This window comes from Zingiber officinale, chromosome 6B (genome assembly GCF_018446385.1).
Source record: "Zingiber officinale cultivar Zhangliang chromosome 6B, Zo_v1.1, whole genome shotgun sequence".
Classification (NCBI taxonomy): Eukaryota; Viridiplantae; Streptophyta; class Magnoliopsida; order Zingiberales; family Zingiberaceae; genus Zingiber; species Zingiber officinale.
The window spans coordinates 69493254-69565342 of NC_055996.1; the positions used below are offsets into that span (position 1 = coordinate 69493254).

At 41.3% G+C, this 72089-nt stretch overlaps 2 protein-coding genes and 2 non-coding genes across 4 annotated transcripts; 2 read left to right on the plus strand and 2 right to left on the minus strand.

Moving 5' to 3' along the window:
- Nucleotides 1-23205: 23205 nt before the first annotated feature.
- On the plus strand, nucleotides 23206-23277 carry TRNAG-UCC. The gene has a single exon. It is a non-coding gene; the product is annotated as a tRNA-Gly (tRNA).
- Nucleotides 23278-24159: 882 nt separating this feature from the next.
- TRNAE-CUC lies at nucleotides 24160-24232 on the minus strand. Its single transcript has one exon. It is a non-coding gene; the product is annotated as a tRNA-Glu (tRNA).
- A 13622-nt stretch (nucleotides 24233-37854) lies between these two features.
- On the minus strand, nucleotides 37855-38559 carry LOC121991094 (MARCKS-related protein 1-A-like). Its single transcript, XM_042545120.1, has 2 exons — nucleotides 38394-38559; nucleotides 37855-38231 (listed from the first exon to the last, which is right to left on the minus strand). Exons 1-2 carry the CDS (start codon nucleotides 38557-38559, stop codon nucleotides 37855-37857), a joined length of 543 nt encoding a protein of 180 aa, XP_042401054.1.
- Nucleotides 38560-39940: 1381 nt separating this feature from the next.
- On the plus strand, nucleotides 39941-40842 carry LOC121991095 (uncharacterized protein ycf23-like). Its single transcript, XM_042545121.1, has 6 exons — nucleotides 39941-40021; nucleotides 40101-40160; nucleotides 40252-40341; nucleotides 40419-40526; nucleotides 40602-40724; nucleotides 40837-40842. The coding sequence occupies exons 1-6, from the start codon at nucleotides 39941-39943 to the stop codon at nucleotides 40840-40842; spliced, it is 468 nt and encodes a 155-aa protein (XP_042401055.1).
- Nucleotides 40843-72089: the final 31247 nt, after the last annotated feature.

Here is a 72089-nt window from a genome sequence, read left to right on the forward strand (position 1 = left end):
AAGAGGAGCTCATATGGATTGTCATGTTAAACCCTACAGGTGGACTTAGTCCGACATGACGATAAGGTTGAGTGGTACTACTCTTGGACTAAGATATTAATTAAATGAGTTGTCAGTAACTCAATTAATTAGTGGACATTTGACATCTTAAACACAGGAAGACTAACACACTCATAATAAGAAGGAGCCTAAAATGTAATTTGGGATTGGTGCGGTAGTTCAATAATAGTTCTCTAGTGGAATGAATTATTATTGATAAAATTAAGTTGTGTGTTTGGGGCGAACACGGGATGCTTAATTTTATCGGGAGACCAAAACCAATTCCTCCTCTCGGTCCCTATCGTAGCCTCTTAATTATAGAGTACTATACCCACCTTAGGTTTAAGGAAATTAAATATTAGCTTTCCTTAAAAGGCTTTGTCTAGTCGGTGGTGGTGGTGGTTGCTCCCATATCCAAGAAGGTCATGTGCCTCGCCACGTCAGTACTGGAAGCCAATTTTAGAAATTAATATTTAATAGAATTAATAACCTAGGTGATTTGGATCGAAAGTGTTAAGTTCCGCAGGAGATCCAAGTCTAAACCTAAAAGAACAAATAAATTAAACTTAGGATCAAACGTGTTAAGTTCCGCAGGCGATCCGAGTTTAATTTAAAAGAACACATGGTAGCTAGGAAAAGGTTCAGACCTTTGTACAAAATTTTTGTATAGTGGAACCATTAGGTTTTCCGAGTAGCAACCAACAGTATATTTAGTATTTATTTCTTTAACTTATCAATGGGTGAGATTTATTCGTTAAATCAATATGCCCGATGAATTGGGAGATAATATTTTTTATATGGTGTGTTGTTGATTATAGAAGGAAACTGTGTCATAATTATTTAGGCTGATGATGTCCCCTTAAGGAGCTCATAAGGATTATCATGTAAACCCTGCAGGTGGACTTAGTTCGATATGATAATAAAGTTGAGTGGTACTACTCTTGGAATCATATGTTAATTAATTGAGTTGTCAGTAACTCAATTAATTAACGGGCATACGATATCTTAAACACAGGGAGATTAACGCACTCATGATAAGAAGGAGCCCATATTATAATATGGGATTGGTACGGTAGTTCAATAATAACCCTTTAGTGATATGAGTTATTATTGATGTACTTGAGTTGAGTGTTCAGGTCTAACACAAGAAGCTCAAGTCTATCAGGAGGCTAAAACCAATTTCTCCTCTCGGCCCCTATTGTAGCCTCTATAAATATAAAGCCTCGCATCCACTTTTCCATAACCTGGTTTGGTTTAACTTGGTTTGGTTTAACTTAACTTGGTTTGGTTTAATTTAACTTGGTTTGGTTTAACTTAACTTGGTTTAGTTTAACTTAACTTGGTTTGGTTTAACATAATTTGTTTAGATTTTTTTCTAAATAAAATTTTGTTAATTTTTCTTTCCTTGTAACCGACGGCTAGTCTATAAAAAGGAGTAGGATGTGACCCCTAAAACCGAACTTTCTTATTCTCCATAATCCCTTCTCTCCTTGTGGTTGCCACCCCCTCTCCTCCTCCTAGGGTCGGCGGCACAACTCTCTTCTCCTCCTCCTTGTGGCCGACGCCACATCCACCAAGGGCTGACCCCCTTCTCCTCCTCCTAGGGTTGGCGCCCCTTTCTCCTCCATCTTCTTTGTGGTCGGCGGCTTGAAGAAAGGGAAGAAGAGGAAGGAAAGCAAGAAGAGGAAGAAGAGGAAGAAGAGAAAGAAGAGGAAGAAGAAGAGAAGGAAGAAGATTAGAAGGTGCCCCATCCTAGACACTCCCTTTGTGGTCGACGGTTTGGAAGAGAAGAAAAGAAGGGTGGTGTTGTCTTGGTAGATTGTCGCCCACATGACGTCTAAGAAGAGGAGAGGAATACGGCAGAAGATCAAGAGGTCTATATCTATGAAGAAAGATACAACTAGTTCTTTAATTCCGCTGTGTATCTAGTTTTATTTTCTTCGTATCAATTTTGCATATCAATTTTGAATACCAAAACAAGAGGCCAGCGATCTTGTATTTCGATCAAGGTTTGCTTTGATCATTCATGAACTTGCTTGATTGATCGAACACATCTTTTATCGAACATGCGGGTTGCTAGGAGAAGTTCTGTACTTGTATAATTTTTGTACGGAAAAGTTTAAATAGAATGGAATCCCAGCGCCAACAATTGGTATCAGAGCAAGTTTTCTGGTTCTATGTGATTGGTTTTCGGTTAAATTATGCACTGTTCGTACATAAGTTTAGATCAGATAATAGTAGGATGTGCTAGATAGATTAACTCTGTGGTTGCAGACATCCTAGATCTAACTATTATGGCTTTGTGTGTTTGTGTATGATTTGAACCCTCGGGCATGTCAAGGTTGTTTGTGTGTGCATGATTGTAATAATTAAATATGGCTGGTTGCCATATTATTATTATTTTTTACATTCTATCCGATCTAGATTACATGTAAATTCCTTTGTAGAATATAGGATCGATAAATGTAAATTTTATTTTAGTTGCGGCTTGTATTCTTGCTATGCGTGGTGCTATTTTGAGGACTGGAGGCGCGGCGAAGAAGGAAGCGAGATAGACGCTACGACTTGAACCATTGGCGACATATTGGAGGGCAGCGATCCATTGGCGGCATATTAGAGGACAGCATTGGATGAGGCTATAATAGTTGGAAATTTATTTTCATATTTATTGTCTTTATATGTTGTTTGTATGTGCTGTGATGATGTTGTTTTTATGTGTTGTGATGTGTGTGCATGTTAAAATTCCTCAATTTAAATAAGTAAGTAGGAGAGGGATTATTTAAATAAATTCCACGATTTTCATTACTGGTTTGTAAGTGATACATTCAAACTTGCGCATTGGCTTTAATTACCTTCCTCCATATTGGATGAGTTTGTTTGCGGATCACTAGATCAAACTTCCTCTATGGATGATTATAGGAAATTATTTAGGTATGTGTGATCTTCTCCATCTGAAGGGGCACAATCCTAATTAATGGACTAAGTATCAAGTAATGGTATATACTTAGGCGCATTTAATAGTATCCTCCCCATAGGAGTCACTGCTATTATTTGTGTGACCGAAGATGAACCAACAATTAATTTTATTTGTCATAAAGTTAGGTTGACAAGATAATAAAATTAATGGGTAAAACCTCCTCTTACAAATGTCTGAATTAGTATACGTTCACATTATCATGGCATACAAAATTCACGGTGTTTTGAGGTGTTGGTGAATTTAAATTATATTATTTGAGGAATCAATATTATTTTAAATTCTAAAGTTTTGACCAAATATTTTATCTTGTGATTCTCAGAATTTCAAAATGGATTTCAATCCTCTTGCTGTTATTTTAAAAGAAAACAAACTTACCGGTCCAAATTATATTGATTTGAAACGAAACTTGGACATTATCTTAACTGCTGAAGAATACAAGTTCGTACTTCTTGAGGTCTGTCCTAGCGTGCCTGATAAGGATTCTAGTGAAGAGGAGATAGAGAGACATAGGAAATGGGTCAAGGAAGATGAGATGACGCGGTGTTACATTTTGGCTTCTATAACAAATGTGTTGCAACATCAACATTAAGCCCTACCCACTGCATATGACATGATGCTCAATCTCAAGGAACTCTTCGGACACCAGAATCAGGTTGCCAGGCAAGAGAACAATAAAGGTGTATCTTATTCATTAGTTGTTGAAACATGTTTAGCGGTGTTATCTACTGGTACCTGGTGTGTAGATACGGGAGTCACTGATCATGTCTGCAATTCATTGCAGGGGTTCCAGGAAACCCGACGACTACATGAAGGAGAGATCACCGTCTACATAGGCAATGCTACGAGAGTGGCGGTTGTTGCAGTGAGAGATGTTTATTTATCTTTTGATAGGAATAAAACTTTGATTTTGAAAAATTATCTTTACGTACGATGTTTTGGTTGGGATGTATACTATGAGCCTACCTTTTTGTATGAACATCTATTTTGAAATGAGAATCACTTTGGTCAAATGTTGCATTTTATATTTATTTATATGTTAATGCAGTTGTCCATTTAATTTATATTATAGATAACATGGTATGTGGTGCCACATAGAATATCATGTTATCAATTCCTTATAAATTATAAATAGTAGCTCACGACCGAGATGGATAGGGACAAACCATTGAAACGGTTGTAGTGTAATTTGTTATTAGTATGTCTTGACTATAAAATTACACTAGTATACTATGTGTGTATTGAGCAGGACAATTTGAGGTTGTTCGATTTATACTGACTGCATAAAAAAACAGAATCTCTGTTATTATGGATGTACGTTCTCTTAATCCCGATATAATAACAAGCACGTATACTTAGTATTTATTTCTTTGACTTATCAATAGGTGAGATTTATTCGTTAAATCAATAGGCACGATGAGTTGGGAGATAGTATCATTTATATGGTGTGTTGTTGATTATAAAAAGAACTTGTGTCCTATTTATTTAGGTTGATGATGCCCCTTTGAGGAGCTCATAAAGATTATCATGTAAACTCTACAGGTGGACTTAGTCTGACATGATAATAAAGTTGAGTGATACTACTCTTGGAATCAGATGTTAATTAAGTGAGTTATCAGTAACTCATTTAATTAACGTACATACGATATCTTAAACACAGGGAGATTAACACACTCATGATAAGAAGGAGCCCATATTGTAATATGGGATTGGTACGGTAGTATAATAATAACTATTTAGTGGTATGAGTTATTATTGATGAACTTGAGTTGGGTGTTCGGGTCGAACACAGGAAGCTCAAGTCCATCAGGAGGCCAAAACCAATTCTTCCTCTCGGTCCCTGTTGTAGCCTCTACATAGCCTCGCATTCACTCGTTTGATTTTTTTTCCTACCCAAGAAAGAGGCCGGCCAAGCCTTGCTTGGTGCCCAAGCAAGGGGCCGACCAAACCAAAAGAAAAGAAAAGGAAAATAAAATAAAATGAAGAAAAAAAAGAGTTGTAAAAGGGAGATTTTTTTCTTAACAGAATTAGAGATTTTTCTAAAAAGAATTATGTTAATTCTTTCTTAGAAATTTTCTAAAAATAATTATATTAATTCTTTCCTAAGAAATTTTTCTAAAAAGAATTATGTTAATTCTTTTCTAGAGATTTTTTTTCTAAACAAAAATTCTGTTAATATTTCTCCTCTTTTATCTGGTACCAAAGGTTATAAAAAGGGAGGAGGTCATGCCACCATAACCTAATCTCTCTTGAGTTGTTTTCCCTTGCTTGTGGCCGACACCTCATCTCTTCTTTTCTCTCTTTTCTTTTCCCCTAGAGTCGGCGCCCACCTCCTCTCTTCCTCCTAGGGCCGGCGCTCCACCTTCTCATCTCTTCCTCCCTTTCCTCCCTCTAGGGCCGGCGCATATCTCCTTTGGTGGCCGGAGCTTGGAGGAGAAGAAGAAGAAGAGAAGAACCACCCTAGGTGGTAGGAGGTTTGGAGGAGAAGAAGAAGGAGGCACCCCTTTTCTTTGCATCTTTTGGTGGTAGGTGGCTTGGAAACAAAAGAAGGTTCAGGTGTTTTGTCTTGGTAGATCGTCACCCACATGACGTCCAAGAAGAGGAGAGGAATACAGCAGAAGATCAAGAGGTCTTTGTCTACGAAGAAAGGTACAACTAGTTATTTATTCCACAGCGCAACTAGTTATGTTTTTTTTGTATGGATCCTGAACACCAACACAAGAGGCAAGTGATCTTGTGCTTCGATCAAGGTGCGTTTTGGTCAATCAAGGACTTGCTTGATTGATCAATCATATGTCTGATCAAGCATGTAGGTTGCTAGGAAAAGTTCTGTGCCTGTACAAATTTTTGTACAGGGGTTTTACACAGAATGGAATTCTGTGCACCAACAGTTTTAGAAAGAACTTGATTTCAGTTTCTAAATTATTTATGGATGGATATTCTATTTCTTTTGATGACAAAGTGGTTGTCAAGAAAAATAGGGTGGTTATCTGTTCTGGTGCGTTGGTTGACAATTTGTATACTCTTAATCCAATAACTCCCACGATGCAACAAATGGAAATTAATAACACATCCTCTAATTCTAATAAGAGAAAGTAACCTTCAGAAATGAACCAAACATATCTTTGGCATCTAAGGTTGGGTCATATTAACTTGAGTAGGATTCAAAGGTTAATAGCCGATGGACCTTTGGATTCATTGGTAGTGGAAAACTTTCCGACCTACGAGTCTTACTTGGAAGGAAAAATGACACAGAGGCCTTTTAAGGTAAAGGGGTATAGAGCCAAAGAAGTGTTGGAATTGGTTCATTTTGATTTGTGTGGGCCTATGACTATCCAGGCAAGAGGTGGTTTCGAATATTTTGTCTCTTTTATAAATGACTATTCGAGATATGGGTACATTTACTTGATGCGCCGCAAGTCTGAGTGTTTTGATAATTTCAAAGAGTACAAGGCTGATGTGGAAAAACGTCATGGTAAAAGTATCAAGACACTACGATCTGATCGTGGTGGAGAGTATCTCTTAGGAGAGTTTAGGAGTTACTCATCAGAGGCCGGGATTCAATCTCAATTGTCTGCACCTGGTACACCCTAACAGAATGGTGTGGCGGAACGAAGGAATATGACTCTTAAGGAAATGGTTAGATCAATGATGAGTTATTCAGAATTACCAAATTCATTTTGGGGATATGCTCTGAAAACGGCGGTATATATTCTGAACTTGGTACCTTCTAAGTCAGTACCCTCTACTACCACAGAATTGTAGAATGGGTGTAAGCCTTGTTTGAAACACATTCGGATTTGAGGTAGTCCAGCACATGAGCTGAAGGGAGACGCTGATAAGTTGGAATCACATATAGAAGTTCGCTTGTTCGTGGGATATTCTAGAGGAACAAAAGGTGGTTTGTTTTATAGTCATAAAGATCATAAGGTCATTGTTAGCACCAATGCCTGATTTTTAGAAGAGGACTATGTAATGAACCACAAGCCCATGAGTAAAATTGTTCTTGAGGAAATAAGAGAGAACACTTCTATTTCAGTACCAACTGTACAAGATGAGATACCACAAGTAACAGCAACACGTGTCACAAATGATGCACAATTACAGGTAGTGCCTCGTCGTAGTGGGAGGGTTGTTAGGCAACCTGATAAATTCATATTTTTGGGAGAGTCTTCGGACTTGATCCTTGGTGAACATGAAGCTGATCCCTGGACATATGATGAAGCACTCCAAGATAAAGATACAACATCTTGGCAAAGTGCAATGAACTCTGAAATAGAATCTATGCATTCTAATCAGGTCTGGGAGCATGTAGAACCATCAAATGGTGTAAAATCCATTGGATGTAAATGAGTCTACAAAAGAAAAAGAGGAACAGACGAGAAGGTGGAAACCTTTAAAGCAAGGCTTGTTGCGAAGGGGTATACTCAGAAAGAGTGAATCGATTATGAGGAAACTTTTTCGCCGGTAGCCATGCTTAGTTTATCTGGATTCTTTTATCTATTGCTGCTCATATGGATTATGAGGTTTGGCAAATGGATGTCAAGACAGCTTTCCTTAATAGAAGTCTTGAATAAAATATCTATATGAAGCAACCAGAGGGATTTACTACGAACGACAAAGAGCATCTTGTATGTAAGCTCAATCGTTCCATTTATGGACTAAAGCAAGCTTCGAGATCTTGGAACATCCGGTTTGATGAAGCGCTACTATAGCAACGTTATAGCAACACTGTAGCAGTACTATAGTAGCAATGTAGCAGTCGACTGATGTTTTCATCAGTCGACTGGTGTGGTTGACCGGGCAGTCGACTGAGAGCGAACAGAATGCTTCTGTTCGTTCGATTAGTGTGGAGCAGTCGACTGATGGAAGTATCAGTCGATTGGTATATAGTCGTTGGGTTGTAACGGTTGAATCTCTACACAGGGCAGTCGATTGATGGTTTTAGCAATCCACTGGTAGGCAGGGTTTTCCAATTTGTGGCCTATATAACTAAGTATTGGAAGCTTGGTTAAGGTTGACGAAATAGAGGTGGTTAACCCCTATTAGTAGTTTACCTATGCCCTAGCATTTCAAGTGTTCTTGTGAGAGTTGTGGTGAGGTTTCTTCACCCACAAGGAGCTACTCGAGCTAGTCGGAGGTCTTCCGGGGAGTCATCCACCGACGGATCGGGATCGCCCACCTTAGGAATAGCTGTGCGTTACATAAACGTGTTAGAGGTTTGATTGTCTTGGTTATTGCCTCTAGGTTTAACTTTCTATTTGTTAAATTTGTTTTGTATTTTCGCTATGCACTAACAAGCGTAGGAAGCGTTTACCCCCTTCTAGCGGACGTCAAAGTCCCAACAAATACCTCCATACGATGTTTCCAGTGTGCGAAGTTTCCCTCGAATTTTGGTGGAATGATGCTTGGTCCGACCATTAGTTGCTTTGCTTTGGTCGACGGTTAATCCTTTTGAAGCATCCTCGCTCTGATACCACTTGTTGGCCCCTTTGGAGGTCGGCAAGAGGGAGGGGTGAATTGCCCTACTAAAAAAAACACAACCCTTCTCAAACTTTTAAAGAAACACTTGCATAAATTATAAAAGCAATAAATTAAAAAGAAGAGACAAAGGAGTTTACTTGGTTACAACCAAGGAGGTTGTTAATCCAAGAAATGAAAACGCACACTAAAGATCTCCTTTAGGCAGAGAAGCCTCTTACAGCAATGACGTACAGAAAAAAGAAGCTAAACAAAACAAGAGGAACACGTAAGTGTTGAATATGCAATCGCTTGTTGTTGTTGAGCTTCTTGGACCAAAGCTATATTTATAGTCTTGGTCGAGGCGCCTAAAAGGGTTCTAGGTGCCTGGGAGGGGATAAAACTTTATCCCTTCTCGCATAGATCGTGTTTGACCATGATTTGGATAACATCCAAGTCTGGGCGCCCGGAAGGGTTTCGAGCGCCTGGACCAAGAAAGTCAATAGCATTGACTTTTTGGTCCAGGCCCTCTGCTCTGGTTCAACTCACCTCGATCTGGGTTTTCTACTCCGTCTCCGCATGCTTCGGTGATCTCGGTCATCCGGAATAGGGCTCACCCGAACCCAAGTTCCGGCGTTCTCCTCGAGCATCCTTCCTCCCCGATTTCTCATCCCTCGAACGTCGCGTACGTTCTTCTCGTCTACCGGTGTACTCTTCCGCGGCATCTCATCTCTCAGATGCACAGAGTCCGTCGACTCTCTTCCCGTGTCGTCCTTCTCGCTAGCCGTGTCTTTCGCTCGACTTCGTGTGCTCCTAAGCTCCTGCACACTTAGACACAAGGGTTAAACCAAACAGGACATAACTTAACTTGTTTGATCACATCAAAACAACCTTGGGGTTCCAACACAAATAATTATCCAAGGGCCGCTTGCACAGATATGAGATGACGCCCGGGCCCGCGCGACGGTCATGCCTCCAGGGGCGCTTGCCGACAGCATACCCAGATGCCCACTGGGGTAAGTATTTTACTTGTATGTTCCTATCTATTTTTGCCCGACCCTAATGATTTCTTAGTTCCATACATTATTGGGTAGAGAGCCTGGTTATGTGCGAAAGGGTAGTATTTTTGGAACAATAAGTTAAGCAGCAGCTACGCGCCCTAAGCAGCTGGGAAGCGGCTTCGCAAGAGAGGATGGAGCAGATGTGCACTGAGATGACCCAATTGAGGGCCAATCTGAATAAAAGTTCCGAGCAACTGGAGATGGAGAGGGGCAAGGCTGCCGAGCAGGTTACACAGTTGGCGCGGCTGAATAAATAAACCACCTCCTTTGAAGCAAAGATCTACTTGACCAACACCAGGAAGCTCTGAGCTATAGAAGACATGGAAATAAAAAACAAGGAGTTTCGGGTGTTGGCTCAGAACCTGAAGGATGTGGAGGCCTCGCTGAACCCCGAGCAAGAGGGTAGGTTGGCCAATCGGTCTGTAGAGATGGCCCAACTTGATGCCAAGGATGAGGAGCTGGCCCAACTGAAGGAGGAGCTGTAGGCATCCTGAACAGCTTTCAAAACTTATCAGGGAGCTGAGTCTGGCAGGTTTGAGCTGATGAAGAAGGCTTACCTCTGCTTGGATGTTTTTAATGACAAGGTCGCCGATCGGGCTCTCTGCCTCTTCAACCTCGCGATCGACGGGATGCTCGGCCAACCTAGGGAAGGTCGCTACATTCCGATCACTCTGACAAGCAATGTCATTAACTAGGACAAGATGACAAAGTCGTTGCCCGACAATGCTTTGGATTACCTCGAGTTAGCCCGCTTGTGCGAATGTTGCCTGATTTTGTATTGCCCCCCATGCTCTTGTAAGAATTGTTGAAGTGTTAATACTTAATCGCCCGCTCGACGAGTTTTTCCTGTTGCTCCGTGTCTTCACTTCGGCATTTTCTATACTTGCAAATGTGTCTTTTCCGATCGGTGACGAGCTACCCACTTTCACATCTGTCGATATACTATTTTCGTAAAGTCCTGTGTTTAAGGTCGTCACTCGACCGCTGAGGAAGGCAGGGATTTAAGGTCGCCGCTCGACCGCTAAGGAAGACTGGGGTTTAAGGCCGTCGCTCAAATACTGAGGAAGACTAGGGTTTAAGGTCGCCGCTCGACCGTTTGATAGGCGTAGACATGAGTTTAAGGTCGCCGCTCGGGTGGAGACCCGAGTTTAACTTCATCACTCGATGGTTGACGAAGACTGGGGTTTAACGTCACCGCTCAACGATTGATGAAGACAGGAGTTTAACATCGCCGCTCGATGGTTGACGAAGATAGGGGTTTAACATCGTTGCTCGACCATTGAATGACGTAGACATGGGTTTAAAGTCACCGCTCGATAGTTGAATGATGTAGACATGTGCTTAAGGTCGCCACTCAACTGTTAAATGGCATAGACATGGGTTTAATATCGTCGCTCGACCGTTGAATGGCATAGACATGGATTTAAGGTCGCCGCTCGACCATTGATGAATACTAGTCTAATCGGCATAAGTGTCTTGGATACTCAAATGAAATTCATAGTTTTCTTGTATTCACAAGGCACACTAATGCATTTACATTGGGACTCATTCATGCACCTATCACCCGGCTCATCTTCGTGGCGGTGACTACTGGCAAAGTGATGTAGGAAGGCCGTTCTGAAGTCCTTGAAGTTGTGAATCGAGTCATTCGACAATCGCTTGAACCAACGTTGTGCTGATCTAGAGAGCGTGGTGAGAAAGACCCGACACTTCACTCAATCTGTGTATTGGTGAAGATTGGCAGCGTTATCAAACTTGGTCAAATGATCGTCCGGGTCGGTTGCTCCATTATATTCCCCGATCGTCAGCTGGGTGTAATGCTTCGATAGAGGGTCGTTCAGAATCCCCTGTGAGAACTGTTGATTGATCTGCTCGGGCGAATCGTCTTCCTTTGGCACTTTTCTTTTTTGTGTATTCTGAACGGCCGCCTCATCTGAAGAAGATCCCCGATCTATATCCGCCCAACCCCTATCTTTTGATGGAGTCTGGAATAGTGCTCGATGGAATGGGATATGTGCATGAGGGGCTCCCCGTAGGTGTCGACTGGCTTCTTGGTCTGCTCTCGAACGACTATTTGGCCTGTTAGAGTGTACACTAAAAGCCTAGCTTTTTGTAAACATTTATTTTTGAAATAAAGAATCATATTAGTCAAATGTCTACATTAATATGCTAAGTGTAGTTGTTCAATTAATTTATATTGTAGATAACATGGTGTGCGGTGTCACACGCAGAAGATAATGTTATCAGTTCTTTATAAATTATAAACAGTTGCTCACGACTAAGATGGATAGGAACAAACCATTGGAATAGTCGTAGTGTAATTTGGTATTAGTTTATCTTAACTATAAAATTACACTAGTACACTCAGAGTGTATTAAGCTGGACTATTTAAGGTAAGTACTTTTTATACCGACTGAATAAAAGAACAAGACCTTTGTTATTGTGGAAGTGTGTGCTCTTAATCCTGATATAATAACAAGCACATATATCTAGTATTTATTTCTTTGACTTATCAATGGGTGAGATTTAGTTCGATAAATCAAGAGGTCAGATAAGTTGGGAAATGATATTATTTATAGTATGTGTTGTTGGTTATAGAAGGAAACAGTGTCCTAGTAATCTAGGTTGATGACGTCCCCAAGAGGAGCTCATAAGGATTGTCATGTAAACCCTGCAGGTGGACTTAGTCCGACATGACGATAAGGTTGAGTGGTACTATTCTTGGAGCTAGATATTAATTAAGTGAGTTGTCAGTAACTCATTTAATTAGTGGACATTCTATATCTTAAACACAGGGAGACTAATACACTCATGATAAGAAGGAGTCCAAATAGTAATATGAGATTAGTGCGGTAGTTCAATATAACTTTTTAGTGGTATGAGTTATTATTGATGAACTCGAGTTGGTTGTTCGGGGCGAACATGGGAAGCTCAAGTTCATCGGGAGACCCAAACTAATTCCTCCTCTCGGTCCTTGTCATAACCTCTTAATTATAAAGTGTTATACCCACCTTCTTACCCACCTTAATGTGGCCGGCCAAGCTTAGCTTGGAGCCGAAGGTAGGGCCGGCCAAACCAAGGTGAGTTGGTTTTCTTAGGTGGCCAGCACTAGCTTGAACCCAAGCTAAGGTGGTGGCCGACCACAATTAAAAATAAAAGGATTTTATTTTAAAATCTTTTTTTATGTGGAAGCATGTTTTAAAAGAGAGTTTAAAATTTAAATCTTTCCTTTTATATTTTTCTACAAAGGATTAAGAGAAGTTTGATATCTTTCTTATTTGTAGTTAAAAGGAATATTTTAATTTTTGATAAAACTTTCCTTTTTTAACCATGCTCATGATTTAAAAGAGAGTTTTAAAAATTATAAATCTTTCCTTTTATAGTTTTCTGCAAAAGATTAAGAGAAATATTTGATATCTTTCCTTATTTGTAGATTGAAAGAAAGATTTTAATTTTGGAGAAAACTTTTCTTTTTGTAATCATCCACATGTTTTAATAGAGAGATTTTAATTTATAAAAGTTTCCTTTTATAAGCAACCATGAAGGAAATTTTTAAAGAGAAATTTTATTTTAAAAATTTCCGGAAACAAATTAGGAAGTTTTAGTTTTGTATTTAAAACTTTCCTTGTTTGGAGCTCAAGGTGGTGGCCGGCCATTAAAGTTTAAAAAGGAAATTGTTGTTTAAATTTTTCTTTTGTTGGCAAGGAGAATAAGGAAGTTTTTATTAAAACTTTTCTTATATGCCAAGACCAAGGAATATAAAAGAGAGGGTAGAGGTGCCTCACCTCATAACCTAATATCTATTATTCCCTCTCTTCTCTTCCTTGGTGTGGTCGACCCCTAGACTCCTTTTCTGTTCTTCTTTAGTGGCCGGTGGCACCCTCTCTTGGAGCTCTTGTGGTGGCCGGATTTTTCTTGGAGAAGAAGGAGAGAAAGGAGGTTTTGTTCTAGCATCCCTTGGAGCTTGAAGGTTGGTGGCCGAAACTTGCAAGGAGGAAGGTGGTGGTGGTTCTTGTCTTGGTAGATCGTCGCCCACACGACGTCCAAGATAAGAAGAGGAATACGATAGAAGATCAAGAGGTTGTTGCTTACAAAGAAAGGTATAACTAGTAATTCTATTCCACATCATACTAGTTTTCTTTGTATAGATTTTGAAATATCAAACACAAGAGGCATATGATTCTATGTTTCGAATTTGTGATTCGAGTTTGTGTTTTTTTTTTATTTTTTCGAACTTGTGATTCAATTGTTCCATTTGGTTAAACCTAGGGTTACTATAAGGAAATTAAATATTAAATTTCGTTAAAAGGCTTTGTCTAGGAAGTGGTGGATCCTCCCATACCCAAGAAGGCCTAGTGCCTCACCATATTTAACCTGGAAGTCAATCTCTGAAATTAATATTTAATTGAATTTGTAACATGGGTGGATTTGGATCAATAATGTTAAGTATCGTTTGCGATCCAAGTCTAAACTTCTAAGAACAGATAAGTTAAATTTGGAATCAATAATGTTAAGTTCCGCTTACGATTCCTAATTTAATTTCTAAAGAACACAATAGATTGTTAGGAATGGTTCAGCACTTGTACAAAATTTTTGTACAGGGGAACCGGTATGATATTCCAAGTATCAACCAACATGGCCCGCTTGCTCTACTCATTCAGTCGACCGACCTACAGCTGACGCAGCAAGCTATGGTGCTTGGTGCTCGGCTAGTGCTTGTTGTTGTTGTTGTTGATCCACTATCTTAGCTGCTCGGGCTTGTATCAGCGCATCGAGCTCTTCTTGCGTCAATGTCACCGTGTGGGGTTGTCCAGCGTCTTCCATCTCCTCATTTCAGATGCAGGTTACGTTCTCACAGACGGTGCCAAAATGATCTTATCCGAAAGCGAGCGAGTGGAAAACTAGATCAGGTGGCGGTTTCGCTGACCGGGCGTAGACCTTGCTCCACTTTGCAAAATAGATGATGTCAGTGTTAGGCCAGGGAAGGGGTCCTTGGAGTTGACCCTTCAACGCTCAAATCAGTCACCAAAATGTGGAGCAAAAGCAAAGCAGTAGTAAAATTATATATGCACAAACAGTAAATAACGTGTACCTCCGCTGGAGAAGTACCCCTTTATATAGAGCCATGGTGGGCAACATGCATACTCCTCGAGGTGTGGGCACGTTCTCCGATATGTTCATGGTCACGTTGTCCAACATGTTCGTGTTCGCGTTCTCCAACATGTTCGAGGTCACGTCCTCCACTATTTCCTATGAAAGGATATCGCAAGGACCACTGTCCTGCTGCTTGGCCGAGCGGATCAGCCGCTCGACCAGACTCCGCTTTTTCCACGATCAGGTCCTGTTGCTTGGCCGAGCGGGTAGTCATTCGGCCTAGAGTCCTCCACTCTGTCAACTTCAGTTGCCCTTCCGTGCGATCTGTAATAACTTGCCTTCCTCCGTTCGAACAAACTATCCGGTCTCCCTCAGCGCCTTGATAGTATGACTTGAGCGCCTGCCCATGATATTCTCCCGAGTCGGAAGGATTGTCCGCTCGGACATGTCTCTCGCCGATCGAGCCTTGCTTGTCCCGACCGATCGTTATATTTATCTTCTGTTCGTCCCTTTGACACTTGGGCGTCGGCCCTTTGACACTTGGGTATTGACCATCTTAATTTTGACTTCACCTGATAATTGACCTTGTGCTAAATGGACCTCCCCATATCACCGCATCACCGATCAAATAATATTCTATCTATATATATATTCCATCGGTAAATGTCATAAATTTTGTAGCGACGGAGTTTCCCAGTAATATAATTATCCATTCATTCTCAAAGAAATTTTTACATATTTTTTTATTTTAAGAAAATGACGTGAGGTAGTCAAGTATCAATTATTTTGTACCTACATTTTTTACTTTAAACCTTATACTTTTGATACAGATTGACAAATTCTGAGGGTAAGGAAGAAAAATGTAATTTTGTTAAACTCCTTGGTTAGAAAACTAACCCTCTTTTTCTTTCTCTTCTGTCCATGAAAATAACTAAGTTAAAGTTTTCGCTAGATTTTTGCCTTTTGTTGGAGGGATTTCTCTTCATATCTTTATTAACGCAAAAGAAAAAATTAGTCAACATGATCTGGAGATTACTAATGAAGAAGAAATTCAGAAGAAGTACTAAAAAGACTGTTGATTGCTATTCGGAAAATCTATAAGTTCCACTGTACAAAAATTTTGTACAAAGGTCTGAACCTTTTCCTAGCTACCATGTGTTCTTTTAAATTAAATTTTGGATCGCCTGCGGAACTTAACACGTTTGATCCAAAACTTAATCTATTTGTTCTTTTAGGTTTTGACTTGGATCTCCTGCGGAACTTAACACGTTTGATCCAAGTCTCCTTAAGTTATTAATTCCATTAAATATTAATTTCCATAATTAGTTCCCAGTACTGACGTGGCGAGGCACATGACCTTCTTAGATATGGGAGCAACCACCACCGACTAGACAAAACCTTTTATAGAAAGATAATATTTAATTTCCTAAAATAACTTTAGGTTAACCAAAGAGAACAATCAAATCACAAGGAAAAGAAAAACCAAAAGAACACAACTTCGAAAAACATATTCGAAATTCTAGAACGTAAGCCTCTTGTATTTGGTATTATTTCCATAAATAACTAGCATGATGCGGAAAGAAAAATTACTAGTTATACCTTGTAGAAAAACCTCTTGATCTTCTACCGTATTCCTCTTCTAACCTCGGACGTTGTGTGGGCAACGATCTACCGAGATGAGAAACCACCAACCACCTTCTTCTCCTCCAAGCAAGGTTCGGCCACAAAGGAAAACTTCACCAAGGAGAAAAACCAAATTACTAACCAAGCTCCAAGAGATGCTAGCTTCCTCTCCTTCTTCTTCTTCTTCTCCTAGTAGTCTCCGGCCACCACAAGAACTCCAAGGGAATAGAGATGTTCGGCCACCACAAGAGGAAGAGAGGGAAAGGATGTTGGCCGGCCACACCAAAGAATAAAAGAGGGAGAGAAAACAATAGAGGTTGTATCTTGTGAAGACACCCTCACCCCTTCTTTTATATTCCTTGGCCTAGGCAAATTAGGAAATTTAATTACAATAAAATTTCCTTAATTCCCTTGACATGATTTAATTGAGAAAAATAAAATAATATTTCCCCAATTAATCTCTAATGGCCGGCCACATCAATGGGAAGCAAATTGGACAAGTTTCAATCAACAATTAAAACTTTCCTTATTTGTTTCCGGAAATTTTAAAAATAAAATTTCTCTTCAAAAATCTCTTCATGGTTAATAAAAAGAAATTTCCATAATTTTAATTTTACAACATGTGAATAATTTTTAAAGAGAAAATAAAATATCTCACCAATCTACAAATAAGGAAAGAGATCTAATCTCTTTCTTTAATCTTTTGTAAATTTTAGAAGAGAGATAATTTAATTCAAATTCTCTTTAATAAATTATTTCTTCCACATAATAAAAATTAAAATTAAAATTCTTTTTAATTTATTTTGGCCGGCCCTACTAGCTTGGGTTCAAGCTAGGGCCGGCCACCCAATCTTATACCTAGGCCGGCCCTAGCTTGTTCCCAAGCTAGCTTGGCCGGCCCCTATTGGGTGGGTATAGAAGGTGGGTATAGGTGGGTATAGAACTCTATAAATAAGAGGCTAAGATAGGGACCGAGAGGAGGAATTGGTTTTGGTCTCCCGATAAAATTAAGCATCCCGTGTTCGCCCCGAACACACAACTTAATTTTATCAATGATAATTCATTCCACTAGAGAACTATCATTGAACTACCGCACCAATCCCAAATTATATTTTTGGGCTCCTTCTTATTATGAGTGTGTTAGTCTCCCTGTGTTTAAGATATCGAATGTCCACTAATTAAGTGAGTTACTGACAACTCATTTAATTAATATCTAAGTCCAAGAGTAGTACCACTCAACCTTATTATCATGTCGGACTAAGTCCACCTGCAGGGTTTAACATGACAATCTTTATGAGCTCCTCTTGAGGACATTATCAACCTAGTATCTCTAGGACACAGTTTCCTTCTATAATCAACAACACACACTATAAGTGATACCATTTCCCAACTTATTGAGTTTATTGATTCATCGAACTAAATCTCACCCATTGATAAATTAAAGAAATAAATATCAAACATATGTGCTTGTTATTATATAAGGATTAAGAGCACACACTTCCATAATAACTGAGGTCTTTGTTCCTTTATAAAGTCAGTATAAAAGAAACGACATCTAATGGTCCTACTCAATACACTCTGAGTGTACTAGTGTAATTATATAGTCAAGATAAACTAATACCTAATTACACTACGACCTTCTAATGGTTTGTTCCTTTCCATTTTAGTTGTGAGCTACTGTTTATAATTTATAAGGTACTGATAACATCATCTTCTGTATGTGACACCACATACTATGTTATCTACAATATAAATTAAATGAACAACTACAAACAAATGTAGACAATTTGACCAAATGTGATTCTTTATTCATAATGAATGTTTACAAAGCTTAGGCTTTCAGTATACACTCCAACAAAGACACCACTTAACTAGATGCAAAACAAATCAGAAATGATTTGTTATAGATGCAACAAGAAAGAGTATTTCAAAAACGAATGCTCAAATCGGAAGGAAGAAAGGCCCAAGTTGACAATAAGAAAGAAAGCCCTTCATGCTACATGGGACGAATCATCCTCCGAGGAATCCGATGTGGAAGAACCGAAGCATTCTAGCCATCTTGCCTTTATGGCAAGAAACGAAGAATCTGATTCCGCTCTCGAACGGTTATTTGGCCTACTTGCTCTACTCATTCGGTCGACCGACCTACAGCTGACGCCGCAAGCTATGGTGCTTGGTGCTCGGCTAGTGCTTGTTGTTGTTGTTGTTGTTATTGATCCACTATCTTAGCTGCTTAGGCTTCTATCAGCGCATCGAACTCTTCTTGTGTCAGCGTCACCGTGTGGGGTTGTCCAGCGTCTTCCATCTCCTCGTTTCGGATGCAGGTTACGTTCTCACAGACGGTGCAAAAATGATCCTATCCAAAAACGAGCAAGTGGAAAACTAGAGGTGGCGGCTTCGCTGACCGGGCGTAGACCTTGCTCCACTTTGCAAAATAGATGATGTCAGTGTTAGAATTTTCGAGCCGTAAAAACCGCTTTTTGCATTGCAGAAACCTCGAAGCTAGCCACGGATCCGTGCGAAGATAGATAAATAAAATATTCATATACATGTTTGTCTACACTAGATCTACCTTAGATCTACATGAAAAGGAAATATTACCCTTGTAGCGATACCCTTCGCTTATCCCACTCATCCAAATGGTTGCTGGATCTCGTAGAGTGTCAAGTGTACACTCCTCTACACGTATCCACACGGACAAAAGATGGAGAGAACCACTTAGAGTGTGCTAGCACTCTTGAGAGGTCTCGACAATGGAGGAGAAGGAGAGAAAGAAAAGAGAGGAAGAAGAAGAAGACCTTGAATAAGCACACCCTTTCTCATTCATTCTTGTGGCCGGCCACTTATTAGAGCATTTTATACCTCCGTGTAATACCAAGAGTCATGGCTCTTGGTCTTCCTCATGAGGTGGCACACAATGATGTAGCCTTGATGATGTGGAACATCATCATTGGCCGACCCATGCCAAGTCACAATAAGGTGGCATTTAGTCAAGTCAAACTTGACCTCTTATCTCCCATGGTTGATCAAATCTACCCTTTGAGTCAAATCAATTTAATTTAATAAATCTCTATTCATTGGTTTAAATTGACTCAATGAATCATAGTCTAAATTAGACTCATTCGACACATGAATCAAATTGAGTCCAACTCAATTAGTCTAATTTGAATTACTCTTAATCCAATTTGGTTTATCACATGAATCTAATCCTCTTGGTTCATCATATGAACCTAATCTCCATCTAACTGCCCTTTGTGTGTGACCCTATAGGTTTTTGTAACGTTGGCAATGCTCCTAAACCCATTTAGAAACATAAGCAATGAGCGGTATCTAGCAACATATCATTATTACCCAAGTTACAAGAATGTTGAGATCCAACATCACCATTGTGATTACTAATTGTGACTCTCACAATATGTGACAATATCCTTCTATCCTTGACATCTAAATTGATCAATTGAGGCATAGACTGTGTCATCCTCTAATCAATCTATGTCTTGAACTCCAAGTAGACTCACTCTAATCAAATGAGCTCAATATCTCATATTGACTTATATGGGCATGACCATGCACTTAGTGGTCTCACTCTATCAAGAATCATGATATCACTCCCGTCATATAGGAGGGATAGATCCCTTCTACATCACTCACATCCCTCCGCATAATTTGTTACATACCCAGTAGTCGCCTTTATAGTCCACCCATTTACGGGTGACGTTTGATGAAGCCAAAGTATACAACTCCTTATGTAGGGAACCATGGTGACTTCAGGTCTAAGGACTGATAATCATACTAATAGTCACATGAGAAAGTATATGACACTCATATAACGATCCATGATCCTTTCTCATGGCGGGTCATTCAGTATACATTCTCCAATGCATACCCATGTGTCAACTTGATATCTAATATCCATGACTTATGAGATCAAGTCATCGAGTTGACCTACATGCTAGTCTCACCGCATTAACATTGTCCCTGAATGTTAATACTTGACTAGAAATGATTAAGAGTAGTGTTCTCTATATCATCTCATCATCAATTCAACCAATCGATTGATATAGATAAGAACCTTCTACTCAAGGACGCTATTATACTCAGTTATTTGGCAACAATACAAGTAAGTATAATAACCATAAAGAAATACGTTTATAAATATATATAGGAATATGATACATCGAGTCCATACAACAATCATCACATGATCGGCTCTAGGGCTCTCACTAATAGTCAGTGCTAGGCCAGGGAAGGGGTCCTTGGCGTTGACCCTTCGACGCTCAAGTCAGTCACCGGAACGTGAAGCAAAAGCAAAGCAGTAGTAAAATTATATATGCACAAACAGTAAATAACGTGTAGCTCCGCTGGAGATGTATCCCTTTATATAGAGCCCTGGTGGGCAACGTGCACACTCCTCGAGGTGTGGGCACGTTCTCCGATATGTTCATGGTCATGTTCTCCATCATGTTCGTGTTCGCGTTCTCCGACATGTTCGAGGTCACGTCCTCCACTATATCCTATGAAAGGATATCGCAAGGACCACTATCCTGCTGCTTGGCCGAGCGGATCAGCCGCTCGACCAGACTCCGCTTTTTCCACGATCAGGTCCCGTTGCTTGGCCGAGCGGGTAGCCATTTGGTCTGGAGTCCTCCACTCTATCAACTTCAGTTGCCCTTCCATGCGATCTGTAATAACTTACCTTCCTCCGTTCGGACAAACTATCCGGTCTCCCTCAGTGCCTTAATAATATGACTCGAGCTCCTGCCCATGATATTCTCCCGAGTCGGAAGGATTGTCCGCTCGGACATGTCTCTCGCCGATCGAGCCCTGCTTGTCCCGATCGATCGTTATATTTATCTTCTGTTCGTCCCTTTGACACTTGGGCGTCGGCCCTTTGACACTTGGGTATTCACCAGCTTAATTTTGACTTCACCTAATAGTTGACCTTATGCTAAATGGACCTCCCTATATCACCGCATCACCGACCAAATAATATTCTATATATATATATATATATATATTCCATCGGTAAATCTCATAAATTTTGTAGCGATGGAGTTTCCCAGTAATATTATAATTATCCATTCATTCTCAAAGAAATTTTTACATATTTTTTTATTTTAAGAAAATAACGTGAGGTAATCAAGTATCAATTATTTTGTACCTACTTTGTTTACTTTAAACCTTATACTTTTGATACAGATTGACAAATTCTGAGGTAAGGAAGAAAAATGTAATTTTGTTAAAATCCTTGGTTAGAAAACTATATATACAAATATATTAATTCAGAGCAATGATATTCCTATTGCTGGGACTTGAACTGGATCTCTCGGACGAAAACTGGGTATCCTAATCAACTAGACTAAGATTACATTAATGAGTTTGCTATTAATGTTAAAAATCAAAACATATCTTTAAACTTAAAGCTAAATCTATATATCGATATGTCATAGTATGAAAACTAAAATATGCATTTGAGGATCATTAGCTTCTTTCGTTTGTTGAGTATTATTATTTTTCTATATGCTAAATTTAATATCTTTAAAAGTTAAATAATTTTTTTTGTATTGATATCTTTATATCTTTTTTTTATGAGTGGACAACGACCAACCCTCTTTCTCTTTTTCTCTTCTGTGTATGAAAATAACTAAGTTAAAGTTGTTCGCTAGATTTTTGCCTTTTGTTGGAGGGATTTCTCTTCATATCTTTGTTAACGTGCAAGAAAAAACTCTCCTATTTGATGAAATTTCAAGCTAGATAAATTTTTAATCAAGTGATAACTCATGCCATTTCTTTTCCTTCTCCTTCTCCTTACTATTGCTATTATGGTTCTAGTCGATCTTTAAAGTCATACATTAAATAAGGTTGACTTTCTAAGAAAATACAAGAGTTGGCTGGATCAATTAATAGAGAAATTTATGATATGAAATGAGTTCAATCACCCGTGATTCAATATGAATGTATTGAGAGTTTCGAGATAATGAATTAATGACGTAACAGCAGGATGATTTCTTAAGTTTTAAAATAAGGTAATACTAAATGGTCAGAATTTGACCAGTTAAAATTAATACATATAAGTGTATATATGAGTATTTTAGTAATATCATATGTGTACATTAATTACATGCATGTACATGCATGCATTCTAATTGGAGGATAAAAAATTCTAGCTGGCCAGATTCTGACCAACAAGAATTACCGTTTAAAAGGGTAATGCTAAATGGCCAAAATCTGGCCAGCTAGAATCAATACATGCAAGTGTATACATGGGTATTTTAGTAATATCATGAATATCAATTTTGATGAATTAATAGATATTTTTTTTTAATGGACGATTGACTTAAGACTATTGAACTGATGAATCATCTGCTGCGCGTGCTTTCTGATTTATCTTGGTGATTGATGAAAAATTTCTATAGGACTGAATCGATTATCCCAGAATTAGTCAGCCTAAAATGCATATGTCAATTTTTTTTTAAAAAAAAAGATGAATGTATAAAAAAAATATTTTTGAAATTTTTTTAAAAAAATCATCCTCCGCAATAAAATATCCAATAACTCCTATTTATATGATCTATTGATAATCTAAGAGGATATTTAGGGAATATTTAAAGAGATGAATAGATAATCTTTTATGATAATAATTTAAAATCTTTCATTAGAGGATAATTTTAATTCGTGATTAATTAAATTATCTTATTAAGGTAAAATTTGAACTCAATATATTGGTGTTGTTTAAATTCGTTTTTATTTATTTATTTTTGCCCCGACAATTTTTTAAAACAAAATGTGCAACTATGGTTTTTTTTTATTAAGTTTCAAAATATCCGTGGGAATGTAATATATTTGTTAAATACCAATGAAAGATGTGCATATATTTCGTAATTGAAAATTCTTCCGCTTGGACTTTTTTTATTATATTTTTATCTTAGATAAATTATTGAAATCATAAAAGCAGCGTTTGTAGTCCAACGGTTAGGATAATTGCCTTCCAAGCAATAGACCCGGGTTCGACTCCCGGCAAACGCATTTTTTGTGGTTTTTTCTTGACGACAGAAATCAAATTATGGGTTCTGTACATCTAAATAAGCAAAGATTTATCTTTTGTTATTATTATAAATTTAACGAATTATTTTATCAAACTCTGAACTTTAGGAGACAATGTGATGAACTATAATAATTTATCTTTTTTAAAGAAAGGCAGATACATTTTTTTAAAAAATCAGCCTGTGATCAACTGAGTCATTGGAGCCAGATCCACAATTTATTGTTTATGGATGGCTTACTGTTCTTAATCTATAATTAATGTTTTAATTATCCCTTTCCTTTTTAAAGAAAAACAATGAGTATATATATATATATATATATATATATATATATATATATATATATATATATATATATATATATATATCAGAAGTGATATGCTGTGGATAAAGCCGTGCGGACCGCTGTGGATATGCCTTCCTGATCGGTCACCAGTCCGATCAGGGAACCTCCTGATCGGTCTCTGGACCGATCAGAGAACCTCTTGATCGGTCTGTAGATCGATCAGAAAATGGTCGGTTCCCTGATCGATCTCTGGACCGATCAGGAGGTTTCCTGATCGGACTGATAACCGATCAAGAAGGTATGTCCGTAACGGTCTGTACAACTTTATCCGTAGCATAACACTTCTGATATATATATATATATATATATATATATATATATATATAAAAGGTGAAGAAGTCAAGGTACCTCAATTATTTTGTACCTACTTTGCGTATTTTACTTTTGATACAGATTTACAAATTCTGAGGTAAGGAAATAAATGCAATTTTGTTAAACTTCTAGGACTAAATTTTAAAAAATATATATTAATTCAGAAAAATTACAGTTTTGTTAAATCTAAAACAGGGAAAAAATTAATTCCGTTGCCGGGACTTGAACCCGGGTCTTTCGGGTGAGAGCCGAATATCCTAACCAACTAGACTACAACGGACTACATTTATGTTTTTACTAATAATAAATTAGGAATTATTGATTTCTTATCTAGTTGATCTCTTTGGCTAATTTCTCATTCAGTGTATTTAACTTAGGATGAATATTCTTAGATATATTAGGACTTCTAGCATGTACAAGATCAGTAATATATGGTTTCTTTTATTTTATTATAGTTAATAGTAAACCCGAAAATAGCTGTTTAGGATTGTTAGGTCTGTGCTAGAATTTCTTAAAATGTTCTCTGGAGAAGAGTCAAAGATAGTTTTTCCATCTTAGTTCATCTATAGAAGAAATATGGAGTACAATTATACATACCACTAGAATATTTATCTCTATTAGGATTCGAACCCTATCCCCTTATTTGTTGCCTTGAATGTTTTACCACCACATTTGTATCGTAGGAGTATTCATGATTTGTTTTGGATTACATCGTTTATGGAGGTACAAATTCAGGCCTTAGTTGAATTTTCTATGTGTTTCTCTTGCAAAATAATTTGTGCAAGAAAGGAATAAAAGGAACAAAAATTTGCCGTGGTATATGTATTAATATGTGGGTGTTATAATATCTAAATAGTATTACAATCAATATGTATGTGTGTTATAATACTCACATACACGTCAACGTTCAATTATTTGAATGTAGTCCATGAGTATTTTTTAAAAAAAATATTTATTTGATATAAAATATTAGTAAAGATGAATAAACGAACAATCATACTATAAATAATGAGTATTTATATTAAAATAAATGTAGATATACGTTAATAAAAAAAATATTAATATAATAGATATATGACATGTGGTCATGTTGATTTTATATATATTTTTAAATGTGACATATATTAATTACGTTCAAATTAATATGCACTACAAATTAATTGGGTTTATTGACGGGATTTCTTTTTGTCAGAAATCCATCGGAATATTCATTTACCAAAGACATTCTAACGGAAAAGCGTTTGTTGGGATATCATTAGTCGAAACGGGGTTTTCCGACAAAAATCAAATTTTCGTCGGTATTTTTGCCAACTGAATAAATATTCCATTGGTAAACACCGCTGGAAACACTATTCCCCGCAACTAGATTTTGTTGGTACAATTTGTACTAATAATCTAACTCAAGTTTTGATGAATGATAAGTGGATTAAAGTTAGAGTGTTTGTAGTCTAATTGCTTTACCAAGTGGGTAAGAGTTGACAGGTCTGGAGAACTTGACACTATGCTGAAATCTAGCTAGGTCTGCAGGACTCGATAGCTAGTGCAAAGTCCAGATAGGTATGTGACACTCAATATCTAGTAGGAAGTCAAGTTGGGTATGCGGGACCTGACAACCGATTGAAGTCCAGTTGAGTCTGCGGACCTGACAACTGGTAGAAAGACCTAGTGGGTCAAAGGTGAGTCAAGTGACTGTAGTTGGTAAGTAAAAGATAAGCAATTGGAGGAGGGATCAAGTGAGAACGCGTTCTCGATTGAGGGAAAAGTAGGCGTCGGTCTAACTTAGGTCTATTTAGGAAACCTAAGTTGAGATCTTGACTAAATTCTGGTCTTAGGTAGATAGGATCTAATTACTACTACTATCTTATTGTATTGTGTTAACTTTATTTTACAGGATAAATATATTTTTTGTTGCCTAGACTAACTCTTCTTTGTAGGAAAGAAGTTGAAAAAGAGTGTCTAGGCGCCTGGGAGGGGTTCGGGAACCTGGACTCCGAGCGCTCGGACAAACTTCGCCCAAGCGGGTACCTTATGGAGGTGGTTCGTGAATGCTCCGTCCTTCTAGTTGGACCATTTTTACCTTGCACACACAAAAAAAAAATCCCAAAACTTGGTCTTGGATTAGTAGTGCAGGAGATAAGGAAAATAAGCGTGAAGTATTTTTTTAAAAAAATAATAAAATATTAATAAAATATATTAAAAATATATTATTACAATTTTTTGAAAATGCGATATTTCACTAATATCGACCAATGGTGAAAAGATGAAAATGTATATTTTAAAAACGGTTTTGGAGGGAAAAAAATGAAAGGCGTAAGGATATTTTTTAAACCCAAACGATATCTATTTTACTTTGAAAAATAACCCCCCTTGCTCGATTGGTGGTTGCACCAATTCAAAGTGGTACCGGCTTTGATACTACTTGTTGGATCATGAGTTTCGCTAGAGGGGGGGTGAATAGCGATTTAAAAAATTCGAGAGTAAGCAGCGGAAAATAAGTAAGCCAAAGCAAACACAAATATTTACTTGGTTCGGAGACTTTGGTGACTCCTACTCTAAGGTTCGCACGCAAGGGTGCTTTCGATGGGCAATCACTAATAATTCGAATAGTTATTACAAGTTAAGTACAAGAATTAATTAGCGAAGAAAAGGAAGCCGACAATAAGAAAAGACAGAAACATAAATAACACTTTGTCGGAGAGCCTTCGCAGCATCGCAGGAGCACAGAAGAGTAGATCTTGAGTTGTTGTAGTGACTCCAGCCTTTACCCTCCTTATATAGGAGGTTCGAGGAGCCTGGATCCCTTCTGGCGTCCTGAATATGATGTAGGCGAGCCAACCAGGGATCTCCACGTGGCGAGGCGACGTTTGTGGATAAATCTTGCCTCTGGGCGCCCGGACCCATGTTTTCCGGAAGCTTCCTACCTACACGAAAACATTAGTCCGAGGCAATTATATATCCTGCAAAATAGAGTGTTAGCACAGTTTATGATTAAATAAAATATTAATTAGATTCCGTCTCCTCGAGACCGGAATCTAGTCACGATCTCAACTTAGATGTCCGAAATGGATCTAAGTAGGATCGACGCCTAATGTTCCCTTCCCGGGAACGCGTCCTCACAGTCACTCTCCTCCAATGACTTACCTGTACTTACCTGCCAGATGTTCGGTCAGCCCTTCGACCCGTCTGGACTTCGTGTCAGCTACCTGGTCAGCCCGTCGACCTAGCTGAGCTTCCCTGCAACACTGAGTTAGCACAGTATTAACAGATATCAAGTATAACCTAGGGTTACCTCCTAGGGTTGCCTAGCTTCACTCACTAGGACTTCCATTGCCTGGCTTCACTCACCAGGACTTCCTCCACCTAGCTTCACTCACTAGGGTCTGACTTCACTCACTAGGACTTCTACCACCTAGCTTCACTCACTAGGGCCTGACTTCACTCACCAGGACTTCCACCACCTAGCTTCACTCACTAGGGCCCGATTTCACTCACTGGGACTTCCACTTTGCCTAACCTTAGGTTAGGACTTACCTTTGCTAGTCATCTAGACTTAACTAGACTTCTCTCTCCCAAACATCAAGTCCTGTTTGGGTCAACGCTTGGTCATATTGTCAAAAATCGAAACCCTAGAGGTCGATTGCACCAACATTATTGAATACCAAATATATTAAATTTACTTACTACAAATTCATTATAATAAAATGTCTTCATCTCCTTGTTTACATGCCTCCATGTAGTGCATACTCATTCTTTAAATTTTTCAATGATATAAGATGTAACCCAATGACCATCAAGAATAAATGTGCAAGAAAAAAATATATTAAGGTTTGAAAATTATTAAAGAAATATACAAACTTGAATTACTAATAATAAAAAATACTTACGAATCTCCGATGATCCTGTTCGAGAGCTGAGTTGATGGACGCTGGGGATGTGGCGCTCCTGTTGACTGGCTGAGGGCGTAAGTCTCCTACTGACGTGAACCTGCAAACACAACGCCGAGCCGGGGAGGGGTTCCCCGGCGATGGTCCTCCGACGCTCAAGTAAGATCTCCAACGAAAAAAGAAGTAGAGCAAAAAAAGAAACGAGAACGGTAACTACAGTACATATGTGTGCATAGCTCCGTCGAAGTCTGGGGGTCCTTATATAGGGCTCCCCAGAGGCGCGTGCATGCTCCCCGAGGCATGCACGCTCCTCAAAGCATACCTAGAATGGATGTGTCAAAAAAGCGTGCAGGACACCATACCTTAATAGCACGAGCATATCTCTGACGTGACAGTGGAAGTTTCCCCCGTACGACTCTTTGTCTGACCATACCGTCGGCATTGCCTCTTGTCGGCGGCACTGGTTCCTAGGAAGATATCGCCAACTGCTCCCTTTATCCTTTACCGGGCCGAGCGTAGGAACCGCTCGGCTAGCACCTTTCCCTGGCCGAGTGAAGGGACTGCTCGGCTAACGCCCTCCCGGCGCCACCAAGGTCGGATCGACTCGAATGTCTGCTCGGCCGATGATTTGATGTTCGACTCCGCCCTATCGAGCGAGGGAGCCTTAACTGCAGGGTCGATGCTGTGTTCCTGGTTAGCCGTGCGGGATGTCTGCTCGGCCTTTATCTCTTCCTGTTTTGCCTTATGAGCGTCGGAAACTCGGCGTTAGGCCGAGCTGTCGATATGCCAGGTCGACTATTCTCCCCGCCGCTCGGGAAGGTAGCTCGCTCGATCGGCCGCCTACCCTGGATGTTGACCACTTTGACTTCCTACCAGGCGAGCCTCGTCTTACCACCGGATCACATGCCTCCCCCTTAAATCTAGTCGAAGGAGGCTGCAAGTCCGACTGACTGGACAAGTAGCCTGGTGAACGGTTGGCCGATCGGCTAATAGATGAGTCGGATCCCACTCTGTCTCTGTGGGACTGATCTTTCTCCCCCGGTCGGTGCTTCGTGCCTTTGTACTTAGTATATTGGATACTTTTCCTCACCGCTTTCGAAGGGGCGCGAGCCGGTCAGCTAATGCCGATGCCATCTGAATCTTCTCGTGATGTGCGCAAATCACTTCCATTAAGGCCGAGCACGCGCCTATTAAATGCTGCCCTGTGGGAGGACGCCACGTGTCGTTGGCGCAGTCACCGTACGTCCGAGGTGACAGCTACTGATGTGACGTTTGGCGGTTCGAATTCAACGGTCGGATGTGCACTTCGATTCCTGTGCCCTAGATCGGACGACCTCGGTCGGCCGCGCCCATCTTTATAATGCTTCAGCATCGCCGCTTCTTCATTTGCGTTCTATTTCTGCTCTTCGACCATTTGCTTCGGCGACTTTGCTTGCTTCCAGCACTCCAGCGACTCCTAGTTTTCTCCCCCGGCGCTCCATTTTCTTGTAAGCTTTGACTTCTGTTCCTTTGTCTTCTCTTCTGCCCTTTACCGTTTTCCAGTGTTCCGTCGTTCTGTTTAGTGAACCTCTTGTCGATCCTGCTTCGTATTTCCGTTGACCCCCTTAGCAAATCCTTCTGCTTCTTTGTTTTCTGACTATGGCCAGTTCCTCCCAGCCAGTCGACTCGACCCCTGGTCTCTGATATACCACCATGGAGAACAGGTTCGATGCGGGCGACGCGGCACACCTCATTAACGCGTTTGACCTCCCGCCTGACCACGAGATCATCCTGGCCGGTCCGTCCGAACAGCCACACAACCCGCCGACCGACACATTTGTTTCTTTCGAGACCAGTTCGTGGTCGGCCTCCGGTTTCCCATTCATCCATTCATAACCAAAGTTTGTAATTTTTTTCGAATCCCGCTTGCCCAGCTCATCCCCAACTCCTTCCGCCTGCTGTGCGACGTGGTGGTGCTGTTCCACGTGCACAGCATCCCACTGACCCCTCAGGTCTTCCACTACTTCTTCTACCCTAAATAATCTGAGCTGGGCACCTATCTGTTTCAGTCCCATATTAGCCTAATTTTCTTCGAAAAGATGCCCTCCTCCAACAAACACTGGAAGGAGTACTTTTTTTATCTAAGACTCCCCCAACGACCCCACTTCCGAACTCAATGGCAGACCGCCTTGCCACCCCCGCCCAAGCTGAAGAGGTACAAGACTCAACTGGATTACCTCCACGTCGCTAATATGTTGGTCGGGTTGAAGTTCAACATTCACAAGCTGCTACCAGAAGGCGTGATGTACATGTTTGGGCTAAGTCCGAGCCGAGTGAAGCTCCCGAGCAGCCTAGGTATGAAATTTCTTAATTTTCATCCTTTGAGTCTAACTGATTCTGTTCTTCTCTTACAGCCGTTATCATGATACGTGCCCGAGCAGCGGGTATAATGAAGGCTAAGCAGGCCGAGATCGAAGCAGCTGCTGCTAAGGAGATGGAGCGGCTCGGCCTGACCTCGGTCGGCTCGTAGGAGGGCACAGTTGGGGAAACTACAATTGCGGGCGACGACACCGCCGAGCAGACGCCCAACGTGGGAAGGGTAACTGAATCAGGCTCAGTTCGTGGCGCGCCGCCCATCATTCCTGCTGAAGGATCTGGGTCCTCGGGCGACGAAGTACCACTCTCCCGCAAGAGGTGTCGAACGGAGGCGTCATCCCGATCTGCTACTTCAGCCATCCAAGCTTTTGCGGAGGGAGGCGTCCCGTCCCTAGCCCCCGTAACACTGGAGGCTACTTCCTTTGATCGGACTCCGTCGGTGGCTGAACTACAGGAGTCGTTATCCGTTCAGCCAATCACCTCCCTTCCTCCAGCTAGGCGGAAGATAACTCGATCATCCATTCTTCCCGTCTGTTCTGCCCAAGCCTCCGGTCCGTCTGCCTCTGCCCAATCGGCGCCGGGCGGGAGACGATCCGTCACCACCACCCTTCGCCTGCCGACTGAGGATCTTCTCGCGCCGGGCAACCAGCCCAGCTCTCCCCAACATCAAGTCTACATCCGGGGTTGGCTCGCCCGCGTCTTGGAGGAGGCGAGGGCGCGAGCGACCATGAAGCCCCTAGGTGCGCTGGTCGACAGTCATCTGGAGATGCCCACTGGGATTAGTATTTGTGTTAATTCATAAGTTACCTCCGCTCGACACTAATTTTTACTTGCAGTATTGGGTGGAGAATATCACCATGTGCCAACGGCTGGCCCAAGTGGAAGATGAGCTAAAGAGGCTCAAGATTTCTGGAGAAGCCTCTTCCCAAGGACCATCGCCCGCCCGTCTGAAGGTTGAGCTGGAGAAGGCCCAACAAATCCTCGCCGAGGAGCAGTAGAAATCGGCCGAGCATGCCAGCAGGATGGGCCAAATAGAGGCACAGTTGAAGACTTATGATAAGAGGCTTGACCTGGCCTCCACAAGGAAACAACGGGTCATCGCCGACTTAGAAGAAAAGAATAAAGAAGCCCGACAGTTGGCAGAAGATATGAAGAAAGTAAAGGACTCTCTATCTGCCGAGCGGGAGAGCCGCTCGACCAACGAAGTGGAGCTTCAGAATCAAGTGAAGCGTTTGGAAGAGGAGCTGGAGGCCTCCCGTGCTGCCCTGAAGACCTATCAGGAGGCCAAATCGAGTTGCTTTGCCGCTTGGAAGCAATAGTAGCTGCGCTCGGACCAGTTTCTGGAGAAGGCGACCAACCGTATCGTCCACTCGTTCGAGCTATCCATTAATGCCACGCTCGTCCAGCTGAAGGCGAACGACCACCTCCCTGAAGCTTTCTCCGACAAGGATGTCAACCGAGTCCAGCTTCTTGAGGCTATTCCCGACGAGGCCTTTGACTATATTGAGTGAGAGAGGATTCAATAGAGTGTTTTTTTAAGCCTTGTTTTTTGTAAACCTTAACTGTGTTTCTGCCGTTCGGCAGCGTCTATCAATGAAATCCTTTTGCGTCTTTTTCATATGTTGTTTGCTTGCTAAGTATTTGGATGCGTAGTCCCGATCGGCTGTGGCACCCATGTTATTATTGAAATATTCGCTTAGGATAATGCCTCTGGGGTTTATAGTCGCCGCTCGACTTCAGTTTTAGTGTCTACGCTTAGACGATTTTCTAAGGCCGGGGTTTATCGTCGCCGCTCGACGGTCTGTAAGGCGGGGGTTTTATAGTCGCCGCTCCGACTCTAGGGTTTAACGTCGTCGCTCGACGGTTTTCAAGGCGGGGTTTTTATAATCGCCGCTCCGACTCTAGGGTTTAATGTCGCCGCTTGACGGTCTTCAAGGCAGGGTTTTTATAGTCGTTGCTCCGACTCTAGGGTTTAACGTCGTCGTTCGACGGTCTTCAAGGCAGGGTTTTTATAGTCACCGCTCCGACTCTAGGGTTTAACGTCACCGCTCGACGGTCTTTAAGGTGGGGGTTTTATAGTCGCCGCTCTGACTCTAGGGTTTAACATCGCCGCTCGATAGTCTTCAGAACGGGTTGGCCGCTCGGTGATAACTTTGTAAACTTTTACTTTAGCTTTTAATCCTGCAGCCGAAGGACGCAGAGAATGAAGATTACATGGTATTAGTTACATCAGCGCACCTTTCACCCAGCTCGGTACGACTGGAGATGGTTTGCACTCCATGGACGCTCTAGCCTCCGCCCATCCTCGTCTTCTAGGTAATAAGCATCCGACCGGAGCTTTCCCACGACCTTGAAGGGTCCGGCCCAAGGAGCCTCCAGCTTGGTGACATCCCTGACTAGCTTCACCTTCTTCCATACGAAGTCGTCGACCAGAAAAGATCTAGGTATTACCCACCTGTTGTAGTTCTAGCTCATCCTCTGTCAGTAGGTGTCAGTCGGACGGCTACTTTGGCACGTGCTTCGTCCACCAAGTCCAGCTCCAGGAGTCTCCGCTCGGCGTTCTCCTCGCTATACTGCTGCAGATGTTCGGACTCAATTCCAACTTCAACAGGGATGACTACTTCGCCTCCATAAACCAAGTGGAATGGTGTCACTCCTGTCCCATCCTTTCGGGTCGTGCGAATTGCCCATAGCATGCCCGGAAGCTCGTCTGCCTAGCTGCCTCTGACGTGGTCGAGCCAAACTCGAAGAATTCATAGAATCTCCCAATTGGCCACTTCAGCTTGCCCGTTGCTTTGGGGATACACTACGTAAGTGAAGGCCTGCTGAATCCCGTAGCCTTCGCACCATTCTCTGAGGCGTTGCCCGGCCAACTGTCTCCCATTGTCAGAGACGAGCCGACGTGGAATTCTAAACCGACATATGATGTGCTGCCAGATGAATTTCTGAACCATCTGCTTGGTTATTCTTGCGAGCGGCTTGACCTCGTCCCATTTGGAGAAGTAGTCTACCGCGACGAGCAGGAACTTTCGTTGTCCGGTCGCCATGGGGAAGTGCCCCACTATATCCACGCCCCACTGATCGAACAGATAAGATACTGTGGACGTCGTCATCTCTTCTGTGAGTCAGTGCGAGAGGTTGTGATACCTCTAGCAGGACATGTAGGTGGACACTATCTGAGCGGCATCCGCCTGGAGGGTTGGCCAAAAATATCCGGCCAGCAGTATCTTTCTGGCCAATGACCAATCGCCCGAGTGTCCTCCGCAAGTTTCTTGATGCACCTTCTGTAGAATGTACTCAATATCTTCTGGTCCGACACACTTGAGTAGGGGCTGGGAGAAAGCTTTCTTGTACAGTTGATCCCCAATCAGCGTGAATCTTCTTGCTCTCCTTCTCAACAGGTGGGCTTCCTCCCGATCGGACGACGTAATTCCCGATCGTAGGAACTCTATCAGCGATGTCCTCCAGTCATTTGGGAAGGTGAGTCCTTCCATCCGATCAACATGTGCCACCAGAGATACCTGCTCGATCGGCTGCGATATAACAATAGGCAATATGGAGCTGGCTAGCTTAGCCAGCTCGTCTGCCACTTGATTTTCCGCTCGGGGTATCTTCTGAATAACCACCTCTCAAAAGTTGGCTTTTAACCTTTCAAAGGCTTTGGCGTAGAGCTTGAGTCGAGTGTTACTTATCTCAAATATTCCACTGAGTTGCTGAGCGGCTAACTGGGAATCCGAGTGAATCAAGACCCTGATCGCTCCGACATGCCGAGCGGCTTATAGGCCTGCCATGAGCTCCTCATATTCGACATCGTTATTAGTTGTCCGATATTCTACCTGAACGGGCAGATGCATCCATTCTTCCTGTGGGGAAATCAGTAGTACACCGACTCCGCTCCCTTGCCGAGTGGACGATCCGTCCACATATATCCTCCAAGTGGCTTCTGGCTCGAGATTATGTACCTCAGTGACAAAGTCCGGCAAGGATTGTGCCTTGATGGTCGTTCGGGGCTGATACTGTATGTCGAACTCACTAAGCTCCTTTGTCCATTTGATCACCCGCCCGGATGCTTCTGGATTGAGAAGGACTCGACCCAGATGGCTATTTGTCATTACTATGATTGTATGCGCGAGGAAGTATGGTCAAAGCCTCCGAGCGGCGAGCACCAGCGCAAAGGCAAGTTTCTCGAGACCAGTGTAGCGGGATTTAACATCTTTTAAGATATGGCTCAGAAAGTACACTGGTTGTTCCTCGCCATTCGACCGCACCAACGCCGAGCCGACAGCGTGCTCGGTCGAGGATAAATAAATGCGAAGCAGCTCGTTGGCAGCTGACTTAGCCAATACATGCAGAGAATTCAGATATTCTTTTAGTTCTTCAAATGTCTTGTCGCACTCTTCGTCCCATTGAAATTTGGTAGCTCAGCGTAGTATCTTGAAAAAAGGGAGGCTCCGGTCGACAGACTTGGAGATGGATCGAGATAAGGCAGTTATCCGATCGATGAGGCGCTGGGTTTCCTTCAAATTCCTTGGTCGCGGCATATCTTGCAGTGCCTTTACCTTACTAGGGTTCATCTCGATACCCCGCTCGGTGACGATATAGTCGAGGAATTTTTCACCCTTTGCGCCGAACAGACATTTGCTCGGGTTTAGCTTAATTCCGTATGCGCGGAGCATCTGGAAAGTTTCTTCTATATCTGCGCAGAGGTCGGCAGCTCGGAGAGACTTAATGAGTATATCGTCGACATACACTTCCATGTTTAGTCCTATCTGCTGCTGGAACACCTTATTCATGAGCCTTTGGTAGGTAACCCCAGCATTCTTTAGTCCGAACGGTATCATGTTGTAGCAATAGGTGTCATCCGCTATGATGAAGCTCACTTTCTCTTGGTCTTCCCGGACGAGCGGCATTTGGTTATATCCCTGATACACGTCTAACATGCATATCAGCTCGCACTCAGCTGTGGAGTCCACCACTTGGTCGATCCTAGGCAGTGGGTAGAAGTCCTTTGGGCAAGCCTTGTTGAGGTCTCGAAAGTCGATGCAGACCCTCCACTTGTTGTTGGGCTTTGAGACTAGCACTACATTCACGAGCCAGCTTGGGAACTGGACCTCTCTGATGTGGTCGGCCTCCAATAGCTTTTCTACCTCAGCTCGAATGATCTGGTTCTGCCCAGCGCTGAAATCTCTTTTCCTTTATTTTACCAACCTTGCATCCGGTCGGACGTGAAGCTCATGCCGCACTATGCTCGGGGAAACACCAGGTAGTTCATGCGTGGACCAGGCGAAGACATCATGATTTCACTGAAGACATCTGATCAGCTTGGCCTTCTGCTCAGCTTGCAGGTCGACCGCTACGAAAGTCATTACCTCTGCCTGGCTAAGGTGTATCTGCACCTCTTCTTTCTCTTCATAAACTAGAGTAGGCGGTTTTTCGGTTATGGCGTTTACCTCGTGTCGGGAAGCTTTCCGAGCGGACTTAGCCTCCGCCTTCACCATCTCAACGTAGCAGCGCCGAGCAGCCAATTGGTCTACTTTGACTTCCCCGACCCGGTCCTCTACGAGGAACTTGATCTTCTGTCAATAGGTCGAGACTACTGCCCGGAATTCGTTGAGGGTCGACCTGTAACGACCCGCCTCCTACTAACTAGGCTGTGAGGCCGATCGTTACATTATGCTGTGCTAACTATTCCATGACCATCATTAAATCTAAGTGCGGAAGCTGTACTAATTAAAATTTTGCTAAACTATTATCATTTCTTGATTCTACATGTGCTAAGGGGTGTAATCTAAACTATTCATGACATATATTACATCCCCCAATGGTCAAGGAACTTAACTAAGAGTTTCTTGCTGATATCAGGCCTCCCAATCGATCCACGGATCGATTGGAATGGCCGGATCGATCCATTGATCGATCCAAGTGGCTACTGTATGTGGGGCTTAGGTTGGATCGATCCAGTGATCGATCCAACACGCTACTGTGCTTGGGCAATATTCTGGATCGATCGGCTGATCGATCCAGACTGGCCAATCGATCCAGTGATCGATCCCAGAGCCTTCTGTTCACGACAGAATTTGCTGGATCGATCGGCTGATCAATCCAGAGGCCTACTGTTCGCGGTACGAACTTCTCAATCGATCGGTTGATCGATTGAGAAGCCTCCAATCGATCAGCCGATCGATTGGGGCTTCTGATTTCGTACTAGAAGTCTGATTTCAGCACTGTTTCGTGCCTCAATCACACATACAAGTTCTAAAATGACTGGGAACATTCTAACATCACATAACTAATGTTCTAAGCAAGGTAGAGTGCATAATTTACTAGTTCATGGCATTTAAACATACTAAAGTGCGAAACATGGTAAAATGCTAAAAAGTTCCAATGATTTAAACAAAACTTGCTAGATCCCTAAGATCTTTATTCCAAGTTCCATCCACACACATCTTTGCAGCATTGTCCTCCAGCCTCCGCTAGTCCATCTTCCCTTTACCTTTATCTGTAGTATAAGGAAAAGAAGTATTTATAAACTTTCGCTTAGAAAACTGATCATAGTAATAGAGCTAATCATAAACTATCAGGTTGTATCAACAGAAAGCTACACCGATATAAAACTGAGCTAAGCTAATACTAATCTGATGCTTAATACCGATCCTCCTGCATGTCGTGGAGCCTGGTTATTAGTACAGCTTCAGCATCAGATTAGTATTAGCTTAGCTCAGTTTTATATCGATGTAGCTTTTTGTTGATACAACCTGATAGTTTATGATTAGCTCTATTACTATGATCAGTTTTGCTTTCTATGTGTTGTATGTCATGCCATGCTTAGCATATTCAGTATGTATTTCAAATAGCATGTTTTAAAAACATAATATTGCATCGAATGCATGTTTTAGTGAGGTAGATGGTTTCTTACTAAGCTCTCAAGCTTACAGATACTATTTTCCTTATACTGCAGATAAAGGTAAAGGGAAGATGGACTAGCGGAGGCTGGAGGATAATGCTGCAAAGATGTGTGTGGATGGAACTTGGAATAAAGATCTTAGGGATCTAGCAAGTTTTGTTTAAATCATTGGAACTTTTTAGCATTTTACCATGTCACTACAAGAATTTTTGCATTCAACAACACCCAATAGACAACGCTTTTTAATAAAAACGTTGTCGTTCTTTGTTTTACAACGCTTTTAGTGAAAAGCGTTGTCTATGGTATTTACTTTTTACTAAAGACAACGGTTTTTAATGAAGTGTTGTCTTTAGTGTTGTTGTTTATGGTCAAAGACAACATTTTTTTAAAAAACGTTTTTTAAAGTGTTGTGTATGTTTCCCCTAAACTCACTTAAAATAAATTCGCAGCCCTCGCTTTGCTAAACTCTAAACCCTCAACGCGCGCGCGCCTTCTCCTCACCACTCCTCTCCACGAGTTCGCCTCTCCTTCTCCTCTCCACGAGTGCCTTCTCCTCTCCTTCTCCTCTCCACGAGTGCCTTCTCCTCTCCACTCCTCTCCACGAGCGCCTTCTCCTCTCCACGAGCGCCTTCTCCTCTCCTTGCCGCGTGATCTCCTCTGAACCCTAATCTCGACCCAAACTCCTCACGCAAAACTCCTCACGCCGGCCCAACTCCTCCAAGTCGAGATCCCAAACCTCGCCTTTCCCCCTCTCCTCTCTCAAAGTCCCCTTCCTCCCACCGCCGCTGGCGCCGCCTCATCTTCCGCCACTGGTTTCTCCCTAGGCGCTTCTTCCTCCGCCGGTTCCTCCCCATCTCTCTTCGGCCTCTCAACCTTTGGCTCCTCATCGGCCGCATCCTCAGCCTTTTCTACCTCCAGTCTTTTCTCGACGTCTGCTCCATCTTCCGCCGCTTCTACCTTCAGTCTTTTCCCGCCATCTGCTCCATCCTCCGCCTCTACTACCTCTAGTCTTTTCTCGCCATCTGCTCCATCCTCCGCCTCTACTACCCCCGGTCTCTTTTCCTTGCAGGCGGTCTCTTCTCCCAAACCTATCCCTTTTCCCTCAGCATCCGCCGCACCTTCCGCTTCCTCAAGCCCTAATTTTGGTTTTGGATTGGGGGCTTCGACTCCCAACTTCGGCTTCGGTTCGTCTTCCACTGCTGCCTCTCCGTTGTTTGGTACTTCCGCTTCCCCTCCGGCGTCGGCGCCGGCCTTGTCCTCGGCTCAGACACTGTTTGCTTCGTCAGCTAGTGCCGCACCTTCGGTGCCTTCGTTTGCTACGTCCTCATCTCCCCCCGCCTTTTCTGTGCCGACGACGTCTGCTCCAGCTCCATCCTTCGTATCCCCGTTTCCTGCCTCCTCCTCTGCGTCCCCTCTATTCTCTTCTTCTGCTACCGCTACCTCCTCTCCTGCCATCACCAGCATTTCGACCTCTCCTTTCTCCTTTGGAAGTGGCAGTTCCTTTGCTCCGAGTTCGTTCGATGCCGTGTCGTCTGGTAGTACTACTTCTGTTTTGTGAATGATGATGTTTTAATTTGTGACAACCATCCATCTGGATTATTGGTGTTATCTGATCGTTAACTTGACGTCGCTCTCTGTGTTTAACCTTGTTGTAATTGATTTTTTATTAGGATATGTCAGTGGTTGGTGTTCCAGACTGCTTGCTCGACTAAGGTTACTCGTCGCTTTGGAATTGCTATGGCCACTTGGGTAGAGAAGGTCGGGGCTCAAGGGGCCTCTGTTGTTGTGAAGGGTGTTTGCTACGACAATCCGATTGGGTTCACTCGGGCTGTAGGATTTCCAGGGTCTTATTTACACAGTTGCTAAGATCATGAATCGTTAGTGCGGCGGCTGGTTAATAATTTACTAGTTAACCAACTAAGCTCTGTATAAGATTTAACTGTACCTGGGCTATTCAAATAAACTATCTCAATATCGACGAATATTAGCGTTAGAAGAAAGGAACAAAGCTTAAATGCTGTTTAGCAGCAGTTTAGTAATTTAGAGATTGATCATATGGAAACTAATCCAATTCAGAAATGTTCATATATACAAAAAAAGAGTAAAGTAATTAAGCAGTCGCCGGAACTTTCTTGGGTATCAAAGAAAAGGCTGGAGGTTAAATATATTTGCATTAACAAAAAAAAAACACTTTTCTTTGTCAATTTGTGTTGAATTTAGGCCATTAAACGAAAGTATTTTCTTCAACTATATATGATATACAAATTAAAAGTTGATATTACTTATTCCAAACAGTCTGGTAGTATGGTTTCATGGTAAATTACTTCTCCTTTGAAAGTATGATGATGTTTTGTGAATGATGATGTTTTGGAAAAATTGTCACTTAGGTGAAAGGATGTTTTCTGGATTAATATGCAAGTACAAAGCACTGTATTATATGTTATTCTGTAAAGTTCTGTCAGTGTAAATTATCTAGTTTCTTTATCTAGCTTTTGTTCTACTATTGGGTTTGTTTTTCTAATAATTACTCGTGCAGCAAAATACTGAGCAAGAAGCTGTAGATCTTATAATCAGGTAAAGTAGAAAAAGTTAACTACTTCATTATGCTTTCATCTTAGTATTTGTATATTTGATTTGTCTTCTTTGAACCAGCTTCAAGTCAAAAAGCCAGATCCTCTAGATAGCTGTTAAAAATAAGGTATTATTTGGTTTGTCAGTGATCTTAATATTTGGTAATTGATGCTCACGACAGAGTTCCAACGCTGCATGATTACCTTGTTCAAGCAGATTGCTCGCTGCCTCAGTAGCTCGCATTTTCAGAGTTCCACAGCTCTTCTTTCTTATGATGATCTTGTTCTTGCAGATTTGTGTTTCCTCTGTGGACCCTTTGGCATTTCCTTCTGCAGTGGAAGCAGGTGCCCAAATGGTTAGGATGCGATGAACTTGACTGGTTTCGATCGGATTGTCTGTCATACCAAACATTAAAATCCTTGTGCTAAATGCAGGTGGAAATTGGAAATTATGATTCTTTCTACGAGATGGGAATTCAGTTTTCCCCTGAACAGGTATATGAATCATGATCGTACTTTTCCTTGCAGTTCCTCGAGTATTTTCAGCTATTTCTATCTCGTCACTATTCTGTGGTGCCATTGTCAGATTCTAAAGCTCACTAGAGAAACTAGAAGGATTCTTCCATCCATTACACTGTCTGTAACCGTGCCACACATGCTTAGTCTCCCTGATCAGGTAGCTCATTTATTTCCTCGTAAACTGAGATTTGTCACTAACACAATCTCTCGTTGTTTTTTGTTCAATTTAAAAAGGTGAAGCTAGCAGAGTTGCTGGAACAGGAAGGTGCTGATATAATCCAAACTGAAGGAGGGAAATACTCAAGTCCATCAAAACCTGGTGTCCTTGGTTTGATCGAGAAGGTAACAACAGTACGAATAAGAAATCTTAGCACACTTGTGATGAAAAATGTGATATTTTTCCTCTTTAAAATGTAGGCCACACCAACGCTAGCAGCTGCATACTCCATTTCCCGAGCAGTTCAGATTCCAGTTATGTGCTCATCTGGATTAAGCGCTGTCACTGCACCTATGGCTTTAACAGCAGGAGTAGCTGGTGTGGTATGCGTTCTTTTGCTTTCTAATCTAATCATTATCTGCTACTAGTGAAAGAAATATAGACTCTTTCAGATTCTCTTGTGTTCTTGATTATCTGCTACTACTTCATTGTCAGAAGTAGTTGAACACTAACACTTGGACGCCAACATTTTTGAGTTGGCGCCTAGATTTGACCATCTAACAGACACGGCTAAAGGATCAACTTCTATGAACACCCTTAATAACTTATATAGATATTTGTGAACAATTAGGTTGGTGGCTATCATTTATCCTCCCTTTTTGTTGTTTTTCCATGTACCCAATGCAACTTTCATTTCAAAGGTTCCAAGCTGATGAACAAGGATGGGTGGACACAATCAAGTCAGTGCGATTTGGAGGAGCTGTCAGGATTAGTACCATGGATTGGCTTGGGCAATCTCAATATTTGCGTCAAACTGTCTTCTGGCCTTCCCTATCATCTGCAGTATCTGAGGTATACTATGCACATTTACCGTGAATTTTCCTTATTGAGCTTGGGCTAGTGACGGTTACGAATGTATTTTATTTCAAGAACCGTATAAGCAAGTGTTCGTGCATCTAGTTTTATAACAATGCACTTCGTATCTTTGATCTAAAAAGCTTATGAAACAAGTCATCTTCTCCAAGCATGCCCTGGTCAACATGCTAGTCACCTACTGGAGTCATTTCCTCGATGGCACGGATGAATACCTGAAATCCATCCTCTACTCCACCATTCTTTGCCACTCCTCAAGCCGAAACAACTGCAAAGGTAGAGTCAACATCAAGTATTACATTGTGCCTGGCTACAAGAAGACCGGGGCCGCAAAATCCAATAAAGACAGGTCAAACATCAAGTAGCATTTTGTAACTTATTCCTCTTAGGTTATATGCTTGGTTAATATATATGCTTAGAACTTGTAAAGACAGGTCAAACATTAATATGCTTGGTTAATATATCCATCTACAGCACTCCTTTTCTACTCCCCTGCTTTGTTCCTTTCTGTTTGATCTTTTGTCTACTTCTCTAACCGGGCTTCTAGCTACCCCTTTTGTGTTTCTGGTTTCTCTCTTTTGAATCTTTATGGACAGATCGAGCAGAATATTCGTGCTTGGCAGTGTAGATCGAACTGCATATGCGAAAGGCATCAGAATCAAGGAAGGGAGCGGAGGGTTTCCCAAAGTTCCTTTGATTTCTCCAATTCTCCTCATGGCAGGTTTATCAATCTGCCCCTTTCTCTTCTACTTGTTCCGTAATTTCTGTGTAAAAGGTTTAATGAATTATTTCCGATTTTTTAAGATTTAAATTTTATGTTGTATATATATCACAATATCACACGAGGCTTAATGATCACAATTTTTTTTTTGAAAGCAACGGATAGGGAGATCCACCGGTAATATGTATCCTACTATATATCCAGTTATGAATTGATCATTGCTTTTGTAATGTGTTCCTCCTCAGTTTATTGAAAATTGAAATTGCCGTCTATGGGTGAATTATGTATGTCGACGAGCTTATATATCGCATGGTTATTATGCAATGCCACAGAGATTTATCTCTTTGGAGCCTGCATCACTTCTTTGAAGCTTCTGAATGGTAAGGACCTGCTCTTTGTTCAATCTGATATGTTGTGTTTTTAATGGACATAAGCAGATCAGGTTCTGATAGTTCTTGTTCATTGTTATCTCTTCACATCTTTTATAATTTCTTTCTGATGTAGCTCAGCATCTAAATTTCAGGGATTAGCACAGAACTAATGCCAATTTTTTTATTTTGATGCAGTGTTTAAAGAGCTTGAGTAGAAGTTGGCCCTAAAGAAAACTTGTCAGTTACGATATAAACACACTTACGGTATGAATTACATGTATATATAACATTGACATATTATTTAGTACGAGATTTACATGTATGAAAGTTTTCATACAAAATTTCTTGATTGCCTACAACCCCAGGTGTGCTGATGACAAGTTGAAGAAGATGGCTCTAAGAGTGATAGCTGAAAGCCTTTCAGAAGAAGAGATTGCTGGACTTAAAGAAGCAATTCCATGCGATGGACACCAACAACAGTGGTTAGTCAATGATGAGGTTTTGTAAAACTTGTGTGTTTGAAAAATTATTGTCATGAAGTTAAGGATAACTTGTATGATACAAATTTAATTTGTGGATCAATATGTATACATTTTGTTTGTATAATATAAAGTTTTATTTATTTGTTAAATAGTCTTATTATAAAAATGATTGTGGTTGTGGATATTCAATTATATGTAAATTTTGAGTATTTTTTATAATTTTTGCTATTTAATTAAGAAAAACACTATTTTTTATAAATTTAAAAAGACAACGTTTTTAAGTAATAAAAGACAACGCTTAAAAAATAATGTCTTTGAGACCAACCACAACGCTTTTAAAGCGTTGTCTTTGATATGTGCATTTTTACAACAGCATCTTTAACAACGCTTTTTAAGAACGAATAGACAACGCTTAAAAAGCGTTGTCTTTGTGACCAACCACAACGCTTTTAAAGCGTTGTCTTTGATATGTGCATTTTTACAACAGCATCTATAACAACGCTTTTTAAGAACGAAAAGACAACGCTTAAAAAGCGTTGTCTTTGTGACCAACCACAACGCTTTTAAAGCGTTGTCTTTGATATGACTTTCTACAACACCATCTACAACATCACTTTTTAAGTACATACGACAACGCCAAAAAAGCGTTGTTGTTTAGCTTTTTTCTTGTAGTGTGTTTCGCACTTTAGTATGTATAAATGCCATGAACTAGTAAATTATGCACTCTACCATGCTTAGAACATTAGTTATGTGATGTTAGAATGTTCCCAGTCATTTTAGAACTTGTATGTGTGATTGAGGCACGAAACAGTGCTGAAATCAGACTTCTGGTACGAAATCAGAAGCCCCAATCGATCGGCTGATCGATTGGAGGCTTCTCAATCGATCAACCGATCGATTGAGAAGTTCGTACCGCGAACAGTAGGCCTCTGGATCGATCAGCCGATCGATCCAGCAAATTCTGTCACGAACAGAAGGCTCTGGGATCGATCACTGGATCGATTGGCCAGTCTGGATCGATCAGCCGATCGATCCAGAATATTGCCCGAGCACAGTAGCGTGCTGGATCGATCACTGGATCGATCCAACCTAAGCCCCACATACAGTAGCCACCTGGATCGATCAATGGATCGATCCGGCCATTCCAATCGATCCGTGGATCGATTGGGAGGCCTGATATCAGCAAGAAACTCTTAGTTAAGTTCCTTGACCATTGGGGGATGTAATATATGTCATGAATAGTTTAGATTACACCCCTTAGCACATGTAGAACCAAGAAATGATAATAGTTTAGCAAAATTTTAATTAGTACAACTTCCGCACTTAGATTTAATGATGGTCATGGAATAGTTAGCACAACATAATATAACGATCGGCCTCACAGCCTAGTTAGTAGGAGGCGGGTCGTTACACGACCGGCCCAGGATGACGTTATAGGCTGATGGGGCATCTACGATGATGAAGGTGGTGGTCCTGGTCCTTCGGAGCAGCTCTTCTCCGAGTGATATGGCCAACCTTGTCTGACCGATCAGCTGGACCTCGTTGTCGGTGAACCCGTACAAAGGGGTTGTCATCGGTAGCAACTCGACCCAGTCGATCTGGAGCTGGTCGAAGGCCTTCTTGAAGATGATGTTGACCGAGCTTCTTGTGTCAATAAATATGCGATGAATAATGTAGTTGGCAATTACCACACGGATGATGAGGGTGTCGTCGCGTGGTACTTCGATCCCATCGAGATCCTTGGGACCAAAGCTAATTTCGGTCCCGTTCGCCCTCTCTTGGCTGCATCCTACAGCATGGATCTCCAGTCGTCTAACATACGACTTCTGGGCTCAGTTGGAGTCTCCGCTGGTCGGCCCACCTGCTATGATGTTGATTTCACCCCGAGCGGCATTGCTTTGGTTTTCCTCCTCCCGAGCGGAGTGCCCGACTCACCCGCGTGAGGTTGGGGCGCGGTCGTCACTCTTTGCTTGATGATGGTGTTGCCGCTTGGGTGACCTTCTAGTCTCCTCTCGCCATCCGGTACTCGACCACCTATATCGTAGTTCAGGAGAAGGCGATCGACGGCGATAACTCCTGGGAGTCGGCTGGGCCACTGCAGGGACTCCGCGACAGTCTCGGTTGTTGTGGGTGGCGAATTGATGGAAGGCACAAAACATAGGAGTCCATACCTTTCCCTTGGACCTTGGTCGTTCGGCTGCCACGTGCTGGACGGCGTGTGGACTTCCTGATGTGGTCGTGCCACATCGGCTTGGGCCCCTCTTGGAGGCTGATGGCTGGTTGGCGGCCTTCGTTCGATGTGCACAGCCGGTTCTGATGGCGGTTCTTTCCTTCAGGCCGCCTGAGCTTCCTCCACGTTGATATACTCGTTGGCCTTCTTTAGCATATGGTCGTAATCGTGGGGTGACTTCCTGATAAGCGAGAGGAAGAAGTCCCCATCGATGAGCCCTTGGGTGAAGGCATGCATCATAGTTTCGGATGAGACCGTGGGGATGTCCATGGCCGCCTGGTTAAAATGTTGAATGTAGGCTCGTAGAGTCTCTCTAGGCCCTTGCTTCATAGAGAACAGACTGACGCTGGTCTTCTTATAGCGCCTGCTGCTCGTGAAGTGGTGGAGGAAAGTCGTTCGAAAGTCTTTGAAGCTCTGAATCGGCCCGTCCGGCAATCTTCGAAACCACCGTTGTTCTGAGCTGGATAACGTAGTGAGGAAGACTCGGCACTTAACTCCATCCGTGTATTGATGAAGGGTTGCAGTGTTGTCAAATTTACCGAGGTGGTCGTCTGGATTAGTTGACCCATTGTATTCGCAGATCGCCAAGGGTGGGTAATGCCTTAGCAGGGGATCCCGCAGAATTGTCTCGGAGAATTGGTGGTTAATCCGCTCGGGAGACTAGTCGGCTTGGGGCACTTTACCTTTTCTTGCGTCCCGAGCGGGAACTTCGTCCGATGAGGACCGATCCCGATTTGCTTGTGCGATCTCATATGGCGTCTGGAACAAGGCTCGATGGAATGGAATTGGGGCGGGTGACGCTTCTACTTGCGTGTCGGTCGGACCCTTGTTTTGCCCCCATATGGAAAGTTGTTCCAGCCGGTCTTCTTGTGTCACTCGGCCTCCAGATGCTGAGGTTGCTTGTTGCGCCATCCGATCGGCTAGCGCCTTCTATTGCTGCTCTATTATCTTGGCCGCTCGCGCCTGTACGAGCGCGTCGAGTTCCTCTTGAGAGAGCGTCACAGTATGCTAGCGTCCAACTTCTTCCATCTCCTTAGCTCGGATTCAGGTGCGTTCCCACAGACGGCTCCAATTTGATCATGTTTGAGAGCTTGATCCTATCCGAGAGCTGAGTCGATGGACGTTGGGGATGTGGCGCTCCTGTTGACTGGCTACTTCTATAAAATACCGAAAATAGGCGAATATTAATAAGGGAATTTTCTGAAACTTTTGAAAATTTTTCGGGATTTTTCCGGATCTCGTATGGACGAGTTAACGGGGATAAAAACAGGGCCCGGGAAAGCCTGTTTAGGCGATCCGTTTAAGCGAGGAAATGTTTATATTTACATTTCCTTTTCTTTTAATTCTTTTTATTTTTTTTATTTATTTCCTCATCTCGCCGAACCCGAGCCATCCCCGCATTTCTTCCCTTTTCTCCCCGACGCCGCCGCACCTTCTCTGAGCCCTAACTGCCGGAGCACCAACCGCCTCTCCCACTCGTGCATAAGCCCGGACCAAGGGAGAAGCCGACGCCTTCTTCTCTTTGTGTTTCTTCTCTCTGTGCTTGTGCCCGTACGACACCGCCGATTCCTTGTTGCTGCCTTCTCTGGACCGAAGCAGCGCCGGCCATCGCCGGCCATCCTGTGCCCTAGTGCCGATCTCCTGCAGTGCTCTCCTTTCCTCTGCCCTCGTCACCTCCTTACCACCGAGATCCCTGAATCACCGCCGAGCCCTAGTTTTCGAGCCGCACATCGCCATCTCAACCCTAGTTCTCCGGCCGACTCCTCTAGTGCTGTTCACCATCACTGTTTCCTCCTCTGTGCCAGCCACTGAGCGCCGACGTCTCTTCCCCTCACTGTCGCCGGCCATCAGGTACAGCCGAGCCTTAGTTGGTTTTGGAGGTAAGTTGTGAGGTGTGGAATTTGGGTTATGGCTTGATCTGTGTTAATGATCTCAGTTCTTGGCCTTGCTTGGACCAGTCGGTGGATTTCTTCTCTCTGTGTTGCTGCTGTGCCCTAGTTCATCCACTGCCGGTGCCCCTCTCTTCTTTACAGCAGAGTGGTGATCTTAGAGGTAAGGGAGTTGCCCTAATTAGTGAATTGGGTACTTGATTCTTGTGTGGTGATTGCTTGATCCTTTTTGTTGCTTTGAGCAGTGAAGTGTCCGACTTGTGTAGTGTGCTGTGGTTTGTTCTAGATTTCCAGCAGCAACCCCATCAAGTAGTCCTTGTTTCAGCAGCAACAACAACGGTGGTTGAGGTATTGTGGAGAAATTTGATCTTCGTTGTAGATGATTGGTAGTTGGGTTAGCAATAATTGTTAACCTAGTTTGGGAATTTATTTAATTGTGTAATTAGGGTTAATGAAGTTAACCCTAAATGATCTATGGTTTAGGACTTAGTTTAGTTAATGATGCATGATAGAGTTAGCTAAACTAAGTATTGTGACTCAGGATTTTGACGCGAGACGAGTATCTCGACGTTGGCTTTGGACCGGATACGATCCTTTCTTATTGGAGGCGGGTACTTTGATTTATGTCTTTTGATATGCATAATAAAGTGTTTAACATATAGCAATGATTGTGTTATCCTTTTGATTCGGTTGGTCACTACATGATCTGTTTCATGTTATTTGTTTATTTATTATGCACTACATGTTATTATTTATCTGACCATACATGCTTTCGATAGTGACCCAACCATGTGATACATCATGTTCAGGACCTAGGGTTTATATGATACCCTATCTGTTTGTGTACCTTCCATCTGATACATTAACTTGTGGTACACCTTTTATTTATGTATGGATCTTGCTATGCTATTCATGATATTGCCATGTTTAGAGTCATGCATCATTTAGCATGATTGCATGCTGTGCGGTTGTCTGCTCCATTATTGTGAGCGCATCGCCAGTTACATGTACTGCACACACCACCACCACCCATGAGTTAGTGGTATATCAGACAGGTGTGTGGCGGTTCTGCTATTTGGCTCCGTTGGTCTGAGGACTCAGCGTGGTAGCCGGCAGTCAGTTCCGCTCTGTTTGGCTCCGCTGGCATTTAGTGTAGCAGCGTAGTAGCCGGCAGATGGTGGACTCTGTTTGGCTCCGTTGGTCAGGTGACTCAGCGTGGTAGCCGGCAGAGATATCCTCCCCGTCATTGTGTACCGGGAGATGAGAGCATTGAGCTCCCCCATTTATGATTTGGGGTCAGAGGACAGGAGTACTCCGACAGCATTCCGTCCACTCGGTCGCTCTGCAGGAGCAGTGATGTCAGAGTGCACGGTCACCATATGCATTTATTGCATTTATTGTTTGTGATTGTTGCATTTACTTGCTGCATTTATATGGATGCATATGATTGACATGCATACAGGATTTATGACTTCCCCGATCTGACGACCCTGCTACCTTTGTACTTTGATCCCGGTTAGTACAGTTATCTCCTGATTTCGTTTCAGTTGCATTTATCCTTCTCGTATTCAGGAGACTGTACGCATGATTAGTGTTGTCTGTTATTTGTTTTATTATGCATATCAGTTGTACCTGCTGAGTGTTGGACTCACCCCGCCTCCATTGTTGATATATTTTCAGGTTGAGGCTGTCCGGAGCAGTTCCAGTCGCTGGTCCCCACAGGCCGTAGTGCTGGTCCCCATCTGCTGGTTTTTGAGTTGTTATGTTATTTTAGTTTTTCTCTATCAGACTTTGTTTTAGTCTTGTTTTGAGTTTTACATATGGATATTGTATGGAATCTTTTCGTTTAATGGACTTTTGGTATGATTTGGATTTTATTCTACTACATGCCTGCCTGGACGGCAGAAGAGGTGAGTTCGTCGGATTTGAGTTTTACGAGTGTAGTTGAGTAGGGTGGATTTCGAGTCAGACTATTATTATTTGTGATTTCTATTATTAACTGCGTGGTTGTGACAGCCAGAGGCTGAATATCTATATAAACTGCGTGGTGATTGTTTTTATTTGTGTTATTATTCCAGCCGCATGTGGCAGAGGTATATAGTGTTTGTAGAAAAGTTTCAGATTGTCCGCCGTACAGGGGAGATGCTGCCGAAATTTCTTCGGACAGAGACTCCTCCGGGGCGTGACAACTTCCTATGAGGGCGTAAGTCTCCTGCTGACGTGAACCTGTAAACACAACGCCGAGCCGGGGAGGGGTTCCACGGCGATGGCCCTCCGACGCTCAAGTAAGATCTCCGATGAAAAAAGAAGTAGAGCCGAAAAAGAAACGAGAACTGTAACTATAGTATATATGTGTGCATACCTCCGTTGAAATCTGGGGGTCCTTATATAGGGCTCCCCAGAGGCGCGAATACGCTCCCCAAGGCGTGCATGCTCCTCAAAGCATACCTGGAATGGATGTGTCAGAAAAGCGTGCAGGACGTCATACCTTAATAGCACGAGCATATCTCTAACGTAACAGTGGAAGTTTCCCCCGTACGATTCTCTGTCTGACCATGCCACCGACCATGCCTCTTCTCGGAGGCACTGGTTCCTAGGAAGATATCACCAACTGCTCCCTTTGTCCTTTACCGGGCCGAGCGTAGGAACTGCTCGACTAGCACCTTTCCCTGCCCGAGCGAAGGGACTGCTCGGCTAACGCCCTCCCGGCGCCACCAAGGTCGGATCGACTCGGATGTCTGCTCGGCCGATGATTTGATGTCCGACTCCGCCCTATCGAGCGAGGGAGCCTTAACTGCCGGGTCGATGCTATGTTCCTGGTTAGCCGAGCGGGATGTCCGCTCGGCCTTTATCTCTTCCTGTTTTGCCTTATGAGCGTCGGAAACTCGGCGTTAGGCCGAGCTGTCGATATGCTAGGTCAGCTATTCTCCCCGCCGCTTGGGAAGGTAGCTCGCCCGATCGGCCGCCTGCCCTGGATGTTGACCACTTTGACTTCCTACCGGGCGGGCCTCGTCTTACCACCGGATCATCTGACAACTTTAAGAACTTTGTAGCTACGGGGTGCTACTATCTGCTGCTCAACCATAATAATATCTGTAAAATAACATTACAACACACTATACTAAATTTTACAAATATGCATGACATCAATACAAAATAATATGGAAATTAATAGTTTCAACATCACATTAACATCTATCTAATCAACGTTAACAGTTTCAAAGTCTTCATCGCTAGACTCTGTTAGTACAAATTCATCCTCACTATTGGACATCTCTCCATGATCTATCTCCTCGTAAGTGACATAACATCTATAAGTAATTGAGATGTGGATTGGAGTTGTGAATTAACTGAATGTCTCTCCACTTCGTTATTCTGAAATGCATCTTGATTTTGAGCAGTGATGGTGTTCAACATTTCTATAATCGAGCGAGGCTTCATTTGACTAACAGACAACCATTCACTATATTTCTTCTCTTCGTAGGATATTCAAGATAGAAAACTTGACTCACTTGTACCCCAAAAATAAAAGGTTCAAACTTGTTGAACCTTTTGTTTGCATTAACCTCAACTAAATTATAGTTTGAATATATTCTAGTACCTGTTCTTGGGGTAGGATCTGTTGAGAATCTTAAGGCTGGCTAGAAGGGGGTTGAATAGATGTTGACTCCATAACTATTGGGAGACTTTGGAGCTAGAGGGGGGGTGAATAGCTTGCTTCGCTTTGATGATGGAGATTGGCAGCGGAATACTCGAAGCTAAGCTCCTCTAATGCTAACAAATGGGATTTACTTGGTATCCACCTCAAATGAGGTGACTAATCCAAGGATCCACATAATGCACACCTCTACACTATGAAAACACTCATTCTCAGAAATAATCCAGAGGTAGAGAAGTCTCGTACAAGCTTAAGAGTAAAAATACAACTCAAAACAAGGAAACAAATGTAAATACAAATCATAACATGACTTAGCACTTTAAATCTTGATTTGCTTGAGCTATTCTTGCTTTGTAATGCCTCTTAAAGGTGGGAAATGTAGTAGCACTTGTCTTCCCCAAATCTCAAGAATTGGCGTCGAAAGCTCTGATGAAACAGTGCACGAAAAACCCTTTTCTAGGGTTACTGGTGGCACCTTAATCGATTACCATCTCAATAGCCTGCATAATGTTTAATTTTCTGAAGTTTAATCAACTACCCCAATCAATTAAACCTTCCTAATCGATTAGCCTAATCGATTAGGAAGGTTTCTATTCGCATGAGAATTAGTCGTAAGCGATTAAGCCTCCCTGCTTAATCATTTACCATAGCTTCTATTTCTCATAGAAATGACCTTGATCAATTAGTCTAATCGATTAAGGATTATTGAATTGATTACCCTAATCAATTCAACTTCATTTTATTTCTCATTGAAACAACCTTAATCGATTAGTCTAATTGATTAAGGGTTGCTGAATCAATTGCCCTAATTGATTCAGCTTCATTCTGTTTCTCGCAACTTTAAGTGTAAGCGATTACCCTTTTATCTTAATCAGTTAACACATGTTGTAATCGATTAACCTAATTGATTACCAAATCATAACTTCTAAACCTAAGTCTAAGGTTTCCTTCACCTGACATCCAGTCAATTGTGACCTGTTGGGACTCCTCGTTGTCTAGCATTCGATCAACCTTGACCTGCTGGGACTTCTTCACCAAGTGTCCAGTCAATCTTTTGACACACTTGGACTTTTCTCCTCGTATCAAGTGTCCGTTCAACCTTGATCTACTTAGATTTATCATCTCATGCCAAGTGTTCAGTCAGCCTTGACCCACTTGGACTTCCAATCACCAGGTGTCCGGTCAACCTTTGACCCACTTGGATTTTCAATTGCCTAGCTTCACCGATCGGGACTTCCTTACTGCCTAGCTTCATTCACTAGGACTTTTCACCTGGCTTCACTCACCAGGACTTTCATCTGTCTAGCTTCACTCACTAGGACTTTTCATCTGCCTAGCTTTACTCACTAGGGTTTTTTAATTTCCTAGCTTTACTCACAAGGACTTTCACACCAAGTGTCTAGTCAACATTGATCCACTTGGATTTCCTTCTTCTGCCACCCTTCTCATTGGACTTGCCCTTGCCTGACCTCCAATTAGGACTTCCCAATCAAGTATCCAGTCAACCTTAATCTACTTGACTCTTCTTCACATAAAATTGGTCAAACCTTAACTAGAGGGGAATTATACCAACAATCTCCCCAAATAGATAATTGCACCTGTAATTTTCATATATTGTCAAATATCAAAACCCAAATATTATGAGTCAAGCTTGAGTCAACTCAAGCTTAGTTAAACTGGTTAACCTTGACCTAGGAAAATTTCACCAACAAAAACATTCTCTTTCTATGTATTCATTAGTGCGCAGCGAAATACAAACACTACAAATACGAATACAAAAGATAAACTACAAAGACAAGAAGAGCAAACCACTACACGTCAATTTATGTGGTTCAAAGATAACTTGCTCCTACTCCATGACTGTCCATAAGGTGGACGATATCTATCTGTCGGTAGATTAGTTCCTATAAAATTTTTGACTAGCATAATCCTCCTTGTCGATGGAGAAACCTTACCACAACTCAACCAAGAACACACAAATTTCTAGAAGGCTTGGAGACTATAATTAGGCTTTAACCAAGTCTAATTTTGTCAACCAAGGATAGCCACCCCAAACTCCATTATATAGAGTCGACTTGTGCTGGCCAACGGTCTTCCGCAGAACCCGCGATTATGCCAACAGCTCTTTACCAGTCGACTGGTGCCATCACTAGTCGACGGATCCCTTCAACCGTCGGACATAGAAGTATTCTGTGCCCTGCCTCAGTCAATTGCTCTAGACACCAGTCGATTGGTAAAATCTTAAACCTAGGGTTTCCCTTTCTAAGTACATTTCGCTCGTACTCGGACCCTCACGACTCACTTAACTCTTATTTGCAGCCTTGACCTCTTGTCTTCAAGTCTCCATCCTTTGGCTCTCGTCCCTCGAATGCATTCAAACTCGTGTCTTGTCCCAGTGCCATTTTTCGTGTATGCCTTGAAGAGCACTTCCCTTGGCTTGTTCTTGCTACCTTGTTCACTGTCCCTTAGATGCTCCATGCTTCATCGGACTCGAAGCCATCAAGCTAAGTTATATGTGTATCCTATAAACCTGTATAATTCAAATACACATATCAAATACAAGGATAAATCTAACTTAAATCCTTTGCCCAAACATCAAAACTCATGGTCACATCGGACCCTCAAGATTACTTCCAACAATCTCTCCCTTTTTGATCTTTGGTAATACGTTTAAGTTAGGGAAAACATAACAACAATCAACCATGCAAATGAAACATGTAACATGCATTGGAAGCTATCACAAGGCTCCCCCTACACCTAAACTCCCCATTGAGCTAAGATTTTTTACCTACAAGGATATTTAAGAACCTATCGCAAGGCTCTCCCTACTCTAAGTTTCCTATTGAGTTACAAATTTCTCACTATAAAGGTATTCAAGGTTTTCCACTTAACCTTACTTCTCCCCCTTTGCCTAATATAAAAAAACTTCCAACAATATCCTAATTAACAAAAATTTGATCATCCAAACTAACTCTAAATTCGTGTATTATCCCACAAGAATCTCATACAACTATACGAGTTGTCCTGATTAAACTCAGTGCTGAAAAAATAATTTCAAATTGTATCAGTCGATTGGTCCAGACCCTAGTCGACTGTCCTTATCGATATAACTTCATAGAACTATTTTGTGCTAAAAAAATACTATTACCAATCGACTGGTATCTGTATCAGTCGATTGTCACCCTATTTTCAGTCTAAACAATATTCTTGACTCAACTTCAGAAATATACTAAAAAAACCATAAACATCCAAAAATCTCTTAATTTTATAGAGATGTCTATTTTATCTGTGCCTACTTGGAAAAAATATATGCAAAAATATATCTATCACGGATCCCAAAATTGACATAAAATCTAAAACTATCTAAATGGTTCAATTAAACCTTGACTTAAAGTCCTACTTTTGACTTTCTCTTAATGTATCTGCTCATACTAAACCTCAATGCATCCCTAGTATTAGTTTATATGACATCTATACATCCAAAATAAATTTTCATGCAATATGTGTAAATACCCCAAGGTTGTTTCAATCAAGTCAGGTTAGGTCCTGTTAGTCTTTAACCCTTGTGTCTAAGTGTGCAGGAACTTAAAAGAATAGGAAGTTGAGTGAAAGATGTAGCTAGCGAGAATGATGGCATGGAAGAGAGTCGACGGGCTTAGTGAAGGCGCTGGAATTCTGTTATGTTTAAATTTTACTGTACAAAAATTGTACTAGTACAAAACTATTCCTAGCAACCCGCATGTTCGATCAGACATGTGTTTGATCAATCAAGCAAGTTCTTGATGGATCAAAGCACACCTTGATCGAAGCATAAGATCACTGGCATCTTATGTTGGTATTCAAAATCGATACAAAGAAAATTTGACTAATTACACAGCGAAATTAAAGAACTAGTCATACCTTTCCTTTGTAGCTAAAGACCTCTTGATCGTCTGTCGTATTCCTCTCCTCTTCTTGGACGTCGTGTGGGCGATGATCTACCAACACAACACTACCCTCCTTCTCTTCTCGATTTCCAAACCGTCGGTTACAAAAGAAGGCTCTAGGATGGGGCATCTTCTTCTCTTCTTCCTTCTCCTCTTCTTCCTCTTCTCCACTTCTTCCTCTTCTTCAAGCCGCCGCCCACCAAGGAATAGGAAGGGGGTGCCGGCCCTAGTTGTAGAGGAGGAGGGGCGCCAACCCTTGTTGTGGAGGAGGAGGGGCGTCGACCACAAGGAAGAGATGTGGCCGGCCCTAGGTGGAGATGTGGGCTGCCGACCCTAGACAAGGGAGAGAAGAGAATTGTGGAAACTAGGGTTTAGGGGCCACCATCTACTCCTTTTTATAGGCTTGCCGTTGGTTACAAAGAAAGAAAAATAATAGAATTCTGTTTAGAAAAATCTCCCTTTCTATAACCAAGTTAAACCAAACCAAGTTAAGTTAAACCAAACCAAGTTGTCGATGGGTGGATGTGAGGCTTTAGATATTGAGGCTACAACAGGGACCTAGAGGAGGAATTGGTTTAGGCCTCCTGATGGGCTTGGGCTTCCTGTGCTCGACCCGAACACTCAACTCAAGTCCATCAATAATAACCCATACCACTAAAGGGTTATTATTGAACTACTGCACTAATCCCATATTACAATATGAGCTCCTTCTTGTCATGAGTGTGTTAATCTCCCTATGTTTAAGATATCGTATGCCCGTAAATTAATTGAGTTACTGACAACTCAATTAATTAACATATGATTCCAAGAGTAGTACCACTCAACTTTATTATCATGCCGGACTAAGTCCACCTGCAGGGTTTACATGATAATCCTTATGAGCTCCTTAAGGGGGCATCATCAGCCAAAATAATTAGGACACAGATTCCTTCTATAATCAACAATACACCATATAAATAATACTATCTCCCAACTCTTCGGGCCTATTGATTTAACGAATAAATCTTACCCATTGATAAGTTAAAGAAATAAATACTAAGTATATGTGCTTGTTATTATATAGGGATTAAGAGGACGCACATTGATAAACCCTAATTTTGTCGTGAAATGGGTATCAAAAGAATTAAGTGACCGAATCCATTCTACACTAATGTAACATAGAGATAACTCGGGTCGTCTCCCAATGAATGTAGCCAATGCTTAATATTTTAGGATTGAATTATTATTTTTCTTGGGGTTTTGGGTTTTATTGACTTCTTGGATTAAGGAATGAAATAGCAAGACAAGTATGAAACTAAATCTAACGCAATGGAAGAAATCCTATCTATCTATCTATTAATCATGAACCCACAACATATTGTCACACTATGCTGTGAATTTCTTCATTAACAGATCCAAACAAATTAGAAACTAAACAAGAGCAAAATAAGAACAAGACAAGAACAAAGCAAACAATTCAGATTCTTGCATTTATGAACTAAACAATGAACTCAAGAACAAATCATATCTCCACTCAAAGAGTTAACAAACATTCAGTTGCATCGAAGACAACAAGAAACAGATCTAAACTTCGTGTAACCTTACCAATTCAGATCTATGAAACTAAACAGCCAAGAGACAATAAACGAAGCTCGAAATTGGAAACAGAAATGCAGAAATTAAAGAGAAAAGTATTGAACCGAAGTGAGCTAGGGCATTCCCAAATACTCATTGGATTGGACGAAGATGTCCACAGCACACAAGTGGTGAATAACCAATCGAATCAGATGAAACGCAGCTAGAATTAGAAATCGATGCAGAAATCAAAGGAGCTAGAAGCAAACACTTCTACTGGTTCAAATGAGTGCGGAGCTCCAAGGAAAAAGAATCGCTGGCTTAAAGATCAGGAAACCAGATCGAATCTGGTTTCCTCTCTGCTTCTTCTTCGCACGGGAATCGCTGCAGAAATAGAAATCAGATGGTTGAAATGGCGTCGCCGGCTCGAAGATGGAAGATCACCGGAGGAAGGGAAACGCCCTTGACCTCGCTTGCTCGCCGGCGGTGGATTGAATAGAGATCGCCGAAGCCGATCGCGCTCCTCTGTTCTTCGTCTCACACTGTAGAAGTTGACGATCTCCCTGTAGCTTCTCCTTTCCCATTTAAATCAGATCTCAGATCTGTGATGAACGGCTGTGATTTTCTCGGATCGATCCAACGGTGGATCTTGCTCCAAATCTTCAGATCTTGATCCCTGGTTGTGATCTACTCCCCAATGACTTGGATGACCCAGATTCTTCATGGATGTCTTAGATCTACTCCGATCTTGAATGAACGGCTGAGATTGTTCCAGAGCTTGATCTCCTTATTTAAGCTCAGGTTTGAACTCAATCTGAGTTGATCAAACTAGAGTCCTTGCCCTTTGATGCCTAGAAAGAATATAACCAAATATTAGTATCAAATACCTCAAATATGATATAATTTGCAATTAAGTCCATAAATGGCTCTAACTCATGAAACATGGTGTAAACATGACTTTAACATATGAGAAGATTAAAAAGTATGCTTATATGGATCAAAATGTCATAACAAAATGATAGTTATCAAATTCCCCCACACTTATTCTTGCACGTCCCGAGCAAGCAAACAAAATAAAGAAACAACTAGAAACCATCTCCACAATAATTCCCTAGCACTACCTAGAAGATAGTAAAAGAAATTTAACTAAGACCATCTAAAGATCACAAACAATCATGAATTCAATCCAAACAATAATCAGTAGGTATGGTGGTTTCAATCCAATCGAAAAATTAAGCAAGATGCAATCTCACAAGGTATTTACCTATTCTAGCTCTCACACTAAAAATTGCATATAAATGGAGCTCACTCAATGTCACTCACAACATTTCACTACCATAAGCTTGTTTATTTTCTAATTCTCCATCACTATAAAACATAGCATACATGAATCAAAAGGAATTATCATGAGGAATTAAAATGGAATCAAGAAGAACAATGAAAGTGAATGAAATAGGCAAAAGAAAATAATTCAATGAAAAATTGAGAAGATGAGAATATTGGAGGAATATACTTGATGAGTTGACCATTTGATGTGAAAAGAGATGAATACCATTTGTCATTACCAATTCAAAGTATCAAGCTAACCTCTCCTTCAATTTGATGATTATCCACAAATTTTGATACTCTATCTCCATATTTGATACTCTTGTCTTGCCACTATTTTTTTTCACTGTTTTCCACTTTAATTCCATCACTTGGAGACAAAAACAAACTCAAATCATGAAGAAGATGTCCCTCCCCCACACTTAAAGTATTGGCCGTCTCGGACAATAGAACAACACATGCCATCCAAATGCTTGATACACTTTTAAACCACCATGCTTTTTCCATTCTACATTCCGTTCTTCATTCTTTTCTTTTCCTTTTCCTATTCTTTCCAAACTTAAGTAACCAAGAGGTATAATTCCAAACCTGAACTCCAGCAAAAGCTCAAATCATTTTAACAAGAAGTAGAAGTTTAGAAACCTACATATGCAGTATAATCAGAAATCAACACTGTCACTAACTGTAGATTGAATTCCAGTTGTATTTGGTCAACAGAAGCTCAAAGAAACAGCATTAAACAGGATTCCAACTTCAGATATCCAGAAATCGAGTATATAAACAGCATAATGAAGTCAACTTAATTACAACATTAAGTTTCAGCTTTGTATTCAGAAATCAGCTACACACGTGCACATCTCCTATATTTTTTTCACTGCTGCACACTACAAATTCTAGCCACTCTGCAACTCTTCAATTATTAGATAACTAAACAAAGATATGACACTCCACAGATTTGAAATTGGCACACAAATCAGTTCCCAAAACTGATCTGCAGCTTTTTGACTTTTACTTCTGTTCTGTTTCTTCCTATAGTGCAGTTCTCTTCAAACATCAGCTGGTTCCAATATTTCTCAAGTAAATCTTCATTAAGTGCTATCATCACATATACTAAGCACTCAACTAAATTACCAAAGCTTAATCAGAAATGACATACAAAGATCAATAGTCCTGCTATGCCATTTCAGAATTAAAACTGAAGTGCAGCTGGAAAATTCCAGATTCTGCATCTCTGTATTCTGATCTTTGGACTTGTGTTTCAAGATTCAAGAGTTGAATCAATTCCAGCTTGAAGAAAGAAAATTCCAGCTCAAATAGTGGTCTCATTTAACATTAGAGGGATTGGAGCTTCAATCACTGATACATCATATTAAACTCTGCCAAATCAGATTTTGCAGAAACATCCAGTTTGGATTCTGAATTCTGAAAATCATTATTCAGATTTCAGAATCAGCAAAACTTGAAGTTGTAGTTGATAAGGAACTTCTCCATTACTTCAAAATTCACTGCTAATGAACTAATGTTACTACTCTAGTCATAACTTCAGGTTCAGAATTCAGATAGGATTGATGGCATCAACAGCAACAATCAGAAATCCAGCCTTTCAATTTTGTGGCACTCCACAGATTTCAGAAACAATTTCCCAATTCACTTCACAATAAATTCAACTATGATATCTATCCTCTTAAAATCTTCTTGAATTTGATTTGTATTTTAAATTGGTTCAACTTTGTCTGTTATTGGTACAGAATAGCAAAAACTTGGCCAAACCCCAAACACTTAAACATCTGATTCCTGAATTGTGAGTTCAAGAAATCCAGTTTTAGAGATAACTCAGACTTCAGAAATAACCAAGCTCTCAACAAAAGCAAGCTGCCAAATTGCATATCTATTGAATTTCTACTCTTACTGCCTAGTTTCAGAATCTGAAATTGAAGAAGGTCTTGGCAGAATTCAAGAAGAGTTCAACTTGGAAAGAAACATCATTCAGCACTGCCTTAATGGGGAATTAAATTCACCTTGTTCTCTTGTTCTCTTTTCATGAACCACACAATTTATAAAATGATTTATGCAACAATTCAAAACTTGGAAATCTGATACCCGAAGCCTACTAAAGAACTTCCAGACATGAAACTCATCCGTTCACCTTTATTGTCCCATGTCAGCTTTAGAATTCAATTCAGAGGAAGTCCAAGTCTGAGACATGAAGCTCCTTGTATGCAATGTCATGCTATTAGCACTGTAATGGTAGAAACCTAACTTGGACCGGTTATGATCAAAGTGTTGGAGGATCAGTGGCCGGCTTGAAGGGGGGTTGGATAGACGGCACCCCCAAATACTCGCTTTCTACACTATTGTTAGTTTACGCAGCGGAAATCTAATACTAACTACAAATATGAATACAAAGAAAGCTTAAGACAAGAATAAGAAATGCAAACCAAGCTAACACGTTGTTTAACGTGGTTCGGAGATTAGGGCTCCTACTCCACGGCTGTCCGTAAGGTGGACGATCCCGATCCTTCGGTGGATTAGCCCCCGGCAAACTCCGGCTATCTCAAGTCGCTCCTTGTGGGTGGAGAAACCTCACCACAAACTCACCAAGACCTCTTGGATTCCACAAACACTTGAGCACTTGTAGACTACTAATTAGACCTTAACCAAGTCTAATTTCGTCGCCTTGGTCGGCCATACCAAGCTCCTTCTTATAGAGCTTGGAACAAATCAGAACCTGATTTGCCCGTTACCAGTCGACTGGTCCTTGCACCAGTCGACTGATGCCAGCCCAACGGCTCTCTCAACGGCTATCTGCTACTACAGTACGCTACAGTAACTGCTACAGCGCGCTACAGTAACTGCTACAGTGCCGCTACATTAAAATCCTAAAACTAGGATTTTACTCCGAGTACAATCTCTCATGCACTCGTACCCTCACGACTCATTTGACTCTTCTTTGCAGCCTTGACTTCTTGCCTTCAAGCCTACTTCCTTTGGCTCTCGTCCCTCGGATGCATCCAAGCCCGCGGCTTGTCTCCAATGCCATCCTTCGCGTATGCCTCGAAGTCGCTTCCCTCGGCCATTGTCCTTGCTGCCTTGTCCATGGTCCCTCGGATGCCCCATCCTTCACCGGACCCGAAGCCGTCAACCCGAGTCACATGTGTCACCTGCAGTCCTGCACAACTCAAGTACACATATCAAATAACAAGGGTAAACCTAACTTAAACCCTTTGCCCAAACACCAAAACACATGGCCCCGTGGACCATTGGGATTGCTCCAACAATCTCCCCCTTTTTGGTGTTTGGCAATACGTTTAAGTTAGGGAAAACAAATAGCAAATAAACATGCTAATACAATGGACTTACGATGCCAAGGCTACACACTTGGACTTACTCCGCCGAATGGACTTACATTGCCAAGGCTACACACTTGACAACCGCCGAATGGACTTACGTTGTCAAGGCTACACACTTGGCAACCGCTGAATCAAAATGCAAACATGCATTAGAACCTATCCCAAGGCTCCCCCTACACCTACGCTCCCCAATGAGCTAGGATTTTACCACGGGCTTTTTAAGAACCTATCCCAAGGCTCCCCCTACACCTAAACTCCCCAATGAGCTAGGATTTTACCACGGGCTTTTTAAGAACCTATCCCAAGGCTCCCCCTATGCAAAGGCACTTAAGGTTTTCCCAATTTAAACCTTACTTCTCCCCCTTTGCCTAACATCCAAAAAGTTCTCCAACAATATCCCAATTGTTGAAAATTTCTCATCCAAACTGACCCTAAACTCATGTATTAATCCCTCTTGGATCCCATACATCTAAGTGAGTTGACATGGTCAAGAACAGCGCTGAAAAACACTTTCAGGCTGGTATCAGTCGACTGCCCCAAGTTCCAGTCGACTGCCCCCTTCGACAGAACCTTACAGAAACATTTTGTAGTCGAAATTTACTGTTACCAGTCGACTGGTATCATCACCAGTCGACTGGTATCGACAAAATGAGCTTACAGAGACATTCTGTGCTCAAAAACACTGTTACCAGTCGACTGGTACCCTATTTCTGAAAAAATCAGCCTTTTCAGGCCAACTTCAGAAATGCACCAGTAATTCCCTAGACCTCCAAAAATTCCCAAATTTTGTGGAGAGGTATATTGTACCCATGTCTACTTGGGAAAAATACATTACAAAATGTATCTATCACCAATCACAAGATTGATACAAAATCTAAAACTAGCTAAATAGTTCAATTGAACCTTGACCTAAAGTCCTAGTTTTAGCTTCCTCTTGATGTATTTGCCCATACCAACCCATAATGCATCCCTAGCATTGGTTTATATGGCATCTATACATCCAAAACTAATTATCATGCTATATGACCCCAAATGTCATATTTCTTGCATGAAACACAATCCATTGTGCCAAATCCCTAGGTTTGAGACTCAAATCCGTCTCTAAACCATTTGGCACACTCCATGGCTCCTCTAGACCCCCAAGTAGAACCCACCTGAGATCCATTGGCCATGGGTCCCAATTTGACTCTTTGAACTCCCCCTAGAGCTCTTAACCTTAGCCACCTCCCTAGGTGACTCATCTATTGTGGCTATACCACAATGATGTCCCTTAGAAGATCTCCTTATCTTCTTGACCTTGGATACATCATCCTTGCCATAATCATATGCAACCCTAGCATATTTCTTTTTATTGGCCTTGGATGACTCTCCCTTGCCCTTATCATGTGCCACCCTAGCACATGGTCTCATTTTGACCTTGGAGGGACTAGATTGGTATCCCAAGCCCGATCTATCATTGTTGGGTTTTTGGCTACCCAACACCATACTTAATCCCTTAGATCCAACATTGAATCTCTTAAGGAATTGTTCTAACTTATCAAGCTTTCCCCTTAAAGCTTGATTCTCCTTCTCTAGGTTCCTAACCCTAGAGTTAATTTGTCCACCTTGGACATTCCTAGACTTACCCTTCCTAGGCATATGTCTCCCCTTCTTGGGATTAATGCCTTGGGTCTCCTTAGGTCTAACATTCCTACATTTTTCATGAATTGGCCTCCTAGGGTTTTGATCTACATTAACCCTATTCCTATCATGATATCTAAATCCAAAATTTTGCATGGGCATATAATGATTAACATTATTTTTCCTAACATGCATGGGAACATAAGAATTTGAATTTGAATTACACTTCAAATTAGGGTATACCTCCCTTACCCTTGAAGCTCCCCCTTGACTTGATCTTTTCTTCTTCTTCTCTTTCTCCCATTTCTTTAATTTCGCAAGCTTCTTGATCTCCCTCTTCTTGGGGCATTTTGTGTGGTAATGTCCCTTCTCCCCACACGTGAAGCATATGATACGCATCCTTTTTCCTTGGATTTCTTTATTCCTACAACCCTTGTTAGTGTTTAAATTAACTTGAAAGGGTTTAGGATTTACCTTCTTCTTTCCCATAGGACATCTACTCTTGTAGTGTCCTTTCTCATTGCACCTGAAGCAAATGATATGGTCTTTTGACTTCACTTCGGTGGAGGTGCTTGCTAGGTTGATTTCCAAGACTTCTTCTTCTTCGCTTGTCTTGGATTGTTCTTCAACCTTTGAGGATGTCTCCTCATCCACACTAGTGGATGGCATTTCTTCATCCTTCTCCTCTTTCTCCTCGGAAGTTGAGTGCTCTTCACCTTCCGATTGCTCCTCCTCTACTTGAGCTTCTTCATCCGTTTCTTCGGATTTTTCTTCTTCTTGTGTATGCATAGGTTCTTCCCATTGAGCCTTCTTTATCTTGCTCCATAAATCGTGAGCATTCTCGTATTTACCTACAAGGCTCATTACGTCATAAGGCAAAATATCAATTAATATAGATATTACCTTGTCGTTTGCCTTTGACCGAGAGGTTTGCTCCTCCGTCCAATGTCGTGGTCGGAGCTTCTTCCCTTTCTTGTCCTTCGGGACTTCAAACGGCTCTTTGACCACCATCATGGTGTTCCAATCCGTGTTGAAGAAGACCTCCATCTTCATCATCCAATATGTGATGTCCCATAAGCTTCTACCTTCAAGCTTTGGCGGTTCAATCAAGCCGGTCATCTTTGCTTCCTTGGCGGTTAGTCCAATGGAGAGCGGCCTCGCTCTGATACCACTTGTTGGAGGATCAGTGGCCGGCTTGAAGGGGGGTTGGATAGACGGCACCCCCAAATACTCGCTTTCTACACTATTGTTAGTTTACGCAGCGGAAATCTAATACTAACTACAAATATGAATACAAAGAAAGCTTAAGACAAGAATAAGAAATGCAAACCAAGCTAACACGTTGTTTAACGTGGTTCGGAGATTAGGGCTCCTACTCCACGGCTGTCCGTAAGGTGGACGATCCCGATCCTTCGGTGGATTAGCCCCCGGCAAACTCCGGCTATCTCAAGTCGCTCCTTGTGGGTGGAGAAACCTCACCACAAACTCACCAAGACCTCTTGGATTCCACAAACACTTGAGCACTTGTAGACTACTAATTAGACCTTAACCAAGTCTAATTTCGTCGCCTTGGCCGGCCATACCAAGCTCCTTCTTATAGAGCTTGGAACAAATCAGAACCTGATTTGCCCGTTACCAGTCGACTGGTCCTTGCACCAGTCGACTGATGCCAGCCCAACGGCTCTCTCAACGGCTATCTGCTACAGTGCATCAGTCGACTGGTCCATACACCAGTCGACTGCTACAGTACGCTACAGTAACTGCTACAGTGCCGCTACAGTAAAACCCTAAAACTAGGATTTTACTCCGAGTACAATCTCTCATGCACTCGTACCCTCACGACTCATTTGACTCTTCTTTGCAGCCTTGACCTCTTGCCTTCAAGCCTACTTCCTTTGGCTCTCGTCCCTCGGATGCATCCAAGCCCGCGGCTTGTCTCCAATGCCATCCTTCGCGTATGCCTCGAAGTCGCTTCCCTCGGCCATTGTCCTTGCTGCCTTGTCCATGGTCCCTCGGATGCCCCATCCTTCACCGGACCCGAAGCCGTCAACCTGAGTCACATGTGTCACCTGCAGTCCTGCACAACTCAAGTACACATATCAAATAACAAGGGTAAACCTAACTTAAACCCTTTGCCCAAACACCAAAACACATGGCCCCGTGGACCATTGGGATTGCTCCAACACAAAGATATCTATAAACTTTGGCACATAATAGTCTAAATTATGTCCACCACCCAGCTTTTCCACAGCACAACAGTATCAACTTACTGGAATAAGTTTCATTATCAAAAGTCGAAGTAATCAGCAAATTCTGGTTCTCTTCTCTGTCAACGTTTCTTGCCTCTTATTAACACACGACTACTGTTATTTCATACTCTTTTCATCTTTACAACTGATGCCTCAAATATGTAAGCAATTAAACTTGATATAAAGAATTTCATAAATCAAAACCTATGAGACAATTTGAGTTTCAGAAATCAAAACCTATGAGAGCCTTGCCTGAGGAATTAAACTTGATAAAGAATTCCATTTAGTAATGCTTTGGTTAGAACTTGAGTTCCAAATAATGTTGATCAAAAATAGCTTCAACAATTTGGCACAACAAGTTTGACACGCAAGATCTTGAACTGATACATCCACTGCAATTTCTTCCTGCAGAATTCCAAAAATTCCACAATTCGTCACTATTCCAAATCTCCTTACTTTGGACTGCTCTCTTTGCACAACTCAACCCCAGAATTAGTAATATCCAAAATCCTCTGATCTTCACAGCTCCAAAAATTCCAGGAATCAATTTAATTTCCAGCAATGCAGATCTTTTAACAGAATTAGTATAACTCCAATAAATTGCACTCCTCATTTCTTTACTACTTTTTTTTCACTTTCATATATCTTCCTTAATCTTGGTTCTGCAAACCTAAGAATCTACCAAAGCTTCAACAAATATGAATATGCAGAAGGTGTCAAATTCAGTTGTAAATATCCAGAATTCAGCTACATCAGTTTCTGCACAGTAAGTAGTTAAAAAGAATGGAGAAACACTTTTTTTCCTTCCCTCCTGAACAGAGAATATATCTAATCACTGCCATCATTCTTGAATTGAATTTTTCCTCAAATGAATTCAAACTTTGTCAAGTACATTGAATTTAAATCAACCTGCAGAACATGATGAATCTCTTTAAACCATAGAAGGCTTAGGAAGGAACCACTTGACAGTATAAAAATAACAGCTGCACTTGAACCTTTCATTGATTAAAGGTTTACAAGAAAACTTGGCACAAACAATCAATGATACATATTCTCAGATTCGTCACTGCTGCACAATCCATCAGCCCTTCTTTTTTTTTTCATATTCAGCATTTTCCAATCCCAAACAACAAGAACTAAGTAGCAACTCATAATTCTGAAACTGATGTCTAAGGATCTGATATAAGCAAAGATTGCAATTGATTTTAAACTAATGCCCTTTTCTTCAAGTATCTATCAAGCACTTATTACAAAATTCACCAATCTCAGAATTCTAATCGATTTCCACCTCCATAAACTTACAACACATAACATCCCCCACACTCAATCCTTTGTCCATCTTGTTTATCCAACTCATCAAGAATTCAACCAATACTCACAATGGAATGAATACAAGGCAAAATGATCAAAGGTTAAAATGTTGAATGAGAATGTTAAAGAAAATTGTGAGGAAAGAATTTGAAAATCATAAGGGAACAAGAATGAAAAATATCCTTCATCTCCATGCACACAAATGCTATTGTGACTTCGAAAAGAAGCAAAGCAAGTTTTAGAGTTTAATTTGCTATGAGTGCATGACACACAAAGAAAATAATAGAGTATTGGTTTAAAGTGGTCCTCTCCAGGTAATTTTTTTTTTTTTTTTGCAATCAAACTCAAGTAATCAAAATGGAATCCATCACCACACTAACCAATATCATGCAAGTAAAGTATTCAATCATGTCCATTGACCTAAAAATTGATGGTCAAACTTAAAGAACTTTTACCATCTTAAAAATATTACTAGAAAATTCCATGGAGAATTTATTCAAAATAGAAAGCTATGTAATACCAAACAAAATGCAAAGTATGGAAGCAAAATGCAAATGTAAAGTGTGAAACTAAAGAAAAGTATAGAGCAAAAACAAAAGCAAGGAACGAACTCCCCTTTATTCCGGGCGGTTGCAAACGATTAAGAAGTAGAATCCATGCCGGTATTGGAATGGTTCTTCCCGGTGGTTGGAGTCGATTAAGGTGCAAAATCCACTTTGGAAGTGGAATATTGTGCATTGAGGTCAAGACCTCTCCTCCCACCATATGCTCCTTGAAAATTTGCCCTGGCGGTTGAAGACGGTTCAATTTAAGCATCCACTCTGGTAGCCTATAAAGATGGAAGGTAGACATCCCTCGCAAGCATATAAGGTAAGAAAAAGATGTAGCAATATTAGTCCCTATAAAGCATGTGTCAAGAAATGCATCACATCCAATAAAGTCAATTAATGGTACCTCTATGAAATTTTCTAATAAATCACAAGAAATACTAACCTTGTCATGTTGAAAGGTACCTGGAAGTTCTGGAATGGTGACTGTGACCTCCTCATCATCAAGTAATGGTTCAGGCTCTAGATCAGGTGGTGTATCTAAGGGAAGTGATTCTTGGGGCTCTGCTTCTATAGCATAAGTCCCTACACTCTCATCATCAACATCTGGTTCAGGTGATTCTTGGGGTATTGCTTCCATTGTGCAATCCCCTACACTTACATCATCATCCACATCAACACCTGCATCATCAACAACATCTACAAAAACAGTATCAGCAGAGTCGGAAATTCTTACAACTACAGCATCACAACAAGAAGTATTAGAGGAGTCCTGTGAAATAATAAAATCAAGATTAGGTCTGTCAAAGACACTACAATCCCTCTGCTCAAGCACCTCAATATTTGTAGGAAAGGTCTCATCAACTCTTAAGGTAACTGGTTGTCCATTTCTAAATTGTTGAGGGTTGGTAGCCATGGTTTCCAAAAGTTGCATAGCTTCATCAGGAGTCTTATCAATCAAGGGCCCTCCACTAGCTTTATCCACCATGTACAAATCAAACGGCGAAAGCCCATCATAAAAATGTAGAACAAGCAACTGGTCACTGATTTGATGTTGAGGACAACTGGAGCAAAGTTCCTTGAATCTTTTCCAATATTCATGCAATGTCTCCTCCTCGAATTGTTGAATACCACGAATCTTTTTCCGCGTAGCTATATGATCATTCTGAACTTCTTGTAGGCTTTGATATGCTGGATATGGCTCAGTAGACTGACTATGTGTAACCTCGTACCTGAAATTTGATTGATCCACAGGTGGGTAGTACTGATGTTCAGGCTGATAGAACCAAGTCTGAGGCTGATAGTACTGATAATATGGATCCATGGTCAAAGAAATTTCCTGCTCTTATACTGAAACACTAGCAGATAAAATCAGAAGACACAGGAGCATATAATATCAAACACATGGATATATGAACATGAAAGCAATTGAAATTTTTTTTCAAATTTTTATGTAAAAAGAAAAAGAAACAATCCTAAAGTATCAAACACCGCTACATCCCCGGCAACGGCACCAATTTTTGATAAACCCTAATTTTGTCGTGAAATGGGTATCAAAAGAATTAAGTGACTGAATCCATTCTACACTAATGTAACATAGAGATAACTCGGGTCGTCTCCCAATGAATGTAGCCAATGCTTAATATTTTAGGATTGAATTGTTATTTTTCTTGGGGTTTTGGGTTTTATTGACTTCTTGGATTAAGGAATGAAATAGCAAGACAAGTATGAAACTAAATCTAACGCAATGGAAGAAATCCTATCTATCTATCTATTAATCATGAACCCACAACATATTGTCACACTATGCTATGAATTTCATCATTAACAGATCCAAACAAATTAGAAACTAAACAAGAGCAAAATAAGAACAAGACAAGAACAAAGCAAACAATTCAGATTCTTGCATTTATGAACTAAACAATGAACTCAAGAACAAATCATATCTCCACTCAAAGAGTTAACAAACATTCAGTTGCATCGAAGACAACAAGAAACAGATCTAAACTTCGTGTAACCTTACCAATTCAGATCTATGAAACTAAACAGCCAAGAGACAATAAACGAAGCTGGAAATTGGAAACAGAAATGCAGAAATTAAAGAGAAAAGTATTGAACCGAAGTGAGCTAGGGCATTCCCAAATACTCATTGGATTGGACGAAGATGTCCACAGCACACAAGTGGTGAATAACCAATCGAATCAGATGAAACGCAGCTAGAATTAGAAATCGATGCAGAAATCAAAGGAGTTAGAAGCAAACACTTCTACTGGTTCAAATGAGTGCGGAGCTCCAAGGAAAAAGAATCGCTGGCTTAAAGATCAGGAAACCAGATCGAATCTGGTCGCTTCGAATCTGGTTTCCTCTCTGCTTCTTCTTCGCACGGGAATCGCTGCAGAAATAGAAATCAGATGGTTGAAATGGCGTCGCCGGCTCGAAGATGGAAGATCACCGGAGGAAGGGAAACGCCCTTGACCTCGCTTGCTCGCCGGCGGTGGATTGAATCGAGATCGCCGAAGCCGATCGCGCTCCTCTGTTCTTCGTCTCACACTGTAGAAGTTGACGATCTCCCTGTAGCTTCTCCTTTCCCATTTAAATCAAATCTCAGATCTGTGATGAACGGCTGTGATTTTCTCGGATCGATCCAACGGTGGATCTTGCTCCAAATCTGATCCAAATCTTCAGATCTTGATCCCTGGTTGTGATCTACTCCCTAATGACTTGGATGACCCAGATTCTTCATGGATGTCTTAGATCTACTCCGATCTTGAATGAATGGCTGAGATTGTTCCAAAGCTTGATCTCCTTATTTAAGCTCAGGTTTGAACTCAATCTGAGTTGATCAAACTAGAGTCCTTGCCCTTTGATGCCTACAAAGAATATAACCAAATATTAGTATCAAATACCTCAAATATGATATAATTTGCAATTAAGTCCATAAATGACTCTAACTCATGAAACATGGTGTAAACATGACTTTAACATATGAGAAGATTAAAAAGTATGCTTATATGGATCAAAATGTCATAACAAAATGATAGTTATCACACATCCATAATAACAGAGGTTCTGTTCTTTTATGTAGTTAGTACAAATCGAACAACCTCAAATGGTCCTACTCAATACACACATTGTGTACTAGTGTAATTTTATAGTCAAGACAAACTAATACCAAATTATACTATAACCGTTCCAATGGTTTGCCCCTATCCATTTTGGTTGTGAGCTACTATTTATAATTTATAAGGAACCAATAACATGATCTTCTGTGTGACACCACACATCATGTTATCTACAATATAAATTAAATGGACAACTATATCAATATAAAATGTAAACATTTGACCAAAATGATTCTCATTTCAAAATATTTCATAACAAATGTTCATACAAAAGCTAGGCTTATAGTATACATCCCAACAATCTCCCACTTATACTAAAAGACTATGTTGTCATAAATGTTGTCATACATCTGATTCTCATCCCCTCAACATGCCTATCAAAAGTTCTCGCCGGAATGACCTTAGTGAAAGGATCTGCCAGGTTATCTGTTGATGTAATCTTGGCGACAACAACCTCTCCTCATTTTACGATGTCTCGTAACAGGTGGTACTTGCGCTCAATGTGTTTACTTGCCTTATGGGCTCGTGGTTCCTTCGAGTTTGTTACTGCACCACTATTGTCACAATAAATTGTAATAACTTTGGGCAAACCAGGAATCACATCTAACTCCATCAAGAAGTTTCTGAGTCATACAACTTCTTTGGTTGCCTCAGAGGCTGCCACATACTCAGCTTCCATGGTGGAGTCTGAAACGTATTTTTGCTTAACACTCCTTCATGCTATGGCTCCACCTCCCAAAGTAAACACATACCCCGAGGTTGATTTACTGCTGTCCCTATCTGATTGGAAGTCCGAATCCGTGTAACCCACAGGGAGCAAATCATCTATCTGGTAAACCAGCATATAATCTCTAGTCCTTCTCAGGTACTTTAATATATGCTTTACGGCAGTCCAATGTCCTGGTCCTGGGTTACTTTGATATCTGCTAACCATGCCCACAGCAAAACAGATATCCAGTCTCATACATAGCATCGCATACATTAGGCTTCCTATAGCTGAAGCATAGGGAACTGCCTTCATCTCCTCTATCTCCTTGGATGTCTTAGAACACATCTCTTTAGATAAAGGTACTCCATGCCGAAAAGGTAGAAAACCTTTTTTGGAGTTTTGCATGCTAAAACGAGCTAGGATAGTATCGATATATGAAGCTTGGGATAAGCACAACATCCTTTTCTTGCGATCCCTTATTACTTTAATCCCAAGAATATGTCCACATTCTCTCAAGTCCTTCATATCAAACTGCTTAGACAACTATACTCTTACGTCTGACAACACTTTGACATTGTTACCAATGAGCAAAATGTCATCTACGTATATACCACCATGTTTTCGTCACTTTTCTTGTATACACAAGACTCATCCGAACACTGAATGAATCCATAAGACTGGATCACTTCATCAAACCGGATGTTCCAAGATCTCGAAGCTTGCTTCAGTCCATAAATGGACCGATTGAGCTTACATACAAGATGCTGCATCTTTATCTTGGAGTGCTTCATCATATGTCCAGGGATCATCTTCATGTTCACCAGGGATCAAGTCCGAAGACTCCCAAAAATAAGAATCTATTAGGTTGCCTAACAACCCTCCTACTACGAGAAGACATTACCTATAATTGTGCATCATTTGTGACACGTGTTGCAGTTACTTGTGATATCTCATCTTATACAATTGGTACTAAAGTAGAAGTGGCTTCTCTTATTTCCTCAAGAACAATTTTACTCATGGGCTTGTGGTTCATTACATAGTCCTCTTCTAAAAATCGGGCATTAGTGCTAACAATGACCTTCTGATCTTTAGGACTATAAAATAAATCACCTTTCCTTCCTCTAGGATATCCCACGAACAAGCGAACTTTTGTACGTGATTCCAATTTATCAGCGTCTCCCTTCATCACATGTGTTGGACTACCCCAAATCTGAATGTGTTTCAAACTAGACTTACACTCATTCTACAATTCTATGGGAGTAGAGGGTACTGACTTAGAAGGTACTAAGTTCAGAATGTATACCGTCGTTTCTAGAGCATATGCCCAAAATGAATTTGGTAATTCTGAATAACTCATCATTGATCTAACCATTTCCATAAGAGTCATATTCATTTGTTCCGCCACACCATTTTGTTGGGGTGTACTAGGTGCAGACAATTGGGATTGAATCCCGACCTCTAATAAGTAACTCCTAAACTCTCCTAAGAGGTACTCTCTGTAGGACCGTTGGGTCGGCTAGAAGGGTTGGTAAATAACCTGTCAATTAAAAACAGACAACCCTTCCTTGAACGATTAAGCTAACACTTGCAAAATGAATTAAGCAGATAAATAAAAACATAAAAGAAAAAGACGAGGCACCAGATGTTTACTTGGTTACAACCGATGTGGTTGTTAATCCAAGGAAGATTAAGCTCAAAAACTCCTTCAGGCAGAGAAGCCTCTTACAGCGTTTAGGCACAGAAAACAGAAGTTTAATTACAACCAAAGCATACAAGTGTTTGGAAATAGAATGATCGTGTTTGTTGAAA

Bases quoted from the DNA above. Each gene is read 5' to 3' on its own strand.
- LOC121991094 (XM_042545120.1), bottom strand. From the start codon at position 38,559: ATGCTGGTGATGGCAGGAGAGGAGGTAGCGGTAGCAGAAGAAGAGAAT. The intron at 38,232-38,393 runs GTGCGGCACTAG...AACCAAAATTAG, and splicing joins AGCAAACGAAGGCACCGAAG to GGCTTGAGGAAGCGGAAGGT.
- LOC121991095 (XM_042545121.1), top strand. From the start codon at position 39,941: ATGATCTTGTTCTTGCAGATTTGTGTTTCCTCTGTGGACCCTTTGGCA. The intron at 40,022-40,100 runs GTTAGGATGCGA...TGCTAAATGCAG, and splicing joins TGGAAGCAGGTGCCCAAATG to GTGGAAATTGGAAATTATGA. The intron at 40,527-40,601 runs GTAACAACAGTA...TTTAAAATGTAG, and splicing joins TCCTTGGTTTGATCGAGAAG to GCCACACCAACGCTAGCAGC.